Source organism: Ceratotherium simum, chromosome 13, assembly GCF_057802395.1.
Source record: "Ceratotherium simum simum isolate JZ-2026a chromosome 13, ASM5780239v1, whole genome shotgun sequence".
NCBI lineage: Eukaryota > Metazoa > Chordata > Mammalia > Perissodactyla > Rhinocerotidae > Ceratotherium > Ceratotherium simum.
The window spans coordinates 28,030,054-28,102,142 of NC_141912.1; the positions used below are offsets into that span (position 1 = coordinate 28,030,054).

A 72,089-nucleotide genomic window follows, 5' to 3' on the forward strand; every position below is an offset into this window, starting at 1 on the left:
ACGGCAAAAAAAAGCAGAAAATAGGAAGGAAAACATCAGGTGATCTACAGAATCACTAGTCGTCAAGTTCATGTTAAGATTTCATAGTATAAAAACTGTATTTCAATAAAACTGTTGAATGAAAAAAATGTACAATAAAACAATAAAACAAACAGGTAGGAGGGAAGGGAAGAAAGATAAATATTCCTATGTCTTAAAAAGGTGAAGGTAAAGCAATTCAGCCTCCTGGTCCTGAGTCATTTTGAGGAAAAATAGGCAGGCATCTAATTCAAATATCTGAGAGTGCTTCACACCAAAAATCTTGTCCAGATGATTCCAATTCTGTTCTCAGATATCCAATGCTTTATATTTGTCAGAGAGAAAATAAGGAAATTTAGTTCTCTTTTAAAGTGTACTCTTTATGTCCCTCTCAGTTTATTTTCTCCCAGACCACGGTATTTATAGAAAGCAATGTGAAATCACCACATATATTGCTTTTTAAAATTAAAAATTGGAAGCACAATACTTTATTCAATCAATAAAGCAAACAGTAAAATTTAAAAAATGTAAATCCGTTAGTTCCAAAATATACTCAGCTAGGAGAGAAGACACATAAGATGTAGGCGAGCACAATTAAACCACTGACTTCTAAATCTATCCACTACTATCAGCTTTTTTGAGAAGCTGTAAGATTTTATTAAGACACACACAATAAAACATAACCCTACTAATGTTTCAGAACTGAATGTGAAAAACGTTTCCTCCACTTTCTAAAGATTTTGGGATCCAGTCCCTTGAAACTCTTTTCAATCAAAAGGCTAAATTGTTAGTGACATTTATATAACTAAATAATTTTTCTTTCTTCAACTTTCAATGTTACATTTCTTTGAAAAGAACTTACTGTAAGTTGCTTCCCTGTCTAGGAAAAGACATTTCCTTCAAGGATCCTGGCATGTTTTGCCCTAAAGATCTTGCCTTGTGCTAATAGTTTGTTTTCAGTAATTCTGAGTGAGTACACAGACAGAAGAGCAGATATGTGTGGCATTTTTCTGAATCATCTCCAGACAATAAGAGACGTTATTAAGTCTACTTGAGGTGCCAATGATACCCGACTTTGTCCCAGAGAACCTTAAAGGCAATCAGCTCAAGCAAAATCTAAAAACTTTTACCTAACATAATCTTGTCACTATGGCTCAATCCCCCACCATTATGAAATCAGAATTTATCAGTATGAATCCAAAGCCATAACACCATTACAAGATAAGTGTTTCTCCCCACCTCATCCACTTAAACACTGTGTCTAAACATGCACCTACAAAACGAACTTTATATCACCTTCCAACCTAACCAGGATCAGTTTAACAATCTTAATTTACTGACCTTCTCCCATGCATTCAAATTCTAATTCCACCCCTTGAATTCACTTCCCTTCACTGATCTAGTCTGCCATTTCAAAGAAATCATTCCCCATTCTGAAGTCATCCTACAATCATAATATCCTAATGAAATACAATAATAAAAAGACATACAAAATACAAGGCCAAATTTTTTAATATTAGTACCAACAGTTTGAAAATTACATCTTAATAAATATAACAAATATAACAGGAAAAAAGAATTATAAAAACTGTACACTTTCTTAACTGAAAGTATACATATAGGCAATTTATATAGAGAATTGCTATTTTAATCACAATTTTTCATATTTCCATAATGCCTATATGCATACTCTGAGTGAACACCTTATATATCAACATTTAAAGTTTTTAATGTGATAAATGAGCTTGTTTCTTGCTTGTTAATTTGTCTAATCTAGGTTGGATTGATGACAATGCTACTCTCAGCGGATAATGTATATTTAAACTGTTTCTATGTTTTGTTTTAATAACGCTTAAAGTAGAGAACCCAGTCTCACAGAGGTATGTTGAGGGGAATAGAAGGAGAGTTTTTAAAGCAATCTCAGCAAGCTCAGGATATTCATTTTTAACTTTTACCCAAAATGAAGCAAGTGATGCAGTATTTTCAAAATTCATTTTCAATCCTTCATCAGTAGCCAGCTTCAACAACTTATCCTGTAGCGTTATAGTTAAATTTAAATTATCTTTTGATGAAAGAAATGGATTTTGGATCCATGAATTTCCTATGCGTGGATCTTCTTTTGATGGAAAATACAATTCAAAACAATCTAACAAATTTGTAAGGTGTTCGTTGATAACTTTTCGCAGATGTGTAATATCAAGATCATTACCTACTTCATTGATAATTGTTGTTAAATTATGGAACATGTCATAACAATCTGTAGAAACTCTATTTTTCCAAGCTGCTAACTTTTGTTTTTGTCCTTCAATCTTATCTGCCATTGAAAAACATGTTGCATTCTTTCCTTGCATGGAAACATTAAGATCATTAAAAATACTGAAGATATCAGATAAATAAGCAAGTCTGGCTATCCAATTCACATCTTTGAAAAGTTGGGACCAAACTGGTTTCTTGCTTTGCAGAAATACTAAGAGTTCATTTCGTATTTCAAACATCCTTGATAGAACTTTTCCCCGTGATAACCACCGGATCTCAGCATGCAATAACAGTTGCTTATGATCAGTTTCCATATTATCACATAATAAAGAGAACAATCTTGAATTTAATGCATTAGATTTTACATAATTCACAATTTTTACTATGTCAGTAAGCACACTATTTAGTTCAGCTGATATTTTTCTCATAGCAAGACTTTCTCGATGAATGAAGCAATGTGTTGTTTTACATTCTGGCGCAAGTTCCTTAATCTGGGTAACCACTTCAGAATGTTTTCCTGTCATTGAAGCTGCACCATCAGAACATATTCCTACACAAAACTTAAATTCTAAATCGCATTTGTTGACAACATAATTCTTTATCGCTTCATATAATTCTGAGCTAGTTGCGCTTGTCGGTAAAGAGGCTGAAAAAAAGAATTCTTCCTTTATATCATCATCGTGTTCAAACCTCACATATACTAAAAGAATTATCATGTTAGCAATATCTCTGCATTCATCAAGTTGTAATGAAAAATACTTTGCTAGTTTTATTTGTTCTATGAGTTGGTCTTCCATATCATTAGCCAGTTCCTGAATACGTCGAGCTATGGTGTCATTGGAAAGTGGTACTTGAGCTACCTTCTTTGCTGCAGATTCACCCAACATTTCCAAGCAAACTTCTTTGATGCAGTCTTTCACTAGTGTCTCGGCAATTGTGTATGGTGTTTTAGACTTAGCAACCGGAAGTGCTACTTTATAAGAAGCCCGCAAAGCACTAATGTTTATGTGAGAAACATTGAACACCTGCTTTGGTTGGCTTTTTAATTCACTACTCTTTCTTTCAAAGAATTCTTTTGGTTGTGAACTTATTTCTTTATGTTTTGAATATAAATGCCTCTTAAGTTTTGACGGTTTCATTGCTTCATTAGCCAGTACATCTCCACAAATAATACATTGTGGTTTTAGCACTTCACCATCAATTACAGCTACAAAACCAAACTCAATATATGAGGGATCATACTTTCGAGTAAAACTAGTATGAACTCTTTTGGTTTTCACTTCTTTGAGATGATTTCCATTGTTACCATTTCTTTTACCACTACTGCCGTATTCCGAAAAGGTGTGTCTTTTCTTGACAAAAAAGTCCAGTGAAGCTTGTTTTGCCATCTGCAAATTAGGATTAAAAATAAATAATACAAATTTTACTTTCCTCCTTTATCTAATAATGTTAAACTATAAATTAAAAACTAGGCTTGATTAAAAATTAAAAATGATTTTAAAATTAAGCTATAAAGAGTAATAAATGCTTACATTTTCTCAGAGTTTTACATACTTTTGGGTTACAGCTGACAAACTAACCATAAAATATCACACATTGTAATGTGAACCTATTGTGCTTGACTTGTGTGCAACTCCCACCACATGTGACCCACCTTGAGCTATATAACTCTACTTTATAACTCTACTTTATAAAACTTACTGATTTGAAATCTCTTTGGCCTTATCTCATGCTTTCCATTTAAATCCGAAAATTGCTCTTTCCAAACACAACCAATATCTCCCAACCAAACTTATCATCCCCTGCCCTTCCTAAATATTTCTTCACTTGACCTAAGATGCCCTGTCTTAGCTTACCTCCAGACCCAAACTCACATACAATTAAAACAAAGTAACATTAAATTCATCTGTTCCCGAATTCATCCTTCTGTAGAAACATACCATCATACCCACCATTTATCCCCCGGATTGTAGGTTTCTCATTCTCTCAAGAAATGCCTGACATCAGAAAGGAGTAAAAGAGATACTGTTCATCTCCCCAGAAGAATAAAAAAGGAAGCATTCAAGGTTATAACTTCCAACTTGAAATAAGAAATGCAGCAGGGACAGGGGTGGGCATTAAAAATAATAGGACTTTCTTTGGAGAAAATATATCCAAGATGGTCATAACTGTGCTTTAGTATACCACATCAAAAAAATGCTCACTCATTATCATCACAGTAAAGTGTAATGAGGTCATTCCCCTGCTTTGTTCTATAGCAGATACTCAAATTCTTACCCAGTCTCCTACTTTGTCTGATGAAAACGGTGGCTCTGATGGCTTTAACATTTTGGAAGGTTGAACAGTCAAACTTGTTTGAATCCCATCATGTTTCCTTTTCATGGTAGTGGTCTCATAGCAAAGACTACACGTTATTCTGTGACGATAGCCCTCAGTCTCATGCTGAGAGCGCACTCCACAGAGGGCATGGACATTTCTATCACATGATATACAACTATGAGCACCAGTGCATTCTTTTTCACAAACTACACAGGATAAAAATTTTAGTCTGCTTTCAGGAGGGGTTTTATGGGCCACCTTAGGAGTGACAGAAAGATTCTCGTCAATATCACTACTATCTGTTCCAGTCTCAATATTTTCTTCAAACTGGGCTCTTAGAGTATTTTCTAATTCTTTGTCAGCCTGTTCTAATTCATTTTCTGTGTTCAGGCTGGCAACAAGTTCTTCAGTTAACTGACAGTGAAGCTTAGCTTCAGAGCTAAATGTGCCTTCATATGGAGTCTGTTGCATGCCTCTGTGATAGGGTTGATTTTGGATCATTTGAATGAACCACAAAAATTCAGCCCAGTGTGATGAATTGTTAGTTTGCATCCAGGAGATAATCCTATTTTGGATATCCTCATTAATTTGATTCACAGAACTTTGGCTTTGGCAGGGCTGAGGCTTCCCATGGACAATTTTCAATTCTGGCCAAATATTACTGAGTTCGCTAACAATCTGGCTTGAAAATTCCCTCCCATTGTCAGATTGTAGGACACTGGGTGCCCCAATAATTGTAAAAATATCTAGAAGAGCATGTGCAACTTCTTTAGGCCTTCTAGATTTTAATGACCGCAAAAAACTCAACTTTGTACGAAGGTCTTGATAATGCATAATATATTTATACTCCCCATCAGGATTCAATTGCATGTCTATAAGATCCACTTGGCATCTTGAATTAACTTCCTTAATTGGCTTTGATGTTAGAACTTTCTTGAGTTTTGAATTTTTCTGCTGGCATGGTTTGCAGAGTGTCAAGTATAGCATTATAACTTCTTTTGTGATGTTCTTGTATTTTGCTTGTAACTCTTTTTCCATGCGGGTACGTCCGCCATGTCCAATGCTGAGATGTGTATCATGCAGAATGTCAAATAAGTCCTCACTATGTAAATAATACCGTATTTTATCTGTTTCCCCATTTATAGCCTCAATCAGCTTCTCATTTCCTTGTACAAGGATCACATCAAATCTAGCCAAGCGACGGTAGTCAACTGATTCCTTTTTTGCCTTAGCTTTAGCCTCTTTCACTTCCCTTATTAATTGACAGTACTTTGCTTTAGAAAATATCTTAGTATTATTACTTTTGTTTTCCAGTAACACTGCTAAGCTTCTGAAGAACTTTTCTCTCATGTTTTCTGGTTCAATTTCTGCTTCATTAGTATCTAAGCTACTGAGGTTATCATCACCCATGCTTTGAGACATCATGGAAAGCCACAAAAATGACCCTAAAATATAAAGAAAAAAAGTCAATTAGAATATTTGGGAATATAATTTAAAATACATATATTGTCCAAGTAGCCAGTAGAGCTTGGGGTAGAAGTAGAGGCTATGGACACACAAGAGGGGGATAGAATTTTGGTTAGGGGTCCAGTCTTGGAGGAATAAAGAGAAGTAAATGAGGAGCTCTAGCCAGGAACAAAAAGTTCTGATATAGTAGTATCCGGGGTAAGCCTTAAAGTAAAGCACTATTTTATGTAAAACAGGAAGTAGGTTGATGTTATTATTGTTTATTTATTCATTAACTACACAAGAAAATTTTTTTGGCTAGAGAAGCCTCAGCAATACAGTAATAGATTTTTTTAAAAAGCCCCAGACTATACCACATTTTGTTTTATTCAGTCAGGTTAGTTGTTATAGTAACATTTGGGGCTTAAGTTTCAACATCATATATTTATATCAGCTCCCTTCAGGGCTTGTGAAACTATAAGCCCAATAAATATCCTTATTACTAATTTTAATAAAGAAAGAGTAGCAGATGAGCCTAAAGTAGTGAAAAATCTCTGACTTAATATAGCATATTAAAATAAATGTTTAGAATATTCACAATAGAAACATTTAGAATAATTCAAACGTGACTAGTCTTAAGGAAACCATTTGAAAAAAATCAAAAAGAATAATTTGGAATTAGCATATTACCTCTAGACCATTTTATAGCTGCTTGGAAAAAATACTTTCTCTCAAGTCAACATTGTTTCTACTACCAATTTGCATATCAAATATTGAACTGGTAAATTTAAATCCTTCTCAAATGTTTATATTTCCAAAACGAGGTTCACATTAACAACGTTACTGTGTGTCTTGGTCTCACTTAACTCTCAATTGTTCCATAAGACTTCCTTGATCATTTAATTTAAGCTCACAGTGAGTTCTCCTTTCTTCAGAAACATAATTTATTCATAACACAAACTAGCACTGTAGCACTTTCTTCTTTAACTGTTTCATACGTAGATTAACAAGATTTTAAGTTTCTAAAGAAGCAGGGATCACTTATTTTTTCCATTATCTAACACATTAATACACAGAAAAGTATTGGATAAAAATTTGTTGACTAACTTTATAATGAAGATGACAACACTCATGGTAAGAGCTATCTCAAAATGTGACTTAAAAGACCATTACATGGTTATTATTTCTTTCCACACCAATAATACACTTTATGCCATGTTAGAGAGCCATGAGCAGAAAAGGAAGGTAAACAAGGATGAATTTTGGGGAGGGAAGGAAATTCGGGCAATGTAAATGAGAATGAGGAGAATATGAGGTCCAAAAGTTAGTAGAATAAATATTAGTAGCTCTAGGATAAGCAGGGAATAGGGAGTTGCTAGGGCTATACGAGAAAAAATAAACATTATATCAATTATACTTAAGCCTTCTGGGAAAGACAGCTGCTCCAGAACGAGGCCAGCATGTCCTCCTGTCTCCACTACACATTATACTATTAACAGGCCTCAGAACTCTAATGGACATAGACTTAGAAATTCCATTTTCTTCAGTAGAATTTCTAAGCAGTATTACCAAGTCTTAAACAGTCATATGTGACAAAAATTGGGGGCAGAGGGTCTGGAAATGGGACCTACGGCTACTTTGACAAGTGCTCAACATTTATATACAGAGGCATCTCTGGTTTATCCACAGGTACTTAATTCCATTGCAAAATATCCATGGAAAATCTGTTTTTGACTATTTTTTATGTTATTAACTGACAGCTTAATTCAACTCCTTTAATAACATTACACTGCACTGGCTGACTTTTCATTCAGCTATATTCAGTAGAAGCTGCAATGGAATGAGGTTGATAACTTTTCAATGACTAGACCCTTTCCTGTCCCAAACCTCATCCTCTTTCCAGAGACTAAATTATCCTCACCATTATCTTGAAGTGGGTGTGGCTCTGGAGATTCACATTCCATTCTGTCGTCCATGGACTGGAGCTGGGTACCTAAGGACTCCTTTGCAGTATCCAGAGGAGTCATTTCTTCCATAGGAACTTCCTGCCCATATGTGCCCTGTGGAACCTGGGGACAAATAGGTACATTGGAAATTAATATAAGTGATCACTGTACAAACCATAGCTAAACCTCAAAACATTCTTCTACTGAAATAGAATGTAAGAAGAAAAAAAGTCTCCACTGCATTCTCAAGAGGAGTGCAAGATAGAATAAAAGAAATAAAAAAATACTGGGACTAATAAAGCCAGAGCCATGCAACAGAAACTGTCTCCATTGGACAAGAGTTGATATGCATCCCTGTGGTTTCTGTTGTGGGGAACAACAATGGAAACACATTAAAGGAATCTTTCCTAAATTGTGATAATTGAAAGAAAATTGTAAATGGGTTTCAGTATGAGCAATTAAAAGTAAATATATTGGGTAGGAGGTATGCAAATTATCTAATAGGGTCTTATGAACTATTTAACCCAGGAAGGAATCTGACAGTTGTTTTAGACCAAATGTGGAAAACATTAGCCCAGTGTGCTGTGGATGGAAAAACAAAGCCAATCAAGTTGGATAACTGTGTTAGGTGAAAAACAAAACACTATCTTTTCCTTACACTAATCATCTAGCATATGGTTTATAATTAAATTTCCCCAATTGTCCCCAAAATGCATTTGTTTTTAAGTCCATGATCCAATCAATATTTATACATTGTTTTTGATTATTATACCTCTTTTGCTTCTTTTAATCGAAAATAGTTTCTTGCCTTTTTTATGACATTAAATTTTGAAAAATCAGAGTCAGTTGTCTTACAGAATATCCTACATTAGAGATTTGTCTGATTGTTTCTTCACAAATAGATTCTGGTTAAACATTTCTGGAAGAATACTATATAAGTGATGTGTACTTACTGTGTCACATCACAAATAACTATCAAGTTATTTCATTGTTGATAATGCTAAATTTGATCACTTAGTTAAGGTAGTGACCACCAGATCTATCCATTTGAAAAATACATTTTTCCCACTGTAATTAATGTCAGCTTTGGGATAATAATTTAAACTACGTAAATATCCTATTCCCCAATGGTTTTAGCATTCATTGATGATTTTTGCTTGAATCAATTTTTATACTGGGGGTTGCAAAATGGTAACTTCCTACTTTTATAATTTATTCTACATTTATTAGCTAGCAATTTTCTGTAAAGAGCTTTACGTCCCTCCACCTTTATCGTCTGTCTGTCTCTCTTTTTAAGTATCACTATAGACTAATTTTATAATCCATTCCATCCTTATTCATTTTGATGCCCAAACTGTCTCAAATTTGGCCAGTGGGAGCTCCTTTGATCTGGCCCCTTCAGTGTTTCGACGTGACCCCACTAGTTTTTTTTTTAGCACATCCATGCTTTCTAGAACAACAAACAATACAAGGACCACATTGTATTTTCCCTGTCCCAGATCTAGTTTGAACTGTTTTTCCAAGAAGTCTTGATTCATTTTAGAGGGCAACAGTGTTTAATAACAAAGATTGAGCAGTAGGTAGGCTCATTGTTAATGAGGCATCCTCCTCTCTAGGCCCTTTCATGGATAGAGCTGGTAAACACATTTTATAAAATATCATGAATTCAATTCAATTTCAACACCATCGTATTTTCCTTATCTTTCCATATTCCACATAAATACTTCCCTTATTCCACAGTGAAAAAAAAAAGTTCAAAACAATGTATATATATTTATTCATTTGCTCTAACCTACAATAAACACAAAATAGTTTCATAATTACAATGCTTTGTGTTGTAGAACACTTCCAACAACATACCTACTAAGTAAAATTCAATATATCTTTGCAGCTTTATATGTCATAGACAGTATCCCACTAAGAGTATAGTCAGAATATTGTGTTCAAGTCATCTGAATTATTCTTTTTCTCTGTTATTAGGTTATTAATTTAATATACAGTTGAGTTCACTTTTTTCTGTTTGTTTAATCATTTTGAATTTAATTTTTTTAAAAATACTTAAAACACTCACATGATATCAAAAAAATCAAAATATATATTCAGAGAAGTCTTGCTCAAATTCATATAGCCTGCATTCCTCTCACCCACTCATAAGAAACCATTTTTTTGTTGTTGATGTTTTACCCTGTGTTTATTTTTGCAAAAATAAGTAAAAACATTATATATATACACACGTTTGTGTGTATATGTGTGTATATATACTTATATATGTGTGTATACATAATATATATACAAATTGAATGCAGACATGTGTATACTTATTTTTTTCATACTAAATATAGTAGTTCACACCTTCCTGTTTTCACTTAATATAAAAATATTGTCTGGAAATCATTTCATATCACCTCATAGATATCTTCCTCATTCTTTTTTATGTCTACATAGTATTACATTATATGGATGCACCATGGTGTATTCAATCACTCTTACATGGATGGGCATTTAAGTTGTTTACAATATTTTGCTTTTACAAATAATGCTGCAATGAAAAACTATGTCTGTGTTGTTTCTTATTTGTAGACATATATTTTCAAAGTAAATTCCCAGCAGTATTGCTGGGTCAAAGGTAAATGCATAAATAGGTGTTATATGGTGCCAAAATCCCCCGAGTAGGGATGGTACCATTTTGTGCTTCTACCAGCAATGTAGGAGAGGATCTGTTTTCCCAGAACAGACTGTGTTGCCAAGCTTTTGAATTTTTGCCAGTCTGATAGGTGACAAATGGTACCTCAGTGTAGTAGTTTTTTTTTTGAGGAAGATTGGCCCTGAGTTAACATCTGTTGCCAATTTTCCTCTTTTTTTTTTTTTTTCTCCCCAAAGCCCCAGTACACAGTTGTATATCCTAGTTGTATATCCTTCTAGTTCTTCTATGTGGGACACCACCTTAGCATGGCTTGATGAGCAGTGAGTAGATCCACACCCAGGATCCGAACAAGGGAACCCCGGGCCACTGTCAAAGCAGAACGCACAAACTTAACCACTACGCCACCATGGGTGGGCCCCCTCAGTGCAGTTTTGATTTGCTCTTATTGTAATTGAAGTTGAGCGTCTTTTCATATAATTAAAAGCTACCTGTTTGTGAAAAACTGCTCATGTCTCTTGATCGTTTTTATCGCACTTCTGTGCAGGAGGTTAGCTTTTATCCATGATATATTTTGCAAATATTTTCACTAATTTATTATTTTGATTTGCTTGTGGGCTTTTTGTCCTGCATTTTAAAAATGTTTCATGTAGAAAAATTTATTTTACTTCTGGATTTTGAGTAATTCTACATAGATTATAAAGAAGTCATTCATGTTTTCTCCTAGTTCCTGAATGTTTAAAATTTTATATATTGATTTCTGACACATTTAAAGTTCATTCTGATTCTGATATACGATGTGAGGTAATAATTTAATGTGTTTCTTTTCAAAATGGCTATCACTTTGTCCCAACAACATTTATTTAAAAGTCCATTTTTCCCTGCAGTGATTTGAGATGGCACATGGATTGTACACTCAATTTTCATATGTGCTCAAGTCTACTTTTATACTTTCTACTGTTTCATTGATCCATCTATTCATGTACCAGTACCATAATTCTACCTAAAGAGGCTTTATGGTATGCTAGTACCTACTAAGACTACTCCCCTCTTCTTTACTCAAGTTTTTCCTAGAGATGTTTTTATGCTTATTTACACACATGAATGAAGTTCACGTCTTTCAACTCTTTTTTTTCCCATAACTAAGCAATTAGTTTTGTTTTTCCTAAGACAGTGGGTAGAAATTTATTTTCTATTGTCTTTAAGTTTTGGGCAGCACAAATATCTTCACTGGCTACAGATGAACCTATAATATAATAACAGCTCATTAAATTATTACCTAATATGGTAATCCCCTTAGAATTCACTTCAGTGAACATTAGCTGGTTGGCTGTGTTTTTCAGCTTCCCTAGATTTTGTTTGCTTACTTCTTTGTTACTTATCATTGGCAGGTGATATATCTCGGACTCTGCTATGGTCTGAAAGTTTGTGTCCCCCTCAAATTCACATGTTGAAATTGTAACACCCAATGTGATGGTTTTAGGAGGTAGGGCCTTTGGGAGGTGATTAGGTCATGAAGGTGGAGACCTCCTGAATGGGATTAGTCCTCTTATAAAAGAGACTGCACAGAGCTCCTTAGCCCCCTTCCACCATGTGAGGATACAATGAGAAATCTGCAACCTGGAAGAGGGCCCTCACCCAATCATACTGGCACCCTGATCTCGGACTTCCAGCCTCCATAACCATTGCTTCTGTTTGTTTATAAGCCACCCAATCTGTAATATTTTGTTACAGCTGCCCGAACGGACTAAGACAGACTCATATTTTACCAATGATATGGTTAAATAAGGAAAAGGTTGAATAGGAGAGGATATTAATGGTCACAAACCGGTTTATCTGGCAGGAATATTCAGAAGAAAATTTATTACCATTGACTTAGAATAAACACTGCCTTTAATATAAAAACATGTTTACCTCCAAATTATCCACATGACACTGTTTGTTCCACTGGTGTTTGTTTAGGTTTCACTTTCTTGGGACACTAGCAGTAAGTAAGAACCTATTTAAAGCTCTAATGTATTCCTTCTTTCATCTTTTGTGTAAGTTAATTTACTAAATCTCTGTGAAATATGAATCTGCAAATTCAGTTGTCATACCATCCAATATGTATGTTTTCCTGGACTATGTTACAGTCTAATAGCTGACTGTGCTAAGCCTAGAAATGATAGTCAGCAGACAATAGAGAAATGTAATAATTCAGGAAAGTGGCTAACAGCTCACTGTTTGGCACACCTTGTTAGCATTAACCCTGAATGTTCCTGTCTGGCATTTCATTCAGTGTATTTGTGTTATCAACTTACTATAACTTTTTCCACTGAAATAGTGTGTCTGCCTACTCATTCGTACATATGGATCTTTGTCAGTCATATAAGCAACTGGTAACCTGGATGTAAGGATGTGTTAGGCAGATTCTATTCTGAATCTCCACCATTGAGAAATCTAATAAAAATAGATTCATTAATGAAAATAAGTATTCAATAACCAATAACTTCCTAAAGTTGTCTTAAGAGAATATCAGCCTCTAGGATTAATCACATGTCCATGGTTAATTCTAAAACTGAGCAAGAATGAAAGTTACTTAAAAAAAAAGTGTTATCTCCTTGACAACAGAATTCTGATTTATATTTATTTAGTATACCTTACCGTGAAAAGAATACAAATAACAGGACTGGACTCTTCAACTGGAGGCTTTGAGTGTGGCACCCAATTTCCCCTCTGAGTGTGCCATTTACAGTGGAAGTAGCCTGGCTACTTCACATTCCTGCCAAGCCTGTTCTCTTGCAAATAGCCTTGTAGAAGTCATATTGCACTCAAACCAAACATTTCAATAGTTTGCCTTGCCAAATATTCTTGAGGACAAAGAAAACAATCCAGTCCATGAATATATAAGAACCTAGCATGGAAACCCAATCAAACTATGCTCTGCCATATACGTTCTTAGCATTAATTACCCATGTTCTGCATCTAACTTCCAAAAACTTAGCTCATCCCCTGGTGGGCATTTATGAACCTGGTTAATTCTGAGAATTTCCAGCAAAGCTGGAAGAGGAAAATTCTAAAATAACAGGCACATCTTAAGGGAAAAAAACAATACTGTTTATCTAAAACAAAAGGAAAAGGTGTGCTACCTAGAAGTAAGAGATTGCCTGTACAGGCATCTATGCTATAACATAATATACGAACTCATGAAAAAACATGCTTTCTGCAAAACTGCACAAAAAATAACAGGATTTATGGAGAAAATAAAATTACAGGGTAGATTATTTAAAATCTATACAACTTTGTCACCAGAGCACTAATAAAATATAGAAATTCTATTAAAAATACAAGTATAGTCAAAAAGACATATTAAATAAAGAAATATTACATTAAGTATAGGATTTTACCTTAGAAAGGTGATGCTATCTTGTTAGAAAGAGGTGAAAGGAAAGGGTAAGGCAAGGGTAGAGGGACAGCATCATCAGCTGAGGTGGAGAAGGATTTGCACACTTCCCAAGAAAAGTAGTGATATTACAAGAAATGTAATGATGGTTCTGGCTCATCATCTTCTTTTTATTTCTTTGACATTCACTTACAAAAAGATATCCAGTTTTTGCCACTTAAACATTTTACTTCTTTCATAAAGAAACTGCTTACATGCCTCTAAATAGGACCTTATACCACGAAGCGCAATCCTGCTGCGTTCTGTCTTGTAGTCATTATCTTCTATCCACAGCAACTGCTTCTCTATCATACTTAAAACAGAAGACAACTGAGAAGTGAAAAGCTCTTGCGGGACAGCCTGTTGAACCGCCTCATCTTCTCTTCTACACCTTCCATTTGTGCCTTAGCTACGAGTTGTAGATCTGGTGTAGATAGATCTTCTGCATGAGACTGCAGCATCTCCTCAATACCTTCACTCTCAATTTCTCCAAATCCAACCTCCTTTGCAAGAGTAACACAGCTTGCTATGATTTGGGGGTGCTCTTTTGAAGGCTGAAAGCCTTTAGAATCATGCATTAAATCAGGGAGAATATACGCCACATCCCACGCAAGCAGGCTTTTGTGACATCATTCTAGGCCTCTACAATAATATTAATTGCAAGTTTAATGTTGAATCGATTCCAGAATTCAAAAACTGTGTGTGCATTGTCACCCCTGTAGATGCAACACACATCTTGAATGTTCTCCTTAAACCATAAGATTTAAAGGCTGCAATCACACCCTGATCAAGGGGCTGGAGTAAAGAAATTATGTAAGGAGGTAAAAAGAGAACTTTAATATTTGAAGAAAGCTCAGCAACTGTTGGAGGATGGCTTCGTGCATTACTGAGAATTTTAAGAATTTTGAAAGACAAATTTTCCTCTTCCAATATTTTTTAAAATCATCTACAAAAACATCACCTAGAAGATCAGTAAATATCTGCCCTGTCATCTAGCCTCTCTTGCTAGGCCTATAGCAGACACCAAGGCTAGTCTTTACAATTCCTTTCAAAGCTTGTGTGTTTGCAGAGTGATAAATCACAACAGGCTTTAGCTTTAAATCTCCACTGGAATTTGCACCTAGTATCACAGTCAGTTGATCTTTTGTAGCCTTAAACCCTGGAGCTTGAATTTCCTCCTTTGGAGATATAGGCCTTTGAGGGCATTTGCTTCCAACAGAGACTCGTTTCATCAAAATAAAAAATCTGATCCAGGGTATGGCCTTCTTCATCAACCAAATTTCGTAACACTGGGGGAAATGTCTTTGCAGCTTCTTTATCTGCACTCACAGCTTCATCAGAAAGCTTAACATTGTGGAAAGCACAGTGGTTCTTGAAGCCACTAAGCCGGCCACTACTTGCACTAAATGAAGGCACTTCTACAGGATTTTCAGCTTTTTTCTTAAGGTCTTCATATATTGCTAAGCCATTCTCTTTAATTTTGAGAAAGGTTGCCCTTGATAGCTTCTTTGTTTGATATTCAATCCACACACTTAACAAATGTTCCATTTCTTCCACTTTCTTATGCCTTGTTCTAACAGATTTTGTAGCACTGGCAGTTGTTCCAGCTAGATAACTTTCTTTTATTTTCTCAGCATTGTCTCTAATTGTGCAGAAAGTTGATTCTTTAATGCTGGTTGCATGACCAATGTCACAGGTTCTTTCATTTCTTTCAAAACATTTTATAATTTCGAGCTTTCTTCAATTGTTAAAGCTATTCTTCTTTTATGCTCACTAGCAGGAATTTTATCACCAGCATGCTTCTGTGGCACTGCAAACCCCTTTGCTTGTTCATTTTCTGGAATACAAAAAAGTTTAGCAAAAAATGCACAAAGATGGGAGGGAACCATGCAAATAAGCACTTCCAAAACAGAGACTGTGGCCAAGAGAGCCAAGAGAAAGGATGTGGAAGTGAATGGACATTATGTACAGAAGTGTATGTCTTCACAACTTGCTGCGTTCAGCTATAATCAGATATTTTGCATTCAGCTGCTCTTACTTGGTGGCCCAAAATACCACCTTGCTAGGAAAACTCATGCATGAGCCAGTCCAATTTCAGCATAATACTGACTCATTTCCCCATTCACCAATCTCATATGAAAGATTTTGCATTCCAGAAAAACCTATTTTAACAGATCAGACTGTAGACATAAAACGTTCATATTCAAAAAGAGTTCAGATAAATGTACTGATAGTATCATTATAGAAATGTAAGAGTGTTTGGCAAGATTCATAATGTTCTACAATTACTGTGATAGAAAGCAAGAATACTTTTTAAAAAATAACCTCTAGTGTAATGGTAAAAGAAAGAATATTGGGCTCAATATACCTCACATACTAACAACTCCAAGTAGTGAAAAGTATCTAGAAAAAGATGCAATTAATCTCTTCATTATACAGACGAAGACATTAAAGTTCAGAGAAGATGTGTTATGTCCAAGGTATACAGCTAATTAGTGACAGAGCCTATCATAGAACACAGATCTTATGATTCACCATTTCCTAATATTTCCATTAAATTAGGCTACTTTTCTATTTGTCTCCCCTAGAAGGTATTCCTTATATTCTTATAATGATTTATTTTCATATATGGTAAAAGTAGTGAGCATCATAAGAAGAGATAGCTACTTTAATCTCACAGCGACTAAATAAAATATATTTTCTACAGGTAAGCAATAGATCAAGATTTCCCATTTGGTTAAATCATCTACCTATTTGGATCAGCTATCACTTACAGAAAAACCGTTATCCCATAAGCATGCATCTATTCATCTACACCCAATGATCAAATACTAATACCCTCAAACCAGAATTTGCAGCCACCAGTGTGAGGTGGGATTAACTTTCTCCACCTTGGACCCACGCACTCAAATTCTCCACAGAAGATGGCACCTCCAGTTTCTCACCTGCTGTCTAGGTTCATCAAGCTCTCTCTCCAAATCTTCCAGCACAGTCACCACCTCCTCTCCACTCTCAGGATTATGCTCCCGCACCCAAGCCTGGAGCTCCTCAGGAAGGATGGTCAGGAACTGCTCCAGCACCAACAGCTCCAGGATCTGCTCCTTGGTGTGAATCTCGGGGCTCAGCCACTGACTGCAGAGTTCTCGCAGTTGGCTCAGAGCCTCCCTGGGTCCAGGTGTCTCCTGATAGCAGAACTGCCTGAAGCGCCGTCGAGAGAGTTCCCTGGTATGAGACAAATTCTTCTGTAGGCAGGATTCCTGATCCCAAATATGGTCTTCTTCTTTAACCTTTACTTTGATAATCTCCCCTTGTTCCTCTGAAGCCTGACCAACTAAGGCTGGGAGGGCCCTGGAGGCTACCGCCATCCTGAGCTTGGACAGCTCAGAGGAACGCTCTCTCCAATTGGGGTCTAGGCAGATGGGTGATTTTACTTGAGGTCCCCACCCAATCCTTGGTCAGAAAAGTTTTCGATATAAGAAAATAGTGTTAACAGAAAAATCACAGATGCAGCTAAAACGGATTTGTTTACGTGACAACACACGGCAGTTCCTCGAGCAATTCCATTGCAAGTGTAGCCATCCTCTGACAAGACCGGAAATAGTGAGCACAAAACCACTCACGAAAGCGGCAGGGTCACAAATTGAGCAGCAGGTTACTTGCGAGACAGAAAACTGAGGTTATCAAGGACACTCTGGCCCTAAATAAAGCCTGGGTATACGAGGCGGGGCAAGGAGACCAGAGAGAAGGTCGCTCCGCAACCGGAGCTCCTGGTAGCCCAGGCCGGGGCAGAGAGGGAGAGGAGCTCCTCCCCAACCACGAGGTGTCTGCGGAGGAAGCCCGACTGTTGCCTCACAGACGCACCCTTCTCTCAGCCGCAGCTTCCACCTATGACAAGCTCAGACCCTTCGGCGCCAAGCCGGACAAGAGGGCCGACATCCACACTCCCGGGCCGAGGCCGCAGCTCCCCGGCACCCCCGCCGCAGACCCCGGTGCGTTCCCGCCAGGCCGAGGGAGCTGCGCTCACTTCCGGTTCGCTCTAGGATTCCAGGTGGTGCGATCATCTCTGTGGTTGTAGTTACTCGGATTTGTGAACATGGGGAGGCAAGTGCTCTGCAAACTGCACAGAGACTTAACTCTCGAGACCTAGTTATCTGTCCTCTGGTGAACAGTGTCACGGCGTGAGTAGCGCTAGTAGAGAGGCCGCTCTGGGTTTTCTTGTCACGGTGATAAACCGTCGCTGGCACTCGGACGACGGTCCTCACCATGGTGTCTTAAAACAAACGTGGAAGAGCATCCCTGCGGCGAATACCAAGTGAGCGAATTTGTAGACTCCACCTCGCCGTTTCTAGTTAGTTTGGGGCCTATGTCTCCTTTCCCAGTCACCGTAAGTCAGACTTGAGAAAGAATTGTAAGATCTAGTCCCATCTTTCCGTTTTATGGATGGGAAAAGCAAGACTCATGAAAAGTGAGCTGTCCCCTAATGACAGCAGTAGCTATTTATGCTACTTTTGGCTCTGTGAGCCGTGCTGTAAACAGGTGTGGGAAACTGGCCCCAGAAAACTAACAATCAAAATCTGAATGTGTCTTCAGAGCCTAGCGAGTCACCGTAGTGGAGCAACCAGAAAATTCCCACCTGGTTCATGCTCCTTCAGGCATGTGCTCTACTAGGCAAGGTATTTGAAGGTGCACAGAGCTGGCAGTGCGAGAGCGGATGCGGTTCACCAAAGAGAAAATGCCGTTGCAAGAGGAAAAGGCTTCGGCCACCGGATTCTGCCAGAGGTCTGGAAGCATAGGAATCATCGCAAGTGCCAGCCTTGATTCCTCGTTCTCTTCCCCACCCAGCCTGCCACCACGGTCTTGTTAAGAGCGCTCAATAAATAATAGATGCCGAGGAATATTTGTTGAATTGCTGAATGGCTCCCTTTCCCCGTTCTCTTTCTTTCTACTTTGGTCCCTATTGATTACTCACATTTTGGCGTTTCTGATTCAAGAGGCTTTGAAGAATCAGAACATTTCTTTTGGAAATCTCTAAATTAAAAATTCTTACCCTTGAGGTCTGTAAATGGCCTTGATTGAGTCCCTAAACCCAGTGAAATTGTATATAAAATTTTTGTCTATGTGCCAGAGTTATCAGATCCTCAAAGGACGCAGATGGAGCTTCCCCACTCATTTTCCTAGCCGCTATTAACATGTTGCACTTAGCTTTTGTGGTTTTCCCCTAACCAAATGTTAATCTTTTGCAGTCAGAGATTCTATCTTCTACCTCTTTCATTTTCTGCATGCGTGATCACGGCCATGCTGAGCACAGTAGGTAGTCAAACATGGAGTAAACATGACTTCTAAGTCCTCTACTGAAGGACATTAATTTTTTGTAGATTTGCTCTTTTAATTACTAAAGTGATATATATCTGTAAACAAAAAAATATGTCACAAAAGTGAACACGGCAAAAAGTGAAAAACTCCATCCCCAATTCTATTTCTCAGAAAAATTCATGCCGAGTTTGGTATATATTCCTTAAACCTATTTAAAAATGAGTATATAAACTCACAAATTATGATTTATAAAAATTAGATCATGCTATATATTACAATTCAGCAAATTGCTGGGTTTTGTTTGTTTTAAACTTAAACTAAATCCTCTCCGGAAACTGCCAAGCCAACACGTGGGTACCTACATCTATGCCGTTCTTTTTAGTAGCTGTATATTATTTCAATTAAGCGAGTGGGTACATTTTCAAGTTTCTGATATTGCAAAGTATTACGATAAACATCTTTAGATGTTTGTATTTCTGTAGGATGGCTTTTTAAAGAATAATTACTGAGTTAGAGTTTATTTTGATAGATATTACCAAACTGCTCTTCAGAGGGGTATTTATCATGTCTCATTAAATGCATCAAGACCCCTCACTTACATGAGCTCTTTCTAAGGCCCTGGAAGGGGTCGCCCTGTATGAAACACATGTTTTTGTAAAGCTTGCAAAAGTATATTATAATGGAAATTAGCTAAGACTGCTCCTCTTTCTACTCCAACTTATCTTCGAATACGTCATACACTCCTTAGAGTGGCTGTATCTAATTTTGTGTTAATAATGTCTATTCCTTTTCTTAAAGAGGACCCCCTAAATTGTGTAAACGTCAGACCTCGCAAAATCTGGATCTACCTCTGCTATCTTCTGAAAGCTAATTTACGCTCCCTGCAGAAGCTCAAGAGCGAGTGCCCCAATCGCCCTGAATTGTATTTTGCTCATTGCCTCTTCTCCAGTAACAACAAAGCATCAGATTTCATTACCGGCGTGGTCTCACTGAAACCTGACCTAACGCTTCCAGGTTAGAGCTACTGCGAAGTTATTATCGAGGAGATATTTTAATCACGGTTACGGAGGGTTGCGTGTCTTTTCGGTAGGTCCCATGGTGTAATGGTTAGCACTCTGGACTTTGAATCCAGCAATCCGAGTTCGAATCTCGGTGGGACCTCTCAGAACAACCTTTTATAGTTCCTGGAATGGCATCTGAACGTTTCCTCTGCTTACACGTTTGTGGTCGTATGCAGCAGTATTTGATTCTCCTCCTCTATTCACACATAAGAACCGAATACTTTGGTCTGGGAAATAACGGATTTCTTTAAATTCAGCTTTCAAAGCACACAAACTTCACCTGCAAGGATACTGACTAGAAATGATCGCCGCTCCCAGCGACCTCGGGAACTTCTCAGGGACCGGGGCGGAAAAGCTCCAGCAGCGCCCAATACCTGTGATGGAGACACCACCTCCCCCAAATCTCCAAGTACAAAGGCCTCCTCGCCGCCCCTGAGCCTAAACCACATGCGCCGAGTTGCCGAGCCCGGAGCCCCGGGCGCTGGGAACCTCGCCCAGTTTCCTCGCTGGGAACCTCACGTCCCGGATCACTTCTCACCCAGTCTCAACATCCCCATTTCACCGAGGCGATTCACTCTTTGTCTTCCTCAATCCTCGGTCTCGTTCTCACCCACACTGCACAGCCAGCCTGGAAACTCCTCGAAAGTCAGCAGCCGCGGAGCGCGCGGCTCCTGCGGTCCAAGGCGCCCGCCCTCCAGCCGGCGAGAAAAGTCACCTCCCCACGGGTCGCGGGCTCCTCTGCGCCGGGAGCTGGCGCTCTCAGTGCATCACGAATCGCCCGCATTTGTTGTGACTAAAGCGCACAGAAAGGGCTACACGCAGTAGAGGGGCCCAGGGAGGAGTCTAAACGTGTGTGGGAGAGGAAGGTTGAGCGGGTGGAACGTCGCCTGCCTTCGCCATTCTCCCGGCGTCCGGTCTCTCCCGCCCCTGGGATCCGGGGGACTGGAGAGAACCTCTGACCTCTTCCTCCCCAGAAACTGCCGAACACCTGCGTCCGAAGAACCCGGGAAACAGTTCCTCGGAGCAGAGGCTCAGGTACAAGAAATTACTCTCAGCGTGCACACAGGGAATGAGTTCGAGATAAAGCTGATCAAACCTGGCAAGTCCAGTAAGTTTCGGATAGAGACTCATTTTGCCATTAGAATGACGCGAGAAACGTGAGCTGGAAGGAGGAAGTATTTCCTTCAGGAAGCCAGGAACTAAATTGGGAAAACACAGGTATCTATGTTTTGTACAAAGTAATCTCTTCTCTGTCATAAGAGGCAAACTTTAAATCCAGGGATCTACAATATTTTCCGATTCCTTATTATTTCGACATTTTAATTTTCTCATATGCAACAAAAAGCAAATCAAGTCCTACTCTCACCAATTCCAGTAATTCATTAAACTATAAATATTTCATTAGCTCATATTGTGAATAACCATTGGTTACACAGAGAATCTGTAGCAAATTAAGGTTACTAAACTCATGAAAATAGATTATTTTGGTTCCCATTGTGGACAATTGATTGTACCTCCAGTTGTATGGTCTGTAATGATGCTAATTGCAGAGGGAAATAACATTTTCTGCTTGAGGTGTTGCTTTAACAGGTGTGGTCCTGCCTTCTTTTCACCTTGTTGATGCTAGGATGATGAGGTCTCCCCCAAAGTATACTCTCTCTTCTGAAATAGCCTATAGCCTTCTCGGCGTGGGAAATTTATAACTGCAGTCCTTCTTCCAACCACCACCACCCCCAGTCTGTGGTTCTCTCAGCCAACCACAGCACTGACATCCTAACGCAGACAAAGTCCACCCCTCAAATAGACCCCAGATTTCCAACTATGCTCCTGGAACTTGATAAAATGACAATAACAAAAGGGGAGATCACTTCTCAAATATTGAAAAAGAATTTAATGATGTGATCACTCCGATCATACCCAGCACCAAAGATCCACTTGTCCTAGCTCAAATCTGGTAACTAGACTTTATTACAAAGCTCTAAATTAAGGTAACGAAAAAGACCCGGCTGGAGGCGTGCCTGCACTCAAGTGACACAGGACTGGAGAGAGGGCCACGGAGCAGGTGCTCTAGGGAGGCAGAACCAGCCACAGACCCATGAGAGAGGCTAGGAGAGCATGTGAACACTTCTGCTAGGACCTTACATGTTCTGTGGGTCTCCTATTCCTTCAGGAACCTGAGGGAATCCCTGTGGGTGTTGACAAGGACCCCCTCCTTGACCAAAATTTAGTCTCCATTGAACCCTCTTCTAAACTAGCTCCCATCTTGGTCTGCCAAGCCAGTTTTAGTAAAGAATCCTACTGAGTCCAGTTTGGGCAAGAATCTTGCTAAATCAGTTTATTGAAAATTCCTCCCCCCATGATATTCAATTAAGTTCCTCTTCCTCTGCTCTTGATATTTGATCAAGTTCCTTTTAGTAATTTTCCATCCAATGACTCCCTTACCCTGCCCATTGGCTATAAATCCCCAGCTGCTCCTGTTGTATTCTGAGTTGAGTTCAATCTCTCTCCTTTATTGCAATAGACTTACAGAAAGTCTTCCTTGCCTGTTTAACTCCATCTGGTGCAATTTGTTCTTTTCCCTCAAAGAATTTACAGATACATCCCAGGGATAATTCTTTACCAGAGAAGAGATTTAACTCAGGGTTTGAGGATGTGATCAACTGTGTAGAGAAGGTGTGTGTAGAGAACTGAATGAAGTAATGGTAGACAATTTCCTGAGGATATGAAAACAGATTTTAAAATCTACCCAATATATGAGAGATGTGTCTGGGAAGATTGAAGGCAGGAGTAGCTTTCCTGGGCTGAACAGAAATATTTATTTACAGAAATAAAGAGAATTCTGAGTGATTGGATGTAACCTGTAGATACCTCAGCCAGATATAAGGCTTTAAGGTTAACATAAGAAACATCTGCATGTTCTATTATCACAGATTCCAGAGCACACTCCCTGAGACCATAATTTCATAGATTAAGACTGAGGCCCAGAATTCTCTATTCACAGCAAGCTCTTGAAGCAGCCTAGAGACCACACTTCAAATATTGCTCTCAGCTTCAAAAAAAAAAAAAAAAAATCTAAATTCAAATGAAGAAAAGCAAAAAACAGTTCTGTTTTTATAAATGTAACAAATATTTTGTTGTAATAAAAGAAATGAGAATTAAATTGCACTGCAATATCACTTTCACCTACTAAATTAATAGAGAACCCAAAGTTGACAACATAGTATGTTAAGGATGGTGAAGGGAGCAAGGATGTCAATCATTACTGGTTGGGAGTGTAAATTAATAAAATTCTTTTGGAGGGCAATATGGCAATATTTCAGACGCATATATCCTAGGACACAGGAAACTAAGTTCTAAAAATTTGTATTACAGTATTACAGATGCACACATTCAAAATTATATATAAAGTTATTCATTGCAGCATAGTTTGTAATAGCAAAAGATGTGAAAAAAATCCTAAATGTCCAAAAGAGGGCTGGTTAAATAATATACAGTAATCCATACATTGGAATATCATGCATCCTTGGAAAAGAATAAGCTATCACTTTTTGTTATGATATGGAAAGCTGTTCAAGACATATTGGTTAGGGAAAGGGAGCAAGGTACATAGTATATTATCATTTGTGTTATCTCTTTTTGAGATAAAAAATATTTTTATTTTATGTAATATATATTCATATAGGCTTAATATGATTCTGGAAGGAATTACTAACAATGACTATCTGTGGGGAACGTAATTAGGTGGTTGTGGAATAAAGGTGGGTGCAAGATTTTGCTGTATAGCTTTTTATACTTTTGGAACCATGTAAATGTAATGCCTATTCAAAAACTCAAACAAACTAAAAAAATAAAAGGAAGATATATATATATTTTCCCCAAAAGTCCGACAAGATGGAAATGACAAGCAGAAACTACACAATATTGACATTTTTCTCTGTCTTGCTAAAAGAGGAATCTTTGGATCTAACTGAGAATGTTGTGTGAGGTGTACTTTCAGTTTTGTCCCATCACTAAACAGAGACAAACCCTCGTCCTCAAAGTCAGAGATCCTTAGCAGTAATGGTTAAGTATTTTACTGGGAGGGGAGCACTTTGAATTAGCAAACATCAAAATTGCAGTACAGTTAAAATTAGTCTCAAAGTGTCCTGCAAAATACAATAGAAATAATTTGTTGTACATATCTCTGTGGGTGATTTTGTCATTTTAAGTTTGTTAGGCAATGTTTTTCTATACCCCTCAATTAAGTATTCAATTGCTTCCTCAAAAGACCTGGAGACTCCGTGGTGAGTGTCAATATTTCCTGCCCTCAAGGAGATGACCATTTTAGATGGTGAAAGTAAACACTATTCAAATGATTCAGCTGGTAACTTAAAACTATGACTAGTGCCACTGAAGAATAATAGTCCCTGAGACTCAAAAGATTATTGAGAAATTAACTATGGCAGAAGGCAGCAATTTGCTAAATTTACAGTAGATATGACATTAATCCATCAAAGGTAAACACTGAGTAGGCAGTTTTTGCAGAGCCATAGTTTTACGTAGAAGTTCTCAGAAAGCCTCAACGACGAGGGTGGGATTCGAACCCACGCGTGCAGAGCACAATGGATTAGCAGTCCATCGCCTTAACCACTCGGCCACCTCGTCTTGCGCAGAGATGCACAATCACATTCTTCATCTCCACCATTCGTTCCATAGTAGTACTATATCTAATCGCCTTTTTTCTGCTTTAATCCTGATTCGATCTTCACAGTCATACCCACAATCAGATATTTTTAGGTACATTTCACAGCAACCACAAAACTTATAAATGACGCTTCGAGTGGTTCAGTTACTTGGCAGATATAAAATATACAGGTAAAACCAGGATGTGTAGGTATCAAATACGTAGATCCTTGTTGAACACATGAATGAATGAATGGACATAGCCAGGATTTCAACACTAATTTGCTGACTTCCCTCCAGCCAGCAGCCTTGTGTTCTCCCGGAGACTGGGGTCCCTCTGCTGTTGCACTCTGCGTTCGTTGGGCCCAATTCACTACCTCCTGATTAGAACAGTCCGGGATTTCTGTTTTCTGGGAGGGAACAGGAAACAACGAAACCTGGCTCTGTGATTCTCTTATATTTGCTTCTGAAATATGCCAGACTGCTAGGAGACGCCTTCATTTCTCTCTTGGTCTTCACTGGGGCTTGGAATTGATCAGTCTGTGACACACAGCAATGGGTGAAAACGGGTTGGAAAAAGGTAAAAAAAAAAAAAAAAGTAAGCGCCCTGACGGGGCCGTTTTGGTTCTAGAGTAGATTGGAATCTTCGAGTGTTAAGCTCGATATAGCGTGGTTACCACCAACACTGAGAAGAGCTGGGTGGGGAAATCCGCGCTAGTGCGGGGTCCAGGATGCCTGCGTCCTGGTTGTGGCTCTGTCCATTCACTGTGTGACTTTGGGCAGGCCAGTTCACCAACTCTCTCTCCACTCCCTCCCTCCTGCCTCCACAGTTTTTCTTCCCAGGAGAAAGCTGAACTTGACAACTTCAGATAAACCCAGCATCTAGAAACTCCTTTCACTCGCTAGGGTTCATCTGCTTTCCTATATTTAGTGCAGAATTTTGGAGAGAAATTTGAAGAGAAAAGAATCTTAACTTGCCAAAGTGCTGTTGCTTTTTCCTTCCTGTGAAGTCTCTATTTCTGTTCTTAGATTTGGCAAGAGTGATCCTCTTCTCTCTCTCTCTCCTGTTCCTTTAAGGAATTTTATAAGCTCACCTTCAGCATACACTTACCCATCATGGGAAACCCACCTAAAATCCACAGGTTAGAGAACTAAGGATTTATTTATTTAGTGAGTCAAACAATCATATTTATTTTTTTGAATAAAGTCAGTTGTTATAATTTCCTTAAGGCTTGAGTTAGGACTAAGGTTCTGCTGTTCGAATCATTTATGGTTCACTTCTTTTGTGTCCCTCTTTCACAGTTCCAAGAAAACCTAATTTTATACCATTGACTTTAATACTATTTCTCAACTCAGACTTTGAGGGGGGAATTTCCCCTGTTAGAATAACAAAGATTTTGTTTAGACAATTTTCCCTCCAATTCCCCCCAGAGGGCAGGGACCACATTTCTTCATTAATTGTATTACACACAGTGCATTACCATGTAGTAAGCACATAATAACTATTCTTGAGTGAATGAATGAATGAAAAAAATCTAGGTTTTTAATAAAAGAACCACCAAACACCAAAAACTAACATACAGAGAAGGATTATTTGCAATTCTTTAAGTTTCTTGGGCTAATAAGTAACACTATAGAGTTACTGTGAGGATTGAATGAATAGGTAAAGTGCTTTAAAATGCTGGGTACTTAGAATCACCATATAAGTGCTTTGCATTATCATTATTATCATCCATCAGAAAAGATAACCAGCAAGGAAAAAAAAAATGAACCAATAACCTGTACAGACAATCCACAGAAGTAGAAAATCAAATGGCTAATAAACATACTAAAAGAAGCACCCCTTCATGTATATTTAGAGACATACTAATTAAAATAGTAATATTTAATAAATATTCTCCCCTCCATTATATTGACAAATATTTATAAAATTAATAATAACAAGTCTGGGCAAGAGTGTTGGAAAGCATGTGTTTTGAAATACTGCTACAGGAATATAAATTGGCACAAACACATTAGAGGATAATTTCATAAGTTCTGTTAAAATTTAAAAGTTTACATCCTTATTCCTTTCCTAAAACCCAACTATTAAGTGAGAGGGAAAAACAAATTCAAGTATTGTATGTATAGTTTTGTTATTATTATCATTATTTTAAAGACAAATGTAGGTAGATTGATAAAGAGTTTTAGATAGTATCAGCGAGGGCCATTTAGCCTCGGCCTCAATTTTATAAAGGCTTAAATTTACACTTCTCTCAATACCTGCAAAGTACATTATACATACAATTATTATATATTTACTTGGTGTTAAAAGAGTTAACCTTTAAATATAATTATTTCAAATATATCCCAATTTTTAAAACTATCCTTTTGTATTTATTTTTGATATGCTGGAAGACTCAAAAAATGAAAACGCCATGGACCCTTTGCAACTTCTGAAAAGCCATGATTAGTATTGACATTAAAAATATCTGCAAGAATATATACTAATTGTCAAAACTTAGTGTCTCTAGGGCTGTTGCCCTATCTATGGGGCTCTTGCACTTCCCATGTCATTTTTGTAAAGTTTTACTTTTTCCTTTAGTCTCAAGAATGTGTTAATTATGTAAAGGAAAAAGATGAAAATAGGACTTCTGGTTTCCAGTCCAACATGTAAAGAGCTTGGAAGTCATCACTCCTATTCTCTCAACAAGAAAAAAGCTGAGCACATTGAAAAGCAACAATTTTTCTTAGATCCTTCATAGAATTGAGGCCACAGGGCGAACTACTGCCCTGAAAACTAGAATAAAGAAAATCACAATTTACAAGGAGCAGAAGCCCAGGAATATAAGCTGGCAGCTGAAACCAGAACCTTGGTAGGAAAACTTAAACTGTAATTAATGAATTGCTGGAGCCTCACTGTAGAGTAGCTTGAGAGTTGAAAACCCCAAGGGGATCACATCCTGGGAGAGCTCCATACTTTCTCGACATTCACCACTGGGAGCTCTACCAAGTCTTCACTTTGAAGATCAGAGAAAAATCCCCTCATGCTTTTGGCAGCGAGAGGGGAAAAGTAGCCATTTTGAAATGTAGTCAGCACACAATAACTATTCTTGAATGAATGAATGAATAACAATATCGAGATTTTTAATAAAGGAACCACTAAGCACCAAAAAGCAAGGTACAGAGAGCTGCCTTTACAAGCAAGAGCTCTCAGCCAGAGCTCTTTGTTCTCCTAACAAGGCTTGTTCTCAAGGGAAACAATTTTACCATAGCCTAACCGACTGAGGTTTTACCAAAGCCTAAGTGACCTGGAGGAAGGGAAATACCCATCTCCAGGCCCCGCTAGCCTCCAACATGGGAGAAGAAAAATACCCAACTCAGGCTCACTAAAAACCTGAAGCCTGATGATAGGACTACAGAATGCTTCCCTTCTCCCCACATCTTACCACCATATCAGTAAGGCTCCTGTATAATATCAGGGAATCACAGCTCAAAGAACTACATGCCTCAGACCCTATTTAAAGGGTCTTTAGAAAAAAACAAAAACAGGGGAGATAAAAAAAGATATGAGAGGAAAATTTAGCCTCTGACACCACAGCTCCAGCAAATAGTAAAACACAGCCTAATATATAGCCAGATAAACATAAAACCCCACATAAAAAGCCTGTCTACCTCAGTTCCTTTTACACAATACATCATGCCTGGCTTTCAACAAAAATCATAAGGCCTGCTAAAAGGCAAAAAACATAGTCTAAGGATACAAAGCAAGCATCAGAACTAGATTCAGATATGGCAGAGATTTTGTAAACATCAGACCAAGAATTTAAAATAACTATGATTAATATGCTAAGGCATCTAATAGAAAAAGTGGACAATACTCGAGAAGAGATGGCTAAGGTAAGCCGAGAGGTGGAAACACTAAGAAAGGATAAAAGAGAAATGCTGGAAATCAAAAATATTCTTCCATAAATCAATGAATTTAAAGATATATCAATAGAAACTTCCAAAAGACATGCAAAAAGAAAAAAATGAATGAAAAAGATTAAAAAGAACTAATAACTGTTGGGAAATTATAAAAGGTGTAATGTAAACACAATGGGAATATCACAAGGTGAAGAAAGAGAGAAAGGAACAGGAAAAATATTTCAAGTAATAATGGCTGAGAATTTTCCAAAGTTAATGACAGACACCAAACCACAGATCTAGAAAGCTCAGAGTACACTAAATAGAATAAATACCTAAATCTCTACACCTGGCATATCATAATCAAATCATAGAAAATAAAAGACAAAGAAAAAATCTTGAAATAAGCCAGAGGAAAAAATACCTTACCTACAGAGTTACAAGGATAAGAATTACATTGGATTTTTCTTCTCTTCAGAAACCATGCAAGCAAGAAGACAGTGCAGCAAAATATTTAAAGTGTTGAAAGAAAAAAATCCACCAACCTAGAGTTCTGTATCTAGTGAAATTATCCTTCAAAACTGAAGGCGAAATAAATATTTCCTCAAAAAAAACTGAGGGAATTTGTCACTTGCAAAAATGTTAAAGAAAGTTACTCAGAGAGAAGGAAAATTATATAGGTCAGAAAATTGGATCTACATAAATAAAGGGAGAGCATTAGGGAAGGAATTAATTAAGGTAAAACAAAATATTGTATTTTTCTTAATATTAATTGATCTCACAGGTAATATTTTGTTCAAAATAATAATAACAACAATGTACTTGGTGATGATAGCTTATGCATAAGTGAAATGAATGACAGCAGTGTTATAAGGAATGGGAGGGAGGAACTGGAAATACTTTGTTATAAGATACTTGCCCTACCCATGAAGCAGTATAGCGGTATTTGAAAGTGGAATTGGATTAGTTGTAAATGTATATTGCAAATCCTAGGAGAGACATTAAACTTTTTTTTTAAAGAAGTATAGTTCACTACAGAAACAGAGAGTAGAAAAGTGGTTGCCAGGGGCTGCGGGTGGGAAAATAGGGAGAGGTTGGTAAAAGGGTACAAACTTTCAGTTATAAGATGAATAAAGTGTAAGAGGATCTAATGTATGATATGGTGACTATATTGACACTTTGTAAATTGAAATTTGCTAAGACACGTAGAATTTAAATGTTCTCACCAAAAAAAAAAAAAAAAGATAAAAATGTGAGGTGATAGATGTGTTAACACAATGGGGAGAATGCTGTCACAATGTTGATGTATATCAAATCATCACATTGTACACTTTAAATATCTTACAATTTTATTTGTCAATTATATCTCAGTAAAGCTGGAGGGGGAGTATAGTTCATATATCAAGACAGGAGAAAAACGTAATCATATAAAATACTCAGTTAAAACCAGAGAAGGCAGAAAAGGAAGGAATATAACAAAAGCAACAAAAAACAGGAACAGCAAACAGAAAATAGTTAGAAATATGTGAGATAGTAATCCAACTCTACCAGTAATCACTTTAAATGTGAATAGTCTAAATGCACCAGTGAAAAGACAAAAGACTGTCCAAGTGGATAAAAAAACATGATCCAACTATATGTTGTCTACAAAAAACTCACTTTAAATATAAAAACACAAATAGATTAAAAGTAAAGGGATGGAGAAAGATATACCATGCTAACACTAATCTAAAGAAAGTTTGAGTAGCTATATTAATTTCAGACAAAACCAACTTTAAACGAAGGAAAATTAGCAGGGATAAAGAAGGATATTAGATAATGATTAAGGGGTCAATTCTTTAAGAGAACACAGCAATCCTTAATGTGTATGTGCCTAAAACAGAGCATTAAAATATGTGAGGCAGGGGCCGCCCCATGGCTTAGCGGTTAAGTGCACACGCTCCGCTACTGGCGGCCCGGGTTCGAATCCCAGGCACGCACCGACGCACCGCTTCTCCGGCCATGCTGAGGCGGCGTCCCACGTACAGCAACTAGAAGGATGTGCATCTATGACATACAACTATCTACTGGGCTTTGGGGAATAAAAAGGGAGGAGGATTGGCAATAGATGTTAGCTCAGAGCCAGTCTTCCTTAGCAACAAGAGGAAGATTCACATGGATGTTAGCTCAGGGCTGATCTTCCTCACAAAATAATAAAATAAAATAAATAAAATATGTGAGGCAAAAACTGATAGAAGTGCAAGGAAAAAATGGATGAATCCACTATCATAGTTGGAGGTTTCACAACCTCTCTATCAGTAATAGACCGTGAGGACATAGTTGAACTCAACAACATTGTCAATCAACTGGATATAATTGACATCTATAGACTACTTCATCTAACGACAGCAAAATATCCATTCTTCTCAAGCTTGCGTGGAATATTCACCAAGATAGATCACATTCTGGGCCATAAAACACATCTTTTAAAAATTTAAAAGAATAGAAACCATGCAATATCTGCCCTCAGACCACAGTGCAATAAAATTAGAAGTCAATACAAAAAGACAACTGGAAAATACCCAAATACATGGATACTAAACAACACACACTTCTAAATAATATTTGGGTGAAAGAAGAAATCTCAAGAGAAATTACGATATATTTTGAACTAAATGAAAATGAAAATATGACCTATCAAAATTTGTGAGATGTAGCAACAGCAGTGTTTAAAGGGAAATTTATAGCATTGAATGCATATATTAGAAAAGAAGAAAGATCTAAAATCAATAATATAAACTTCCATCTGAGGAATCTAGAAAACAAAAAGCAAATTAAATCCAAACTAAGCAAAAGAAAAGAAATGATAAAAATCAGAACAGAAATCAATGGAATTGAAAACAATAGAGAAAAATAATAAAACCAAAATCTGGTTCTTCAAAAAAAAAATTCTATAAAATTGGTAAACCCCTAGGTTCTCCAAGTTAACTAAGAGAAGAAGAGAGAAGACACAAATCACTAATATTAGAAATGAAAGGGGGAACCATCACTACTCACCCCATATACATTAAAAGAACAATAAAGTGATATTATGAATAACTCTATGCCCACAAATTTGAGAACTGATCAAAGGGGCCAATTCCTTGAAAGATAAAATCTGCCAAAATTCACAGAAAGAGATATATATCTGAATAGGCTTATATCTATTAAATAAATTGGATCAATAGTTAACAACCTTCTAAAACAAAAAAGCACCAGGCCCAGGTAGTCTCACTGGTGAATTCTGCCAAATATTTAAGGAAGAAATTATATCTATTCTCTACTACCTGTTCCAGTAAATAGAAGAGGGAATACTTAACTCATTCTATGAAGTCAACATTACCCTAATACCAAAACCATATGAAGACATTCCAAGAAAAGAAAACTATAGACCAATATCACTCATGAACATAGATGTGAAAATCCTCAACAAACTATTAACAAATTAAAAATAACAATGCGTAAAAAGAGTTATACAACATGACCAAGTGGGATTTATTCCAGTTATGCAAGACTAGTTCAATAATCAAAAAATAATTAATGCAATCCATCACACAACAAGCTACAGAAGAAAAACCATATAACCATATCAATAGATACAGAAAAAGCATCTGATAAAACCCAATGCTCATTTATAATAAATCCTCTCAGCAAACTAGGAACAGAGGGGAACTTCCTCAATTTGATTTTTAAAAATCTACAGAAAACCTACAACTAATATCATACTTAATGGTGAAAAATCATCATGCTTAATGGTGAGATGCTTTCCTCCTAAGATCAGGAATAAGGCAAGGATGTCCTCTCTCACCACTCCTATTCAACTTCATATTGGAAATCCTAACTAATGCAATCAGACAAGAAAGGGAAATAAAAGGTATACAAATTGGCAGGGAAGAAATGAAACTGTCTTTGTTCATAGATGACATGACTGTCTATGTAGAAAATCTCAAAAAATTGACCAAAAAAACACACCAAAAACAAATGCTAGAACTAGTAGGTGATTATAGCAAGGTTGCAGGATACAAGGTTAATAAGCAAAAGTCACTTTTTTCCCATATACCAGCAAAGAATATTTGAAATTTGAAATTAGGAGCACGACACCATTTGCGTTAGCACACAAAACAAAAAAAAAAAAAAAAGAGAGAGAGAGAGAAAGAAACATGTAGATATAAATCTGACAAGATATGTACAAGATCTTTGTGAGAAAAACTATGAAACTCTGATGAAAGAAATCAGAGGATTCAAATAAATTGAGGGATATTCTATGTTCATGGATAGGAAGATTCAATGCTGTCAAGACATCAGTTCTTCCCACTTGATCTATAGATTCAACATGATCCCAATCAAAACCCCAACAACCTACTTTGTGGATATCAACAAACTGATTCTAAAGTTTATATGGAAATGCAAAAGACCCAGAATAGCCAAGCTGATACAAAAGAAGAACAAAGCCAAAAGACTGCATTACCCAACTTCAAAGCTACGGTAATCAAGGCAGTGTGGTATTAGCAAAAGAATAGAAAAAAATAGACCAATGGAAAGAATAGAGAATCCAGAAATAGATCCACACAAATACAGTCAACTTATTTTTGACAAACAACCAAAGGCAGTTCAGTGGAGAAAGGATACTATTTTCACCAAATTGTACTGAAAGAATTGGACATCAATATGCAAAAAAAGAAAGAAAAAAGATTATATTTAGACACTGACCTTACTCTTTTCACAAAAATTAACTCAAAATGGATAGTAGACCTAAATGTAAAATGCAAAACTATAAAACTTCTAGCAGAAAACATAGTAGAAATTCTAGGTGATGTTGGGTTTGGCAATAGGTTTTTAGATACAACACCAAAAGTACAATCCTTGGAAGAAATAATTGATAAGTGGTACATCATTAAAATAAAAAACTTCTGGGGGCTGGCCCCATGGTGTGATGGTTAAGTTCAGTGTGCTCCAGGTTCACTGGTTTGCATCCTGGGTGCAGAACTACACCACTTGTCAGCCATGCTGTGGTGGCGACCCACATACAAAATAGAGGAAGATTGGCACAGATGTTAGCTCAGGGATAATCTTCCCCAAGCAAACAAAAAAAGGAAGATTGGCAACAGATGTTAGCTCAGGGTGAATCTTCCTCAGCAAAAAAATTCTGCTCTGCAAAAGTCAATGTCAAGAGAATGAGAAGACAAGCCACAGACTGTGAGAAAATTTGTGCAAAACATGTATCTGATAAAGGACTGGTATCCAAAATATACAAAGAACCCTTAAAACTTAACAATAAGAAAAATAAATAACCCAATTAAACATAGGCAGAAGATCTGGACACTTCACCAAAAATATACAGATGGCAAATAAAACATATGAAAAGATGCTTAACGTCATATGTCATCAGGAAATTGCAAACTAAAACAATGAGACACCACTATAAACTATTAGCATGGCCAAAACCCAAAACATTGACAACATCATTTGCTGATGAGAATGTGGAGCAACAGGAACTCTCATTCATTGCTGGCAGAAATGCAAAATGTTACAGTTTGGCAGTTTCTTACAAAATTAAACATACTCTTACCATACGATTTAGCAACTGCGCTCCTTGGTTTTACCCATATGAGTTGAAAACTTGAGCCCACATAGAAACTTGCACACAGATGTTTGTAACAGCTTTATTCATAATTGCCAAAACTTGGAAGCAATCGGTCCTTCGGTAGGTGAATAGATAAATAAACTGTGGTACATCCAGACAATGGAACATTATTCAGTGCTAAAAAGAAACAAGCTATTAATCCATGAAAAGACACAGAGGAAACTTACATGCATTTTACTCAGTGAAAGAAGCCAATTGGAAAGGCTACATACTGTATGATTCTAACTATATAACATTCTGGGAAAGAGAGAACTATGGTGACAGTAAAGAAATCAGTGGTTGCCAAGAGTCAGGGATGAAGGAGGGAGGAATAAGCAAAGCATAGTGAATTTTTAGGGCAGTGAAACTATTTTGTATGATGCTTTAATGGTAGATACATGTCATTATACATTTGTGAAAGCCCATAGAATGGAGAACACCAAGAATGAACCCTAATGTAAACTATAGACTTTGGGTGATGAGGATGTGTCAAAGTAGGTTTACTGATTGTAACAAATTTACCACTCTGGTGCAGGATGTTGATAGTGGTAGAGGTTGTGCATGTGTGGGAGCAAGGAGTATATGGGAATACTCTGTATTTTCTGCTCAATTTTGCTGTGAATATAAATTTGCTCTAAAAAATAAAGACTACTAAAAAATGTATACAGAAATGTACACATGTCCATTATGTCAAACCAGATTATGCTGTGCTTCAAATCTTCTTAATCTTTCTTTTTTTTTAAATCAAGTCGAAATAGCAATAATTAATAGAGATTTCAATACATCTCTACGTACGTATGATGATGGATTCATTAATTTATCCAAGTAGTGCTATGAAATTTTGTTTTGTATATGTCGAGGCTATTTTATAAGATGCATATATGCTTATAATTTTTTGTCTTCCTTGTGAGTTGTCTTTTATCATCATGTAATGATACTTTTGCCTTTGTAAAAATTAACTTCATTAAATTGGAGTTGGGATGCCAAAAGGGGGACCTCTCACATCCTACAACAAGAGCAGAGCCCAAAAGGAAGAAGAAAGACTTCCTCTTCTTGACTGGCAAGAAGCTCAGCCAATGAGAGACCATCACAACTCAGTCCTGAAAAGCTACAACACGTGGAACTCTCAATTTCTCCCATAAACTCTTTGTTTACGATATCCCTCCCAACTTCCTCTTCCCCTCTATAAAAGAGTTTCTCATCTCTTGCCACTGGGGAACTTACACGTGGCTCAATATGGTTGGAGACCCCATACTGCAATTCTTTGCTGGTCTCCGATAAACCCATTTTTGCTGGAGAAATAATTGGCTGTCTGTTTATTTAATGTCAACATCTTACAGTCTATTTCATCTATTAACATAGCAACTTCAACTATATTTTGGTTAATATTTGCCTGATGTAACCTTTTTCATTCTTTTATTTTCATCCTTTTTGTGTCCTTAGCTTTAGTCATCACTCCTATAAATAGCATAAAGTAAGTCTTGCTATACACAATTTAACTGTCTTTTAACTGGCAATTTTAGGTCATTTCTGCTTATAATGACTATTGATCTATTTGAACTTTTAAAAGCTTTTCTCCTGTCATTATTTCTCTTAGACATACATTTTATGGGTTTTTCCCTTTCCTTTATTTGTGTGGTTGGTTATTAAGTTTTTACAAATTTTTTCCCTCTGTTTGGAATGTAATCATTCCATTTCCATTGTTTTAGTGGATATTTTGAAGTTTTAATGTGTATAATTATCTTAAAAATATATAAAGGAAAATGTCTTGATCTCTTTCAAAGAAAGTATGAAGTCTTCAGAACATTTTAATGTCTCTACCTCCACCTTTTTTATTGTGGTAAAACTCACATAACATAAAATTCACCATTTTAATTACTTAAAGTATACAATTCAGTGGCATTTAGTACATTCACAATGTTGTGCGACCACTACCACTATCTCAATATTTTCATCATCCCAAAAGGGAAACTTGTACCCATTAATCAGTAATTCCCCAACCGTTTACCTCCCTTTAGCACCTAGAAACCACTAATCTGCCTTTTGTTTCTATAGATTTACTTATTCTGGATATTCCATAGAAATGGAATCATACAATATGTGGTCGTTTGTGTCTGACTACTTTGACTGAGAATAATGTTTTTAAGGTGCATCCCTGTTGTAGTATGTATTAATACTTCATTCTTTTTTGCGGCTAAATAATATTCCATCTTATAGATATACCACATTTTGTTTATCCATTTATTAGTTGGGTATCCAGCTGAGAAGGTGGCGTTGGGAATGTTGAAGATGAAATTAATGGACAGATAATATACTGGAAGGAGATTTTCACAATGACTAAAACTGACAAGAGATAAATATATGCTCTATAAAAAGCCCTTTTGCAAAAGAGCAACTAAAAAGCAAAAATAAGAAACACCATCAGAAAAAGAGAAAACACAAAAGAAAAATGGGCCAAGAAATTAAATCATTCAGAGAAGTGATGCCTAAATGGCTTACAACATTAAGAGATGTTGAACCTCATTAGAAATCAGAGACATGCAAATTAGATGAACAGTAACACAAAATTTTACATCCATAGAATGGCAAAAGTCATGAATGTGATTGGATAACACCAAGTGTTGTTAGAGGTGTGGGGAAATAGATACCTAGGTGCACTGCTTGCAAAAGAGAAATTATTGCAGCTATCTTGGAATGCAATTTTGCAATATATAGTGCAATTAAGTATGGGTATTTGTTTCATATGGCTGATATAACAAATTACGACAAACTTTGTGGCTTAAAACAATACACAGTTTAGAGGTCTTACAGTTTTAGAGGTCAGAAATCAAGGTGTTGGCAGGACCACACTCCCTCCAGTGGGTGTAGGGGAGAGTCTGTTTCCTTTAATTTTCCAGCTTTTAGAGCTGCATTCTTTGCATTCCTTAGCTTATGGCTGCTTCCTCCATCTCCAAAGCCATCAGTGTAGCATTTAGCTTCAGTCCACACATTGCTTTTTTCTCTGCTTCCCTCTTGTAAGGACAGGTGTGATTACATTTAGGGCCCATCCAGATAATCCAGGATAATTTTCCCATCTCAAGACCCTTAACTTAATCGTATTTTCATTCTCTTTTTCTATATAAGGTAACATTCACAAGTTCAGGGGATTAGGATCTAGATATCTTTGTGGGCTGTAATTTAGTTGAGCACAGTACGTATATTTTTTGGACCCCGTGATATAACTCCTGGGCATATCTCCCAGTGAAATTCTCCCTCAGATCTTTAGGGAAAATTTTACAATGATGCTTATTGTAAACAGGCACAGCATCTAATTTTAAGTCTTAAATCTAGTCTTTAGCCCTCTTCTTTTCTCTTTGCTACTTTTCTCATTCTAAATATTATTAATGTGCAAGTCCTCCCACAGAAAAATCAGTCTCTGGGCCTAGCGTGGTCACTAGTTTTGATTTTCGATTCCTCCTGAACACTATTTTCCATTCTCATAACTTTTTCCTTCTTACCTTCTCCTATCCAAAATCCATAAAGAACGATTTTACCTAAAGTAGGTTTTGGAAATTTTTACTTTTATAAGGAGTGAAAAACTTTTTATCCCCTCACAAAAATTACCTGGATCCTTAATTTCTCTAAGAGCAGTGAGCATGTTATCTAGACCATGCTTGTAGAGAAAAAGTGTTTAAAGAACATTTTTCTATGATATGATTAATTTCACAGAGGGATCATTTATTTCTCTGTGGTTCCCCTTGTACCCTCAGAGATCCTTATGACCAATGAACAATATACAGTCCCCAACACATGAGGAGTTCCTGAGCTGGGGAAGATGGTGCTGAACAAAGGGATATAAGTGGATTCCTCCAAGTTGAGGAGCCCCAATTTAATATCAACAGCAAAAATAATAGCCACCAAATAATAAAATCACACTCTGTTTCAGGCCCCAGTGAATGCAAGTTATGTACATTTCTTCTTTAAACTTCACAACAATCCTCAAATATAGGTATTATCATTTCCAGTTTACATGTGAAGAAACTGGGATTTAGAGAATTAAATAACATGTCCAACCCAGACAGCTAAGAAGTCTCCAAGGCCATTTCAACCCCAAATCTGGCAGACTGCAAGGATCTGTAAACAAGTAGATAATACTGTTCCCGTCTTCTCCCCAGGCCATAGTTCTGTATTATAAAATCCAAATGGTGTTTGCTCCTGAAGAAATGTCTGTCTAACGTTAGGTTTCATTGAACTTTCTCATCCAGAAAGTAGAATTGCCCAGCACGGCCCTTGGGACAGGGAATGGGATCTTGCTGATTGCTGCTTAGGCCTCTCTTGTGTTTTCTTCAAATCTTTTAAAATCTGACTGATCGCAGAATTTAAAATGAGTATATATTGTAGAGGAAGAAGTATATGCTATAGAATATAACTCTGTGCAGAGTGTGGAACTAAAATTTGGCCCTGTCAACGTGGGTCTTAATGGTGGTGTTGGGTATCCTCAGAGGGAGCTTCAAGTTGGAGGGACAGAGGCAAGTCCCCCCTTTGGTTTGGAGAGTATTTTAGGAGAGGGTAAAATGATAAAATGATCCGATAAAATGATCTAGCTATCACTCCTCATTGCTTTGTCCACCTGAAGAACAGAATGGAAAGAACAGAAAAAGAAAAAAAGAGAACCTTAAACTAAATGTAGAAGCACTAAATCAAGGGTTCAGATCACATACAATTCTCTAGTACTATGAAGACAAAAGCCTACAAAAAATAGTTCCTTTAATTATCCCACATAAAAAGATTCCTGTTGAACCTTGATGGTGCACCTCGATGGACTGTATTAGCCACTATAGAGTTTATCTTAGTGAAGAAACAGTAATGAATTTCTCTTTTCTTTTATTTCAAGGTGAATCCTGATATCATTGGCAAGCACTGTACCTTGGAAGGGAAATCTCTTCTGGAGACAAATCCCAGGCAGAAACAGGAAGAGGAACCTCCCAGTGACTGAAGTAACATATCTCTTTGCACATTGTTTTTATTTAGTATAACACGCATACACAAAAAGTGCACAAATTATGCTTGGTGATTTTTCCTAAAGTGAACCCATTCATGTAACCAACACCCAGATGAAGAAACAAAACATTCCCAGCAATCCAGAAGCTCCTCTTCCGTCCTCTTCTAGGCACCACCCACAAGAAGGTAACCAACTTAACTTCTTGTACCATACATTAGTTTTGACAGTTTAAAAATTGTATACAAATAGAATTACACATTATGTTGGTTTCTTTCACTCAACATTGTATCTGTGATTTTTTTCCCTTACCTCTATTTGTTTTGCAAGGGATATACCAGACCAGAGGGGCAAATCAGTTAAAACAACAACAACTCTCCAGCTCAAATTCTCATCCTGATTATCAGCTCATTCATCCATTTCTGTTGGGCAAAAGCCCCAGTGTTAAGTGTTTATTTACTGGACATGAGGACAGACTCAGCCTAGGAGAGTGGGTACAAGAAAGTGACTGAAACAGTAAAGACTACTCAAAAACTGATGGGGGCATTGCAAAGAGACATAGGAACCAGTTTGAAGGGATTCCCACTGCCCAAATCTGGGACTATTTAAGCAGTAAAACAAGTAAGTATTGTAATCAATTATAAACCATTGAAAAAATAGGAATCTATACAAATAATAAATTGATAAATTAATGGGGGAAAAGCAGAAAGTCTTGCTTAGTAGCATGCCAAGCACTGACTGTAAATGTGGTGGGAGGGCTGGAGCTGAAAAGTCATCATTTTGCAACCATCATAATAAAAATTGGTTCAGATAGTGGATGTTAAATCTTAGGGGAAATTTTGCTGAGGAGCAGGATATTTGCAGCTTTAACTTGTCTACCCACAAACGAGGTGATCAAAATTAACCTCACCAATGAGTATCCCTCACCTGTCTCTAGGTATGATACTTTGAGAAGCACACAACATCATTTACGTAGTATTCCGAGGGGAGTGCCTAACATGAATCTAATCATGAGAAAACATCAGTCAAATGCAAAGTGAAAGACATTCTATTAAAAAAATTTAATAAAAAAGACAGCATTCTTCAAATAGCATGTCAATATCATAAAAGACAAAGGCTGTGGAAAGTTCCAGATTAAAGAAAACTAAAGACATGCCATCTAAATGCAATACCTGACCCTAGACTAGATGCTGTACTAGAGGGGGAAATCGGTCAATTGGTCAAATTGGAATGCAGACTGTAGATTAAATACAGCTATTGTATCGATGTTAAATTCATTAAAGTTCATAATAGTACCGTGGTTATGTAGTATTTAAGGGTAAATGAACATGATGTATTGCAACTTACTCTCGAATGGGAGAGAGAGCAAGCAAATAAAGCAAACGGGACAAAATATTAACCATAGCTAAATCTGGGTAAAAGCTATACGGGTATTTTTGTACTATTTATATTTTTTCAACTTTTAAATAAGTTTGAAATTGTTTCAGAGGGAGAGAAAGAGAGACTGCACCGGAGGCGCTAGAGAAACCAACTGCTGTGAATTTGAGCCAGGCCAGGCGAGCTCTTTAAAATATAGGAAGCTTTCCCTCACCAAAACACATCCGAGGAACCGGTAATTCTTCATAGCTCCCCGGTTCCCGACGGATTGGTACCAGAGAAACAGAAGCCAGTTTTGTCTTGCCCGCTCACCTTTTATCTAAGCAACATCCCCACCCCGCCCTCGACCAGCTCCGCATAGCAGGGGACCATCAGGGTTTTGCGGGAGGTAAATGTTGCTCTGGTCCCGGATCTGGGCGCCTATGTGATGCCTGACAACCAGGCTCGTGTTTCCAGTTTGTCCTAAGTGATCGATCCGAACGTGAACACTCAGGGACGCTCCCTGCAATCACCACGACACAGTCCGTGGATTTTTTTTGACTTCCGGAAATGAAGATAATTTGAGGGTCTTTGTTTCAAGGGAAGTGGTGCTGGACGCGGGAACTGGAGCGCTACCGGCGAGGACCCCCTTTGACTCCACCCCTGCTGTCTTCCCAACGCTCCCTTCAGCGTGTCCCCCGGCTGCCCAGCTACCCGCTTCGGCCTCCTGGGGCCTTACGACTGGAAAGAACAGCAAACGGAGCTGGAAAGAGCGAGAGACAACAGATTGTCTTTTCAGCCTCTTTCCTTTAGAACCTCATTTTGTTGCTCTCTTCTGAGACCACTGCGCATTCTATTTCGCAAATAGGGATGTTTACATTCACGTTTTCTCTGCAATTTATTGAATCTTTAAGAAGTGAAGAAATAATTATTATAAATCACGAAAGGAATCCAAAGTAAGACGGCCGCAGCTGGGGGTGTAGCTCAGTGGTAGAGCGCGTGCTTAGCATGTACGAGGTCCCGGGTTCAATCCCCGGCACCTCCACGGGTTTTGAGAGGCTGCATCTGTAATCAGAGCCTTTTTCTTTTCATTTCTCTCTTTAAACTCGCTGTCTTCTTCCATTCAATTTTCTGTCTGCCTAGACTGCCTTTGTGGTACCCGGTTTCTGCCCCAAGAGCATTGCCACCACCAGAGATGTCCTGGATCTTACGCAACAAGCATTTTTGCAAGTTAATCGGCCTGATTTCTTTGCATTCCATTCTAAAAACAGAAAAGAAGAAAACAGAAAGGAGATAAAAATAACGGACCCTCAGTTTCATTCACTTTATTTTGCATTCTGAAGATTTCTTGGAGCAAAGAACACACTGGAGGTGAAATAGCAAAAAAATATCTTATTGATTTCTTCATTATGAGCATCCCACCACCCATACTTTATGTTTTCTTGAATCCCCAGATATGAAAGCAGTGGGATCCAGTTATAAATAATAGGGTTGTATGCACACAAGGGACAATAAAGTGCTGTCTGTCATAGTAGGTGGTACCTCCCCAGCCTAGACTGAATGATACAGATTGCATGAAGATTGGCTGGTTCAATGAATCCAGAACTACTGCTGCTCTGCTGAGATAACTCCTTGCGGATGTGAGAAACCAAGCATCTCAATGTCTCTTGTTCAAGAAAATTTCAATCAAAATGACTGACATATCGGGCTCATTTTAGAAATAAATTTGAGTGGATGACCACTTCTAATGCCCCCAACACAAACAGGTATCCCACACCACCACCATGTCTTAACAAATCCAAAAATCAAAGCTGGTTTTCTATCTTCACTACTGTTTAATGTTGTAATAGAGGTAATAATCAAGGCATTTAGCATGAAAAAGTAATTAGAGAATTAAATATTGAATAGGAAAGGCTAAAGCTATCTTTCTATATCTTGATAGGATTATGTATCTGGAAACTACTCCTCAAAAGGAAAAAGCTACTACAAATAGAGAACTTAGTAAAGAACTTGGATGTAAAATCAACACACACACACAACATAGTCTTCCTACATTCAGCCTTTGGAGGTTTTCGGATGTCAATTTATTATTTGGAAGCTGACAAATGAAAGAAAAGAATCAAGTATTTATACTACCTCTCTTATATGGAATGTATTTCAAGATTAAAATATACTTGGTGAGGGAAAGATTTTCTCTGTAGAAGAATTACAGCTAATACATGCAGGAGGAATGGTACAATCAGAGTCAACATTTTGCAACTGATAGTGCTATAATGCATTCAGGTCACAATCATCAATGGCTGCTACAATCTTGAGGTGAAATTGGATGGGGGACTCTAGAATGGCTAGCGCAGGCTGATATCACCTGAAATGAATGACCAATTTCACATCACTAAAAGTGAGACCATTGCACATCATGTGCCTCTTGACACAGTGAAATAGAACATACCTGGCACCACCAATGAAATACTTGTGTCAAAAAATTAATGCTTTGTCTTAGTAAATATTAGGAATATGTAAACACCATAAGGATGCAATAAGTCAAATGCAGAATGCAGGAAATTCTCCTGGACACACTACCCCTCAAGAAATAAATGGCATGGGGCAAAAAAGGGAGGTGGAACAGATATAGATTAAATGACATGTAAGGAGGTTAACAGACAAATGCAACATGTTTGGATCCCGATTCAAACAAAATAATTGGAAAATCAAACAATTGAACATGGACTGAGCGTTACATTATATTAAGAAGTTGTTTTAGCTGTGCTGGTTGTGATATTATTATGGTAATGTTAAAAAGAAAGTTTGTAACTATTAGTTATACATAGTAAAATATTTATGGTTGAAATTAATATAATGTCTGGAATTTAGTTTGTATTCCAGGAGGAAAAAAGGAAAAATAAAAAGTGAAAGTTGGTAAAAATTACACAATAACAACAAAATTATGATAAATGCTGAAGTGTGATAGACAATGAATGTTGTCAATGAATACATGGATATTCATTACAGTATGAGCTCTACTTTGTTTTAAAATGTCCAAAATGAAAAGTTAAAATTTTTATACTTTATATTATATATAAATATATTTTAATTTATTTTTTATTTTCATCAAAGAATGGCTTCTGTTTCTTGAAAATCATTGCGGTGTATGCAGTTTTTTTTTTCAGATTTATTTAGGTATAATTTACAAATAAAATTGTAATATATTTAAAGTGTACAATGTGATGATATATATATAATGTAAATCAAAACTACAGTGAGATATCACTCAATAGCCACAGATAGGATGACCGTTATAAAAAATAATAAAAGGTAAGTGCTGGAGAGGATGTGGAGAAATTAGAACTCTTGTACTTGTTGATGAGAATGTAAAATAGTGCAGCAGCTATGGAAAACAGTATGGAGGTTCTTCACAAAAATAAAGATAGAACTCCCAAATGATCCAGCAATCCCACTTCTGGGTATTTATCCAGAAGAATTGAAATCAGGATCTCAAAGAGATATCTACACTCTCATGTTCATTGCAGCATTATTCAAAATAGTCAAGATATGGAAACAACTGAAGTGTCAATTAACAGATGAATGGATAAAGAAAATGCGGTATAGACATAAAAAAGAATACTATTCAGCCTTAAAAAATAAAAAAAAAAGGAAATCCTGCCGTTTGCAACAACATGGGTGAAACCGGAGGACATTACGCTAAGTGAAATAAGCCAGTCACAGAAGGACAAATACTGCATGATTTCACTTACATGAGGTATCTCTAATAGTCAAACTCATAGAAGCAGAGAATACAATAGTGATTGCCAGGGACTGTGGGGTGGAGGAAATGGGGAGTTGTTGTTCAAAGGGTATAAAGTTTCAGTTACGCTAGATGAATATGCTAGAGATCTGCTGTACAACATAGTGCCTATAGTTAACAATAAGGTATTGTGCGCTTCAAAATTTAAGGGGGTAGATCTCTCTCTCTCTCTCTCTCTTTCTCACACACACACACACACAAAACAAAAACAAAGGGACACAAGAAAACTTTGGGAAGTGGCGGATATGTCTGTTACCTTGTTTGTGATAATGGTATAACAAGTGTTTGCTTATGTCCCAACTTATCAAATTGTACACATTAAATATGTGCAGTTCTTTGTATATCAATTATACCTCAATAAAGGTGTTAAAAAAAGAAATCTGAGTAATGTCAAGAGTTGGCAAGTTTATTATTGATTTGTAGTTTTTCTTTGAATATTCTAGAAATTATTTCATTGTTGATTTTAAATATTGCAAAATCCACTTCTCCCAAACTGTCATTGTGTTAGTGTTCTCCAGAGGAAGAGAACCAATAGGATATATATGTGCATAAATATACATATATATGCACATACATATACATATATACATATATATGCACATACATATATATGTATATATATGCACATACACATACATACACACACACACACATATATATATGATGTAGTTTGAAGGTCTGAGAGATGGAGGGCCGAGGATGTAGATTCCAGTCTGAGTCTGAACACCCGAGACTAGGAGTGCTGAGGGCAGAAGATTGGTGTTCTGGCTCAAACAATCAGAGGCAACCTTCCTCTGCCTTTTTGTTCTAGTCTGGCTTTCAACAAATTGGATAATGCCCACCCACATTGGAGAGGGCTATCTGCTTTACTCAGTCTACCAATTCAAACGCTCATCTTTTCTAGAAACAACCACACACACACCCTGAAATAACGTTTAATCAGATATCTGGGCATCCCATGGCCTAGTCAAGTTGACACACAAAATTAATCATCACAGTCATCAATGTGTTGATTGTTACAAAGGTATCCTTTGGTTCTAAGGTATCTTAATCTTTAGCAATCTTTAGTTTCTTTAAAACTAAAGAATAAAATTAAAATAAACAAATATTTAATTTAGATTTGTTCAAAGTTATCTATCACTTTTTTTAACCTTACAGATTGTGCTTGTTAGAGTCTTATGTGCCAATACATGATAAAAATAATGAAAATTACAGTGATGATAAAGGTGATAATGATGATGACAGTTAACTTACTGTATGCTTAGTAGGAAAGAAAGAGGTTTTGGATTGTTATTATTTCTCATTAAAATTTGCTCATGTCAGTAATTATTATGAAGGAATAGAACCAAATATTAACAATAAAAACATAATAATGACTCCTTTGCCTAATGACAGGACAACCAGAGTGGAGCAAATATGGAGAGCTAGTTTGTGTATCCAACTACCTCTTGTATGAGAAGCTTTTATCCTTTAGAATCAGTTACCATGATTGAAGAAGACCTGTTCTAACCTCTATTGAGAATCCATTCTAGCTGAGCTCATGTATGTGCTAAGGTATATATTATTTAAAAGCAATTGGCATCAAAGGGAAACTGGGAACAAGAGAAGTTAGAGTGGAGGACTTCCCTGTGGCAAAGATCTAGTGTTATTGCAAGATAAATGACTGAGTGGGGTGCACACCCGTGCATTGTTCTCCTCCTACCACCAAAGAGTTGATGGAGCAGCACCCAAGAGGTTCTTGCATTGGAAGCAATGGGGCTTCATTTCAGCATCTGTAATTCTTTTTCAAACTAAGATAAAGAAAGGTGGTACTGACTTAGTTATTTTATGTTTAAGTTGCTTGTAAATGTTTAATGTTTACATGTCACAGAACACAAGAACAATCATGAGCATATACGGTCCGTGGGGCATCAGTCTTCAATTTGCTGAGTTCTCATTGTTTAGGTCAACAGCTGATACACCAGAGCAAGGATGATCTATTGAAAAGAAAATTATGGGACAATAGTTGAAAACAGAGAAATTTTTACCTAGAACCAAAAGGGACAAAACATTTACCATGTGATATTAGGACAAAGAGCAGATAGATGTTGGAGACTTGTGCGAAAGGATAAATTGAATTTACCATTCAAAAAAGAGCCCCTTACAGTGATCAAAAGCCTACTTAGTATCAGCATCTAACCTACTGAGCCAGCTAGCACATGGAATGTGCTAACATCAATAAAAATAAATAAATAAGTAGATAAACAAGCAAACATATATGTCTGTATGTGACTGCCTATACTTCTGGTGTTTTAATCTATTTTCAGAGTTGCTAAGGGATCAAAACAAAAAGACTTGTTTTGTTTAAGAATTCGGGTCATGTCTTTAAAGAAGCAACTGGAAAGAGGAAATGCTGGGGATCAAATCTGTGTCCTCCAAGAGGATTCCTTTACTCTACCACTGAACCACATCCTCACTATAAGTATTATTGATTTTTCTGATTGTTGACCAAAAATACCACCAAAATGGCATCTTTATACAGCTTACAGATAACTGGAAGTGGGAAGGAAGGTTGAAAGTAAAACTAGCAGTGGCATGACAGAAGGAATGAAATAAGCCATGAATGAACAGAGAGATGAGCAACTAGAGGCTTTGCTCCACCTTGTCCTTTGGGGAAGACATAAAGTGGAGACAACAAGGATAGGACTGGGACTCCATGCAGGCAGATTATATACTCTGCTAACTATTACATCCTTGCAACTGTTTCTGTTCTCTCCCCAATCTTTGGGTCAAGAAAAATTTTTTAAAAATCTGATTTGCAGAGCTCCTTGTTCAAGACTGTGTCAGTAATTCAGCTCTTGTTGATGAGAAGAAAAAGTCACCATTTAGGTCCCTCAAATGACCTTAGATCAATTGAACCAGACCATGCCTCATTCAACAAGCGGTTGAAAAATTGGCTCACAATAGGTTGTATACATGACAGTCAAAAAAAGTAGCATATTGTGAAAAGACCGTGGTGGGGGTGGGGGTGAAGTATTTTAGAATAAGCGGCTCAGACAGTTCCTAACATAAAGCTCAAAGTCTCTTAAGAGAAGATGATCCCAATAGCTAAGAAAAGAGGGTAGAATCATCTTCAACTGTGCTCCAGAGAATTATATTTCTGGTCACAAATCAACCACTTTCAGTCAATTGATATCTATCTGCATGTAAACCCCACTCAGAAATTTGTTTTAGAGGAAGGCTTGAAAATCATTTTGTTAATGAGTGATGAAATTTAAAGGTGCACTTACATGATTTTGATATATTCGATCCATAATTTTTATTAAGTGGAGGAGTTTGAGCAATGTTTAAACGTTCTTGGTAATTTAATACACCTAACTTTAAAAGGTTCTAGTAGGTTACCCGGAAGCCTAGCTAAATTGGAGATGCCGGGGATCGAACCCGGGGCCTCATACATGCAAAGCATGCGCTCTACCACTGAGCTACATCCCCAAACTTAGGGAGGATTTTTTTCCTTTGATTGTTGACCAATAGTTCTCCTTAGCTAGTAACCACGTGCAGCTTACAAATTCTGCCGGCTCCTTCTATCTACATTCATAGAAACCTAATCAGGTCGACTTAACAAATGCTTATTAAATAATACCATCCATAGGTTCCCTGTACTTCCCCTTAATATAATTTAGCACAGTTTATAATTGTAAATTTATGTTATTTGATTGTTTCCTTCTCTAGTAAGGTACCTTCAAGAGAGCAGAGGCTGTGACCGATTTTTCTCATCACTCTATCTCAAGCTCTTAGCATAGAGCCTGGCACATGGCAGTCACTCAATAAAGAGGGGTGAGCAATAAATGACAGATGTACTCTGTTCGGGATATATGTTACAGCACACCTATCCAGTACACAGAGAATCTTGCAACAAAATGTGTGGGGGAGAGGAGGATTCACAAATACACAAAAAGATAATTTCAGTACAGTATGAGTGCTCTGGCAAAGATAAGCACATGTTAACTACAGCAGCAGACAGAAAGTATACCACATTCTTGATCAGAAGTTGACGACTCCAGGAGTCTTGAAAAACAAGACTTGGCCAGGTGAATCAAGGCCAAGAGTTGCGCGTGAGGACCAATTTGGGTTTGCAGCGTGGGTGGCTGCGCTTCTCAGATTTCAGCCAAAGTTCTGGGCGCCGGTGGAGCATGGACGCCCGAGATAAGTACCCTGCAGTGATTTGTTCAGGTTCATAGCCGGACCTTGTTGGTCAACAGGCCCAAGGCAGGAACTGCGGGTCTGAAATGCATTACTTGGTTTTACCGAATTTACATTTGGCAAAGATCCTCAGAAAAAAGGGATCCAGTTCGTCGCTAGACGGGACTGCTCTGGCTTCCCGGTGGCACTGTGATACGGACACGGGGCTGGTGTGGTGTATTTAGTAATTCTGGTCGAGACTGGATGGGTAAGGGCCACCAACGTTCCGTCGCTGACATCTGAGCTCCGGAACGGCCGGGGTAGAAAATGTATCGCGGAAACCGCGAGGGCGAAGGAACGCTCTCTGGCTGTGTGGCCGCTTTTCTCAGGTGGTAGGAAGGGGACCTGGGCACGCGGGGTGTGCCCTGGGGGCCGTGGTCTCTCTTCCAGTGGAGTCACCGCTTCCCTTCCTGTTTCTTTCCTGCTTCCGTCCCTGTTTCTCGCCTGGTCCTTGGAGCGTCTAGCCCGCCAGTCTGCGCGGGGATCTCTTAGGGAAGCATCTCGAGGTCGCTTGGCTCCGGTGTCGGGTAGTGGTTAGGCTTGGGAAGTGTTGCAAGGGTTGTTCCCCATAAGTTAGATCCGGGTTGGCGTTTGAGTACAAGACACTCCCTCCCCGGTCCGGTCCAAGGGGTAAGATCCTTCTGGAGCCCAGCGGCTAAGGCCGCCCCTAGTGCAAGCGTTTGCAGTCCTGCTGAACGTTCTCCGGGCTTCTTTGGCTTGTGGATGGGGCTCCTTTGATCCTGGGCCACTGCCATGTGTGTCCCCTCCCCTTCTACCTACCAATGAGAGTCTTATCTAGTTTACCCTCTTGGGGCACAGGCTTGCCTCAAGGATGAAGCCTGCACCACTAAGGACATCTGGTAGGCTCAGTGGAAATGCGCTCCTCTCCTACTCAGATCGCTACATTTGTTCCCGAACTAAAATCACCGACCGGAGTGTGGATGGGGGATGCGAGAGTTGTTATTTTTCCAGAGAAAGCCAACCTGGCGTATGCAATCAGGTTCGCTTGTACCTGCACCTTCCAAGAACTTGGGGAGACCCAAGAGAATTATCTGCTACTGTTTGTGTTTTGTCTAATGTACATTTCATTAACTTTTTAAAATATTCATATACTGTTTTCACAATATATAAAAAACTAAATTCAGAAACTTAGATTTCCCTGACACATTTAAATATTTATTTTAATATACAGCTCTAAAAATTCAGGCCCAATACATCAAATTATTTTATCTTTAAATGTTGGAAACACTTTAGTACTCTGTTATTGTTAGAAAGTCATATAGCAATGTCATATTCATCAATTCCTTACACCAGTGCTCCTTGAACTTTAGCATGTATCATAATCACCTCCAGGGCTTATTAAATCAGAATATTGGGCTCCCACGCCCAGAGTTCCTGACTCATGGGTCTGCGGTGGGGCCTTATTTTTGGCAATATCCCAGGTGTTGCTGATGCTGCTAGTCTGAAGACCACACCTTGAGAATGCCTACTTACACTAAAACCTGTTTCTAAAGTGTTATAATCTGGATCTATATTTAAATATTCAGCATCTTTCTTACACTTTTTATTCTATGGGATATAGGTTTACTCACCCAGTCTACCAAATGCGATTTTCCTCCATGGACTGGGCTGAGATTTACACACACATTGACTGTAGATAATTCCAAGCCCAGAATCTGAGATTGGATGCACCTTGCAAGATGGCTCTATCCTTGTCCTTTATCCAAAGGTTTTAATTAATCTCTTATCAGATACATGGTTTGCAAATATTTACTCCCATTCTGTAGGTTGCCTTTTCAATCTACTAAAAGATTGTTTCCTTTGATTTTTTCTTTCCTCTGTGCAGAAAAAACCTTTTAGTTTGATGTAGTCCCGCTTGTTTATTCTTGTTTTTGTTGCCTGTGCTTTTGGTGTCGTATTCATTAAATCATTGCCGACAACAATATCATGAAGGTTTTCCACTATGTTTTCTTCTAGGATTTTTACAGTTTCAGGTCTTACATTTAAGTCTTTAATCCATTTTGAGCTGATTTGTGTGTGTGATGTAAGATAAGTGTCCAATTTCATTCTTTTGCATGTGAATATCCAGTTTTCTCAACACCATTTGTTGAAGAGACTATCTTTTCCCCATTGCATATTCTTGGCACCCTTGTTGAAGATCAGTTTACTATATACATGTGGATTTCTCTCTTGGCTCACTATTCTGTTCCATTGGTCTATATACCTGTCTTTATGCCAGTTCCATATTGTTTTGATTACTGTAGCTTTGTAATATATTTTGAAATTAGAAAGTATGATACCTCCAGCTTTGTTGTTCTTTCTCAAGATTGATTTGACTCTTCGTGGTCTTTTGTGGTTCTATATGAATTTTAGAATTGTTTTCCCTTTCTGTAAAAAATGCCATTGGGATTTCGATAGGAATTGCATTGAATATGTAGATTGCTTTGGGTAGTACAGACATTTTAACAATGTTAAGTCTTCCAATTCATGAACATGAGACATCTTTCCATTTGTTTGTGTCTCATTTAATTTCATTTTGTAGTTTTCAGTATACAAGCCTTTCACTATCTTAGTTAAGTTTATTCCTAGGTATTTTACTCTTTTAGATGCTATTGTAAATAGAATTGTTCTCCTAGTTTCCTTTTCAGATAGCTCATTGTTAGTGAATAGAAACAGAATTGATTTTTGTACGTTGATTTTGTATCCTGCAACTTTACTAAATTTGTTCTAACAGTTTTTTTGTGTGTGTGAGGAGGATCAGCCCTGAGCTAACAGCCGTGCCAATCCTCCTCCTTTTTCTCCCCGAAGCCCCAGCAGATAGCTGTATGTCACAGTTGCACATCCTTCTAGTTGCTGTATGTGGGACGTGGCCCCAGCATGGCAGGACAAGTGGTGCATCTGTTCGCACCCGGGATCCGAACCAGGGCTGCCAGTAGTGGAGCACACGCACTTAACTGCTAAGCCACTGGGGCCAGTCTAACAGTTTTTTAATGAAGTCTTTAGGGTTATCTATATATAAGATCACGTTGTCTGCAAACAGGGACAATTTTACTTGTTCCTTCCCTTCTGATCTGGATGCATTTTATTTCTTTTTCTTGCTTAATTGCTCTGGCTAGAACTTCCAGTACTATGTTGAATAAAAGTAGTAAAAGTGGGCATCCTTGCCTTGTTCCTGATCTTAGAAGAAAAGCTTTTAATTTTTCACCAAGTATGATATAAGTTGTGGTCTTTTCACATATGGGCTTTCTTACATTGTCAGTAGAAGAAAGATAAATTTTTTTCAGCAGCATATTTGACTTTCAAACTAGGATGAAATCTGATTTCAAAGTTTAAGTTGTTTAGAAATATTGGAAGGAATATTGAAAGTGCTAAACACCGAGTATGTCTGTTCATCAAGCTCCAGCATTTAAAAGTGGCACTACACAGTTACAGAGTAGGAAACTGGAGATGCCAGGGATCGAACCCGGGACCTCATACATGCAAAGCATGCGCTCTACCACTGAGCTACATCCCCAAAGCCACATTATTCATGTGGCACAAAAATACTTTTCTTTATGAATATATGGTCAACTTTTCCCTAAAATATATTTCATATATTTAGTTGTGCAAAAATTAGAAAAGTTTTACAGGTCTTGAATGTCAGAAAGAAGACGTACATAAATCAATGTCTAAAGGCTTTACGTTCACCTGAACCTGACAAGGCCCAGCTCAGAACAAGCGGCTTCAAAATTGGCTTTTATCTCAACAGGACAATGAATGTAAGTGATTGAGAACAAGAGCCTTCTGAAAAGGCAAGCATCAGGAAAAATAGAACCATAGATGGCTACAGCAGACCACTGGGAAATAACATGATGTACAGTACAAAGTCAAACTGTAAACAGGAGCCAATCCAACTGCCAAAGTTTTACTCTAAAAATGTCTTGAAAAGGAGTCACTTGTGAGCAATACCTCCCTTGGAGTTGTGGAAATAGACTCTGGAGCAGGGAAAAGTTTTCTCCCTAAAACTTGATGCCAATCCCATTTGATTATTTCTTACATTTATACTTTCCGCCCACCTCTGGTTATGTTGCTTAAAATCTACGTTTTTTATTTTAAATCTATTTTCCAAAAAGAAAACAATAAATAACTTAGAATAAATCTGAAACTTCACAATATTTTTCTCTTAGTAATTTTTAAGAATGATTATGTGTTCATATTGACTTCCACATGCACTCTGGTTGCTCTTAATATGAAAACTCCCCAACATAGCCAGTAAAAGCCTGTCATGATTTAGCCCCATCCTTTTCCTGCCTCATTTCTCATCGTGCTCACACATATGCTTTCCCTTCTAGCCATATGGGCTTTCCTTCAGTCCTATGCATTTTACCTGGCTCCCTCTGCCTGGATGACTCTGTACTGTTCCTCTCTTTCCTCATAATTCTTCTCTTTCTTTGCAACTAAAGTTTCTCCGTCTCTAGTCTCCCAGATTAAACGAAATCTCCCACATACGTTCTCCTAAATCTCAGTCACTCATTTTTGTAGCATTTCTCATAGTCATGATACTATATTTCTGTTTGTGATTGTAATTGATTTCTATTTCCTCCTTCCTCCCCGCTACCCTCTTATCTCCTTTGAGGTGAAGAACAGACCTGTACAACTCACCTTTCCATACGTTGGATGAGTAGGCATACAATGCATAATTTTTGGAATGAATGAAGGAATGAATGAATGAATCAGCTTCATAACTATCAGCTAAATTAGATAAAGGTAAATCTTCTACTGCTTGGGGCCGGCTGTAAGAGTAGTTTGTGCATGTAGAATTCCTTCCAGAACTTGTGTCAGTGATCTCGTGTCCAGAAATATAACTTTTTGAAACAGGCATGCTGATCCAGAATCATGACACCTCTCTAACCAGATGTCTTCCGCTAATGGCCTGATTTAAGTCAACCTAGGAAAGGGAATCATAGTCCTATAAAAATCAACGTCAAGAAGTAAAATATGTCTCTATATCAGCTTATGTTTTCTTAACACCCATTTGTGATTTTCTCTATCGATTTGCAAAAGTCAAAGATTTTTCAGGGGTTCATGGACACTCAAGAGCTTAAGGAGGTCAGTGAACACCTTGAAAGAACAAACAAAATTTATTCTTATGTCTATTGGGTTTTTTTGGTGATGTCATAGGCAAAAGTTTTCACTAGATAATCTAATGAGCTCATGTGCCATCTGCTTTTAAAAACTATTATTCTAGACCGTACTGGATAGTTTGATTTTATAAATAAGAATATTTGCTATTTAAGACCATGACTTTGAACTGAGCGATATTAGGTTTAAACCCTAGCTTGATTAATTATTTACTAGCTGTGATTTGGGCAAGTTACTTCACTTCTCTCCTATTCTCAGTGTTCTCATCTGTAAAATATGCATAATAATGCTTACTTTCATGAATATTTTTAGGGATTTAAGGTTATGTGAGAAAATAAAATGTAACATAGTAAATGTTCAATAAATTGCAAGCATTTTCCATTTATGCACGATTTAAGTAAGATTGCTTGCAGTTTGAGAAACGAGAAGAATATATTTTTAAATAGTTTGACTTAAAAATTTTCCAATTTTATTTTAGAAATTCTCTATCCGTGACTGATCTTGAGCATCCAAGTAGTTAAATCCCGATACAACCATGGGATAGATCATCAGTAGAGAGCCTGCGAGTCATTGAGAATGCAGATAAATGAGAAGTTGCAGAGATTAAAGCTCCAAGCAGTGGATTTGATATTGTTTAGATTAAAGATGATTTCAGACTAAAAATTTGAACGAATTGCCAAAATGGAGAACCTAGTCTGAAAACTGTGCAGGCCCCGCTGGGATTCGAACCCAGGATCTCCTGTTTACGAGACAGGCGCTTTAGCCAACTAAGCCACAGAGCCCGCTGGGCAGTGGGTGAAACTTCTTTTATGATCAAACCGTACTCGATTAGGTAAAAAGCTGTGTTATCAGTTAGCGTTACCGTGTACACTCCTTTCGAACAGATCGACCTCGTAGTAAAGGCAGACTCGCGAAGGAGACTCCTGGAAGTTAGATTCCCATCAAACTCAACAAAACGCATACACGCACTCACACCATAACTTAGAAAATGTACTAGAACAACCATGGAATGGGAAAGAGTGGAGACGAGCCTAGTGTTCCTTGCGGAGGAAGGGGCTTATCTGAGTGACGACAGAATAGTTTTTTATTCTATCCGATTGTAATAATTTAGAATCAAGGGAGTGGATGTTCTAAAAGTGGAGTGAAAGGTTTTCCTAGCAAAATAGGTCAGTTAGAACTTTAATCAAATTATTGGCATTCCTGACTGTTGGAAGACGGCACACTTGTGCATTGAAAAACAAAGCAGAAACAAACAATCTCAAACTCCTAACATTCAGATTCTGCTAACAGCTGTCGGATTGCGATCCGCTTGAGAAAGTAGGAGACAACAAGGAGGCGGCTTGGTCAGAGCTCACTTAACGGTTTTGTGATTCAAATCCCAAGGGCCTTTGCCTGCCCGAGGCTGGGAAATGACCTCTGTTCCTGCAGCTCTTAGAAAGGTGCACAGATGGAAACCACGACTCGCTGAGGTTGGAGAGGCGTGCGGTTGGGGAAATTCCTCACTCTCTATTCTGCCTTCTTCACTTTGGCTCCTCAAGAGGATGTTCTTTAGTATTTTCTTCATGGATCCTCATCTTGAAGAAGCTAAATAAACATTAACTGATTGTATAACCACAAAATTAAGAATCCATTCTTAAACTGTTAACAATTGGGTCCTAATTTTCTGCCTTTAATTAGAATAAGGCTGGCGCTGACAGAGAGGGGAGCGGGTTCACCAAATTATCAGGTGCCACTACACATCTACCCAGCTTCCGTTGCCTGGTTAAAATACAATAGAGAGGACTCCGGAATTCTCTATTCAACGAAGTAAAGGCTGAAAGGAGCTCTGGGCCTGGTAAGGCCCTTGAATCCCCAAGTCTTTTTAAATTTCTTTCTTGCATCAAATGTTCTGACATTGCCATTTTCTATCCCATTCAGAATGCTTTTGTGGTAAATATAAACCTATTTTCTTGTTAAGCAAGATAGTCACTTTTTAATTTAATCTATATGAACAAACCTCTATGATTAGGACAACATTACTACTCTATTTACAGTTACTACATATTTACTGAGTTTGGAAAACAACACCCCCAAAATCAAAATGGATGGAATCATGGCATTTCTGAATTCTAATTAGCTGAATTGTTTATGATCAGGACTGTATAAATTTTGGTGGCAAAGGTACAATTGGGATGACAGCGTTTACAGTGAAGTATTATTCAAGTATTGTCCAACAAGAGTGATATTATTGAGTACCTACTATATGTCAGGTGCTGAAATGAGTTCATTGGATACAACTAGGTACAAGACGTCCATAGATGACAGAAAACAAAACAAGACATTTTAATAAATTTTATAAGTATCATAATGAAAGAAGTACAAGATGATTGATGAGCACCTAACAGGAGCTGGTAATATAATTTAGTATATAATACTCTGTATTATGTACACTGCCCAGTTCAATATATTTTTTGGAAATTTCTCTTTAATTTCTTTGATTTTTGTGAGAAAAAAAGGCTTAATATGTATTTTACCTGTGCAAGTAGTACTTGAAAACATCTTTAATACTTTCAACTTAATCTCAGATATTTAACCAAAATAGGAATCTCTGCCAAGGTGGAATGCAGTAAATCTGACCAAGGCCCAATAGTAGGAAGGTTTGCATGGTACTTGAAATAAAATTATCATGAGAGTAGAAAGAGGCAGAATCAGTGGTATCTATCCCAATGAGGTCCTCCCAGAAACAAACTTGAAACTCAGGAAAGGAATGCGTAAGTGAATTGAAAGAGCAAATACACATGAGACCCCTGACCAATCTGATGCAAAAGTGCTTCACTAACATTAGACCCAAAATAGCTAAATGCAGGATATGAATATGGATACTGGATCATGGAGATTTTTGATAATTGCATTGATTTCTCATTACCCTCAGTGAATGCTTTGCCTGTTGAGAATAGGTTAATTGAACATAAAACTAGCTAGTAGATGTTAGCTGAATTTTGTCCCCCTAAAAATTCATGTGTTGAAGTCTTAACCCCCAGTACTTCAAAATGTGAACTTATCTAGAAAAAGGGTCATTGATGATATAATTAGTTAAGAGGAAGTTATGGAGTAGAGTGGACCTCTCTGATAAAATATGACTGGTGTCCTGTAAAAGGGGGAAATTTGGAGACAGACAGGTGCACATGTGAACATAAGGCAAAGATCAGGGTGATGCACCTATATGCCAAGGAACACCCAAGATTGCCAGCAAACCACCAGAAGGGAGGGGAGAGGCAAGGAAGAGATTCTCCCTTACAACCCTCAAAAGGAACAGCCCTGCTGACATCTTGATCTTGGATTTCTAGCCTCTAGAACTGTGAGATAATAAACTTCCATTGTTTAAGCCACGCAGTTTGTGTTCTTTTGTTATGGCAGCTTCTGAGGAAGAACTAAGTTTTTTCCTAAGTTTTGTCTCAAACTTAACTGGAATGAATTTATTTAAAAGGAGAACTAGTGAATAAGGGCTAATGGGAGGTAAATGTGAGAAGTTCATATACCCCAACTAAAAAGCTGAACAATGAGTAGAATTAAAAGACAAAAAGAAAAGGAAAAAAGAAGGAAAGAAAGGCACAAGGAGAAGTATATGTCAGATTAGTGATCCAGCTCCAAAGTTTCTGAAAACAACTGGAGGTAGGGAGATAGTGGAAGCAAATAAGGACCAGTCAGAATTGGAGTATCTCACAGATGTGTGGGAAGAAGATAGCTTTAGCCTGGGAACGAAAAGTTAAGAACAGGGCTTAGATGGAAGCTGGAGGATAGAAGAATCAAATAGGAATAATAGGGTAAGGGGCCATTATAGGGGGAGTAAAACCAAAGACTGTGAGCTAGGAGCACTAAGCAGGCCAGAGCCTGAGAGGGGTATATTGGTCATGTTCAGTAGATGTGATGCCTCTATTGTGAATCAGCACTGGGGAGACGCCAACATTCACCGTGGCTAACGAAAAGCCCAAGGAATAACCCAAAGATAAATGTTTATCTTAATGTTCAGGTGGTAGGGCAGGATGAAACTGTATTGCAATTTAAGACTAAGAGGCGTTCATCACTTAGTAAACTAATAAGGCATAATGTAAATATAGAGTTTGACAATCAACAGAAAATTGGACAAAGAATATAAAGACTCAATTCCCAGATAAAAAAACATAAAAAGCCAATAAATACACGAAATATGCTAAACCACACTACTGATCTGAGAAACACAGATTTGAATACTTTTATCTTCATCTATTGGCAAAAATTTTTAAATTCAATAATGCCAGAGGTTAGTAGATGGTGGGACATTGATGTTATCCTACATTGTTGCTAAGAATATAAAATTGTACAATCAGTATGGAGATCAGTTTGGCAATATCTAGAAAAGCAGAAGATATGCTTACTTGATGATTCAGCAGTTCCACTCCTAGATGCATGACCTAGTAACTCTTTGCAAGTTTGCCCAAGGAGACGTGTACAATGATGTTCTTTGCAGCGTTCCTTGTAAGTCAATAAAATAAAACTATACGTTCTCCAATAGATTAACTATACAACAATTAAATTAAATGAGACGTATCTCCTTCTGTCATAAGGAATTTGCACTAAATACGTAATGATGAATAAAGAGAACATTGTAGTAAATATGTACAGTATGACAGGTAAATATGGTAAAATTTTTATAGATATACATATATATAGTAAAAGATAAAAACATAGACTACAAGGATACACATGGACTTCAGGATGGTGATTACTTTTATGGAGAGAATAAAGGGAATGGAAAGTGAAGAGTGATGCTTCAACTTTACTTCTAAATTATTTTCTTAGAAAAAGAAAAATCTAGATAATGGGTACATGACGTCTATTATACTATTCTCTATTTATGCTTAAAATATTTCATAATTGATTTTAATTTAAACAAAAGGGAATATATTTGCATATTTCACATTATCACATTAGAAAAATAATAGAGGAGTAAAAGTAGAAGCCAGCGCACTTGCAAAGCACCAAGTATTAGCCCATTTGCTTTACATGTAGTAGAGCATCTTCCCTTAACCCAATATTGACAGAATTTCCACACTTTCAAAACTATGATTTAATACCTTAAGAAAATAACAAAGGGAACAGAAATAGTCTTTGCCATTAAGTAGCTAAAATGTTAGTTGACAAAATAAAATGTATCTGTGGGTAATGATACTGTAGCTTTACCTAGAGCACATGTGGAAATGGGCTTTCCCTGCAACATAGAGATGCAAGGCAAGCCTTCCAACATTTCATGTCAAATGTACCAGAAAGACAATACAAGTAAACGGAAAAAAATAAAGACAACGACTTAGCCTAGTGATCTAAATTTTTCTCACTTTGTGAAACAACCATTCCAAATAGCTTAGGATTTACCCTAAAAGAAAACATTGAGGGGAAAAAATAGGACCTTTTAATAATTAAACACAGGAAGTTCTATCTGAGCACATTAGCTCTCCCCAGTATAACTTTTCCCTGTCTCCTCAGTTTACTTTCATTTTTAACTTTTATTAGTGAATAACCAAAAAATATACATATTGCTTCTTTTATACACCTAGCACATTTGTTACTTTGTTCATTACCAAGAAGTTAATTCTTTTGTTGCCATTTTAAAGGAGTAGAAACTGTGAAGCGGCTATTTCAACCCCCCTGTCCAACTCTATTCTCCTCTCTTCACCTCACACTATATGAACTCAAAAAATGGGCTATCCATTCCTCCAGCCTCCTTTATATCAGTGGGTGCCCATGTGCCTAGTTCTGGCCCAAAAGATATAAATAGAAATCTACTGGGAGATTTTGAGGAGAGCTTTGTCTTTCCTGATAAAGATAATACATATGTGACTGGTGTCAACTCCTCCCCCATCCCTTCCTACCTTGAACACAGACATGATTCCTGGAGGTTCAGTGCCCATCTTGTGGTTAGAACAGAAAGGCATTTCTAAGAGATACCTGTATTGACGTTATAGAGCTCATGACTCAATATTCGTAACAAATACTTTTCCATTTTACATCCATATCTTCACTTTTAATGATCTTTTTGACATCCTGAATTTTTTTATAGTCACATTTATCTGCAGCCACCTATTTCTAAACTGTGTCCCACGTAAGAAAAATAAACTACTGTTTAGTTTGATTTTCTTTACTTCTGGCTAAATGTTTCCCTGGCTGAAAGAATGGGTTCTTTCCTTCAAATACATATTCTAATACTTTAAAAATATCAACATATTAGATTTCTGAATATTAATTACTCATCCACTTTTCTGAATTCTCTTATCATTTGTAATACTAGTTTGTTGCTTCTCTGTTGTTTCCTTTTAAGCAGTTTTTCAAACAAAAAAGAAGAGAATCATATAATTAACTGCACTTGCCTGTCATCACCTTGAACAATTATCAAGATATTGCCATTTTTGTTTCATTTGTCTTTACACTTTTTTTTTCTGGAGTATCTGAAAGCAAACCCCAGATATATTTTTTAAAACATAAATAAAAATTCTATTATTTTTAAAGTTATTTATACTTCTTTTGAATCATCAAATCACAAAATGTGATGAAATACTTTTCACTCCTATGTATATATTTTAGCATTTACCACAGGTAAATTTTTTCTTAAGGAATGATCTTGTAGTATGGGGAATATACTTTGAAAGTGCTCTATTCCTCGTTAAAGTTATTCTTATTTCTTCATAAATGCAAAGCTCATTGCTTCCCTTCAAGAATTAGCAATCTTTTGGAAGATAAAATTTTACGCAAGAGAACTGCAGTATCTAAAAACAAATTGTGATAGTTTAATTTTATGTGTCAACTTGACTAGGCTATGGTGCCCAGCTGTTTGGTCAAAAACCCATCTAGCTGTTGCTGTGAAGGTATTTTTTTTAGGTGTGATTAACATTTAAATCAGTAGACTTTGAGTAAAGAAGATTACCCTCCATTATGTGGGTGGGCCTCATCCAATCAGCTGAAGGCCGTAAGAGGAAAGTCTGAGTTTCCCCAAGGAGGAAGAAATTCTGCCTCCAGATTGCCTTTGGACTCAAGACTGCAACATCAACTCTTGCTGGGATTTCCAGCTTGTCATCTTGCCCTGCAGATGTCGGACTTGCCAGCTCCCACTATTGTGTGAGTCAATTCCTTAAAATAAATCTCTCTCTCTCTCTTTCTGTCTCTGTCTCTCTGTCTCTGTTTGTCTGTCTGTCTCTCTTTCTACACATCACACACCCTATTGGTTCTGTTTCTCTGGAGAACTTTGACTAATACACACAGCAAGAAGATGCTAAATTGATAAGAGAAAAGCATCTGCTACAACTCTCAAGAAAAGACCAGCAAGAACCAAGAGATCAAGGAAATTCCTACACCTCTAAATCGCATTCCAATTCTCAGTGTCACTCTTTCCCCATCAGTCCCCTAAATTTCACATATGAGACCTGGAGAAGTTATAAATTTCACTGATTTAATAATTCAGTTACCCACAGGTTGAAGCTATACATGCTAGTCAACTATCTCATATCCCCCTCAAGAAAAAAAATGTTCTTTCATTGTGGTCACAGAAAGCCTCAGGCTCCATTTACGCCTTGAGCAGACAATTGAGACATTTAAGGCTATTTTTTTCCTTAATATATTCAACACATAAAATATTACTGTCCCCCCTACCCACTCACCATTCCTCTCATATGCCCTTCATATCATTGTAGGGCAGAGCAACTCAGTCCCCAAATGCTTCCTTTCAGTGAGTTTTCATTCCAGGTGACCACAGGTAATGACTTATTTCCTATTTCAGAGATTCTTGCTAAGCATTGTCAGATTTCCTTCCTTGAATGTTGAAACTCTCCCAGATTTGCCACATTTTTCTGAGGTCCTCTTGCCTAGAATGCACTCTGGTTACAAATGTCTTTGTGAGGAGAAGTGCTATAATTGGCTTCTTTCCCCTGATCTAGTTTGTTCTCTATTTGTGTGTGAAGGTCCAATATAGGCAAGGAAGAAGAGAGATGAGCTTTCTTTTCCATCTACATACCAGGACATATTTTATTTCAAATTATTGAGAGGTTATTTGTAACAATTTAAGATTAAACCGTGCAAGGATTGCCTTACAATGTAGATCTGCTGTATCTTATTTCTCCTTGAATTAAAAAGTATATTCTTTACTAAATGACCTTGGGTCACATCTAATTTTCTCTAGCCACAAAATTTTGTAGAAACTACTAAGTGGAGTCAAACTCAGGGTGGCCATAGAGGAGTTTCATTGCTGGTAAATAGAAGGAGTTTTAGCCTTTTTCTTCAATGCTAAGGAATAAAGATAGATAGAATTTTCCTCAGCTTTCAGCTGTCTGCTCATTTCTATGTTCTTAGAAAATAGCTCCTTTGCTCCTCTTAACATTCTTAGGGCAGAAAAACTATGGAAAAAGAGATCTGGTTTTACCTAATTAAAATAGTCATCTCTTGACATATTGTTAAAAACATTAGTTTCTTATCAGGGACCCAGAGTCATATGATAAATTAAAACAAGTGCTCCCTTACGAATTGTTAGCCCCAAGTTATCAATATCAACTCCCCTTTTCCATGAGGTAATTTTATTTAAGGAAACTTACTGTCTTTCCTTGCTTTAAGTCTAGGTCAGAGCCTCTCAGACCAGTGACAGATATCCCCAAACTTAAATTTGGAAGAGCAGGGTTTAGGGTATATCCCTTCTGTCCCAGAAGGCCCTGAATTATTAAGTGATCCACTTTCTTCCTAGTGACTGGCTTTGCAAACCAGAGATCTCAGAGAGTGGCAGTTCTCATTTCATAGTCCTTGGACAACTGTGGTAGGAAAAAGAGAGAGAGAAAGAGAGAAGCTTCTCTCTGCTTAGCAGAACTGTATGTGGAGAAATTAATTTACATCCCATTGATCATCTCCACCTGCCCTTGACTTGGCCAGTCTGGGGGCTGCTCTTGTATCTATGACTATCTGAGTGGCCAGTGGTGTCTCTAGAAAGCTTAGCCTAACTGAGAAAAGAATAAACCTGCAGATGTACCTCTCTTATACCTCCTCCTACCTCTGTGGATATTTGGAGATAATTTAGAGACTTTCTAGGCCAGTGATTCTCAACCTTGACTGCATATTCAAATCACCTAAGAAGCTTTAAAAATGCCGGTGTCCATTCTACACTCCAGACAAATTAAACTAGAATCTGTCAGAGTAGCATCCAGGCATCAGGAAATTTTAGAGCTCTTCAGGAGATTCCAATGTGCAACCAAATTGGAGAACCACTGATTTAGCTTTAAAGAAACTTGGGGGCTCAGAGGAACTATACTAATTTCTACCTTCCCCATCCCTCTCATCACCCAGTGCACACTTTACCTATCAGATGAAATAATTTAGTTAGGACACTGTTCTTGAACTGTACCTAAAAGTTTTTATTGGTTAGGTTAAAGGAGAGTCTTTTCATGTGGTTTGGAATAGAGCATCTTAAAAACAATCTTTCACCAAGTTGATCACAGTCTGGTGACATGAAGAGACAACAAAAGAAGGCAAGGTGGAGAATAAAAGGGGAATAAGGAATAATTAAAACTCAAAACTGGTTACTAGGTAGAACTCTTGATATTTCACAACTGCTAGCCTTGACTGTGGGTAATATGGCACATTGAAAATGTGAGGAATAAACAAGGAAAAAGTCAGAACTATGTCCTTATTGACTGCTCAGTTGGTAGAATCTATGGCTACTATTTTAAATTTAGTTCAATTTAGTTCTAATATTTTTATTACAATTTAGTTCTAACATTTTTAAAGCTACATCAGTTACACTATTGTAGGCCTGTAATAAGAGCTATTGCTCAATAAATGACAACAGGGATGATTTAGCTTGAAGCTAATAGCAGCTAACAGAGTGTAAAGCTTCAGGACACCACACTTTCACAGGCCCATTTTAAGACCCATACCTTAATTTCATATTTTTTCTCAAACAGCCAGTTGGCACAGCACTGAATCCACTCACGGCTGACAGACCAAAACACTAAAGAGTCTGACATAAAGGATGGTAGCCATTATTATTTTTTAACACTGGGCTCCTATACCTCTAAGAATTTGGTACATTCCTCCCCTCATGTCCAGGAGCCCTTGACTTAACCACAGCCAGGCCGGGGCTGCCTGGATTCTGGAGCTGATAGAGGCCTGGCTAAGAAAAAAACTCAAATCACAGCAAACTGTTTTCTAAATTTCCTTCACTTGCTGCTGTGACAGAGTGTCACAAGTTGGAAGTCGAGACAAAAGCACCAAGATACAAGAGATGACGCATTCCAGAAGGAAAAGACCTCCAACAAAATGCACAAAAGAACTAGCCAAGAAAGACTTTACCCACATGAATGGTATAAAAAGGCCAGGTTTAGAAAGAGAAGTGAATTTCTTTTTTGAGAGAAGTGAAATGAGTAGTTTTAGAATCAGTGAGGCAAATTTGGAGATTACAAAAGAGATCAGTATAAGCAGGGAACAAATCCACAGCGATGTGAACGCTGTGAACTCACTGGCAAAATGCACTGAGGGAAAAACCTGTCTGTGTCGAAATGCTTCCATTTCACTCCTTTGTGTTCGATTTCTGAGAGAACTGTCATGTTTTGAGAAGCTAAATTTACCCAATACTTTCACAGCCTTCGGCCTGCTAAGAGTGTATTTTCTTCCTAAAGAGCTTCGGGCGAAATCCATCTTTCTCTTATTAAGCCTCAAAATGTGAAACCTGAGACCGGAGCTCAGCCTACCGTCCCATCCCCCACCCCAAACCCTGGCACCAAAACTAAGTAAAAATACCAATTCTTTCGGAAACCTTCTAATTTAGAGTTTACATGGGTAAATGCCAATAATTTTTTTTCATGGAACAGAGACCAAAATCACTGTTGATTTCGCTCTGTGGAAGATCATATGTAAACCCTGCTGAGGACGGAGAGGAATAAAATTTTTGAAAAGAAGGGTTACGAGCATAACCGGAGCAAATTATAAACCTGGAGGCAAGATGATTAATTTTCAGATTCTACAAGAACGGGCTGGTGACTGTAACGTAGAAGATGTTTGCCGAATGAGGAAACAAAAACGATGGAGATGCTGGGGATCGAACCCGGGACCTCATGCATGCTAAGCATGCGCTCTACCACTGAGCTACATCCCCACCACACGGGTTTTGGGTTTTCTAAACTGTCTTCATGAAATATAACAGAAATTTACTTCACATTTTTTTAACAAACCTATTTTGTTCTTTTGCAAATGAAGTTAAAATTTTCATCTATTTTGTAGGAATCTATTAACAAGAAATTCTGACTAACCTGTATCTTGCAGACATTCAGTAACTGAGGAGAACACACTGGGCTCAGAAATCTCAGTAAGAAACATTTAGCTTGAAGCTAATAGCAGCCAAGAGATAAATGTACCGGAACGTGCCAGAGGTGCTTAGACTCTCCTTTTCTGAGTGCTTTTCTCTTTTTTCAAAATATATGCGGAACAAAGGAAAGATTCATACAGGAAAGATAAATAACGCTTTGCCCATAACTATCTTTATCTATGCAACCTAGCAAACTACCCCCTCCCCCCATTTCTGCACCCCATTCCCGGACCCCAGAAGCCGCTAGGCACCTCTTCTTAGAAAACAAGGAGCCAACTGAGGGATTTCTGTTATAAAAATAAATTCCTTCCACTCTCAGCAACTGGGAAGACTAAAGGGTCAAGATGATGGATTGCTTCTTGCGGCCTTCTGATCCTCAATTAATCCAAAGAATACGAATCAAATCCAGAGAATCGGAATCTTCAGATCCTGCTCTGATTCTTTGGAACGAAGAGCCAGGAAAGTTGGAAACGTGTTCATTCTAAGATTGAAGGTAAACTTCTGCTTCTGTGGTGCTTTATTTTCTGTAGAGGGAATCGTCCTCTGGACATTCAGACCCCTTTCTCACCAAGGGGTGCAAAGTGAGAAGGTTTTATCCCTGCCTGATTCAGGGAAATCCCCAGATACCGTGACCTGTCAGCAAATCTGGAAGAATGGATAGGAGTGCCAAGTAGAAATAAGGGGAGAGCTGAGGATACAGCATGTGTACAGGCACGGAAGTGTATGTAGTTCAGAACACTTGGAGTTGAGAGGAGGAGCAAGGTGGAGATGAGGCTAGAGAAGCCAGCTTGAAGAGATTACACAGCATTTCTCATCCTTTTACCTTGCTGAGACAACCTATATTTTTTTCACGTAGTAGAGATGATGGGCCCAAAGAGTTTGCATAAATCATGTGTGGTCTAAAATTATTATGATTTTTCCGTTTCCTTTTGCCAGTCATTGTTTTAATGGTAGGTCCATGATGCTTTGGTTGATAAGACATTCTAGGCAGTCTACCTACACACTTCAGATTTTTTTCAGAAACATGAGAGGAGAGCCACATATCTTAGTTTAGCATTGCTATTTGATTTTCAAGGAATCTGGTTTCTGATAACAGTCTGGAATCTTGAGAGAAACAGATTAAAAAATCATCTTTTTTTGTAAATAACAGTTATTTCCCTAAGAGAATTGTGAAAAAAAGGCTCGCTGTGAACATTAGTTATCTATTGCTGAGTAATATTCCAAAATTCCGTGGGTTAAAAAAAAAATGTTTATTATCTCAAAGATTTTGTGGGTCAGGAACTCTGGAGTGGCTTAGCTGAGGTTCTGGCCCCAGATGTCTCATGAAGTTGAGCCCTAGTGTCTACAGGCATGCAGTCCTCTGAAGGGTTGGCTGTGTCTGGAGGATCTACTGCCAAGATGGCTCATTTACACGTGGGTAGGAGGCCTCAGTTCCTCCTCATATACATCTTGGTGACTGATTCAAGTGAGAGGGAACTGTACAAGGGTGTGATTACCAGAAGGTAAGGATCACAGTGGGCCTTCTTGAAGGTTAGCTAAGAAACAGTGTTATTCTTAATTGTATATCAGTGCTTATTATAATATGTGGCATAAGTAAATATTTGAATCATTTTTTTTTTGTTATTGGGAAGGATTCACCCTGAGCTAACATCTGTTGCCAGTCTTCCTCTCTCTCTCTCTTTTTTGTTTCCCTCCCCAAAGCCCCAGTGCAGAGTTGTATATTCTAGTTGTAAGTCCCTCTAGTTCTTCTATGCCAGCCTCCGTCACAGCAGAGCTACTGACAGACCAGTGATGTGGTTCCGCGCCTGGGAACCCAGCCCGCATCAGAAGCAGAGTGAGTTGAATTTTAACCACTGGGCTATCAGGGCTGTCTCTTGAATCATTTTTAAAAAGAGTAAATGAGTGCATGGCCAGAGAGATAGATGCTTGTACAAATGAATAAACAGAAGAATGTTTTCAGTGTTTACTTAGGAGATTTTAAATGTGAGAAATCATGCAATTTGCCTTCAATCCTCTCATTTCCATTAGAAGAAATGGAAAATTTATAAAAATGTATAAGTTATCAAAACTAATCTAAGAAGTTATAGAAAATCTGATTCAATATATAGCCATTTTAAAAGTTGAATCAGGAATTTAAACAAAATTTCCATAAAATATAATTTCCAGTCTGAAGCAATTTTACTAGCATGTTCTATGAAATCTTAAAAGGAAATGATAACCTCTACGTCATACAAAACATTCCAGAAAACAAAAAGCTCTATAAGTTATTTTAGGAGATGAGTATAATATTGATACCAAAACCCAATGGAGAAAACATAAGAAAGAAAAATTAAAAGGTCATTTCACTAATGAACACAGAGGCAAAAACATGTGTAAAAAAACTAGTAAACAGGACTTCCAGTTTCTAGTTTCGTATATAAGGAGCTTAGAATTCACCACTTCATCCTAACAATAAGTAAAAAGCTAAACAGACTGAAAAATCAATAATTCTTCTTGGATTTGTAAGGGAGGTGAAGAAACAGGGCAAACCGCTGCCCCCAAGGTTGGAGAGACACAGGCAAATAAAGGGAATAAAGGCTTACCTGAGCAGTGACTCAGAAGTGGAAACCACAGGGGAACACCAGTGATGGGGTTGGAAAACCTGAACTGTAATTGATGAATTGATGGAGGCTCCATATAGACAAGTCTGATAGCTAAAACTCCAGGGAGACCCAGTCATAGAGGGGCCCTCACACTTTTGTGAGTTTTACCTCTGGGAGCTCAACCAGCTTCTCACAATAAATAGCTAAATATTGGGGGTAAATTCCCTTATGCTTCCAGCAGAGAGGCAAGAAGGGGAACCATTTTGAAATATGCCAGAGTACTCTAGTGTTCTTAACAAGGCCTGCCATCCAGAGAACCACATCCTCTCTAATACCTGTTGTTTCTTGTCTTTTTAATAATAGCCATTCTGACGGGCATGAGGTGATATCTCATTGTGGGTTTAATTTGCATTTCCTCAATAATTAGTGATGTTGAACATCTTTTCATGTGCCTGTTGGCCATGTGCATATTTTCTTTGGAAAAACATCTGTTCAGATCTGCTGCCCATTTTTTAATCAGGTTGTTTGTTTTTTTGTCATTGTTGTTATTAAGTTGTATGGGTTCTTTATATATTTTGGATATTAACCTTTTATTGGATACATGACTTGCAAATATCTTCTCCCAATTGGTAGGTCATCTTTTTATTTTGTTGATTGTTTCTTTTGCTATGCAGAAGTTTTTAGTTTGATGTAGTCCCATTTGTTTATTTTTCTTTTGTTTCCCTTGCCTGAGGAGACATATCCGAAAAGATATTGCTAAGACTCATGTCAAAGAACATACTGCCTATATTTTCTTCTAGGAATTTTATAGTTTCAGATCTTACATTCAAGTCTTTAATCCATTTTGAGTTAATTTTTGTGGATGGTATAAGATAATGGTCTACTTTCATTCTTTTGCATGTGGCTGTCCAGTTTTCCCAGCACCATTTATTGAAGAGACTTTCCTTTCTCCATTGTATGTTCCTGGCTCCTCTGTTGCAAATTAGCTGTCTATAAAAGCATCTGTTTATTTCTGGGCTCTCAGTTCTGTTCCATTGATCTGAGTGTCTGTTTTTCTGCCAGTACATACTGTTTTGGTTACTATACCTTTGTAGTATACTTTGAAATCAGGCAATGTTATGCCTCCAGCTTTGTTCTTTTTTCTCAGGATTGCTTTGTCTATTTGGGGTCTGTTGTTGTTCCATATAAATTTTGGGACTTTTTATTCTATTTCTCTGAAAAATGTCATTGGGATAATGATAAGGATTGCACTGAATCTGTAGCTTGCTTTAGGTAAGTTGTAAATCGTATATCTGATAAGGGGTTAATATTTCAAAAATATAAAGAATTCATACAACTTGAGGAAAAACATTCTGATTAAAAATAGGCAGATGTTCTGAATAGCAAAATAAACAATTAAAACTACATAAAACTAAAAAGCTTCTTCACAGCAAAGGCAAAATGAAAAGGCAACCTACTGAATGGGAGAAAATACTTGCAAAGTATATACCTGATAAAGAGTTAATATCCAAAATACATAACAAACTCATACAACTCACACACACAAATGGCCAACAGGTACATGGAAAGATGCTCAACATCACTAATCATCAGGGAAATACCAATCAAAACCACAATCGGATATCACCTCACACCTGTTAGAATGGCTATCAGCAAATAAACAAGAATGTTGGCAAGGATGTGGAGAAAAGGAGCCCTTGTGCACTGTTGGTGGGAATGTAAATTGGTGCAGCCACTATAGAAAACAATACGGAGGATCCTCAAAAAATTAAAAATAGAACTACCATATGATGCAGCAATCCCGCTTCTGAGTATATACTCTGGATATTGTTATCTATAATAATAAATGTATACTTGACCTTTATCCCTATTGCTAGCATACATAGAGCTCCTAAAACCCTTAGAATTCCCTAAGTAATGAGAGCAACAAAGGTGTTTTTTGTTATGTTAATGAGGTGACATTTGAACAGCACCTAATTTCAGGAGCACGTTGCCAGGAGAACTAGCTCTGTGATTAGAGGACTGGAAATTTCAGTCCCACCAACCTGACCTCTGGAGAGATGAGAGGGGCTGGAGGTTGAATCAACTGCCAATGGCCAATGATTTAATCAATCATGCCTATGTAATGAAGCCTCCATAGAAACTCAAAAGGAGAGGGTTTGGAGAGCCTCTGGGTTGTTGAACACATGGAGATTTGGGATGCATGGTGTGTTCAGAGAGCATGGAACTTCCATGCCCCTTCCCCATAACTTGCCCTATGCATCTCTTCCATCTGGCTGTTCTTGAGTTATATGTTTTTAATACAGTAAGTAGAATGTTTCTCTGAGTAATGTGAGCCATTCTAGCAAGTTAATTAAACCAAAGGAGGGTGAGTCATGGGAACCTCTGATTTATAACCAGGTAACAACCTGAACTTGAACTGGTATCTGAAGGGAGGGGCAGTCTTTTAGGACTGAGCCTTTAACACATAGGATCTTATGCTATCTCCAGGTAGATAGTGTCAAAATTGAGTTGAATAGTAGGACACCCAGCTGGTATACAGAACATTGCTTGTTGGTGTGGAGAAATCCCCCCACACACATATCAGAATTTGGTGGTCAAAACCCACCTTTTAGTTGGTGTCAGAAGTGGGATTTGCTATAGTGTCCCTGGCTCATGGAAACATGTGGTTTGGGAAGAGAAAGAATGAACTGGCAGGGGTGAAGAACCTTTGATTCCTCAGTGGCTGTGTGGTCACCCATGGTATGGAGCAGCAGCTATGCTGCAGTCAGTTACTAAAGGTAAAAGTTACCCATGGTATTTAGAGATGGATCCAACTCCTAGGGAGCTCGTTCATAAGATGCATAAAAAATGCAAAATAATAAGAAAAAGGCAAACTATTCAATCCCTTGGTTATTGTTATCTGTAATAACTAAAAAGAAATTAAAAGAGAATGCTAAGTTGAACCTTGATGTTTGACCAAACTCAAATTTCAGTGAGTCTGAGCTTTGGTCACTGGCCTCAAAGCTGACCTCCAAGGAAAAAATTATACAGCGACAACAGAAAATACCTCTAAGACCTGTGGTCATCAAGAAGGTAGTCAATGTGTAGGAAGGGCAAAACCGAGAAACTATTGAAACCGGTGGGTATAGTGTAAAGGAACTGCCTTATTTTGTAGATCAGTATCATCAACTTCCTGAAGAACCTTTCCTAAAATGGATTGTGAGAGTAACCAATTTTGGGGCTGTATCTTTGCTTTTGAATGCTGCAGAGTGGAAGGGCATATTTGGGTTGATACAGTACCCACAGCTCACCATGGAACAATCACAGATAGTTATATGTGATCCAGACACACAGGAGGTTACTCTTGAGGGAACAGCCAGCCTAGTTTACTGGATAAAAGGCATTGTAAGGTCTGTTTACCTGAGAAGGGGGACTGTCCATCTCCCTCTATGAATGCCAGGTAAAGCACCCCAGCTGAAGCAGCTGGTATGCTTCATATGCAGGCCATGTGGGACTGGCTTTATTATGACCAGGATATTCACCCACTGAATATGCCTATTACCCAGGTCATGCTAAATGCTATTATTACTGCACAAAATTGGGGTTGTCTTGCCCGATGAACATAAACCACCAATTAATTACAGCATCAGCCTTTGGGAAAAGAGATCAGCTTTATTCTGTGAAATCAACTTGCAGGGAGACAGGGGGCACATGCCCAAAGATCTGTCTCCCCGATTCGGCATTTGGGGTGAAATTTAAGAGGTTAGGGAGAACAAGCTGGCACACAGAAATGCTGGTAGTACAGATTTTGATTGGTGGGCTTCAAGCATTTATGGTAAGATTTTAAACATTTATGACAAGGTTCTAAACATTTATGATGAAGTTCTAAACTTTAATGATAGGGTTTTAAACATTTTTGATGAGGTGGGGAAGGAATTTTTAACACGGGACTTTCCTGAATGAGGGACCTCTCGCTCCTGATGAAAGTCCGACTTTCAAGTTCTAGTCGTGTCCTGGTCCTTGGGTTCCAGGGGATGGGGGTGGATTTTTGGTTCTGAGGTCATTTCAGGTCAAGATTTCTTCTTCTGCAC

At 37.6% G+C, this 72,089-nt stretch overlaps 1 protein-coding gene and 7 non-coding genes across 9 annotated transcripts; 2 read left to right on the top strand and 6 right to left on the bottom strand.

The window, feature by feature from the left end:
- Positions 1-1,512: 1,512 nt before the first annotated feature.
- SCAND3 (SCAN domain containing 3) lies at positions 1,513-19,600 on the bottom strand. 2 transcript variants are annotated; one of them, XM_087438201.1, is made up of 5 exons: positions 16,993-17,135; positions 14,013-15,884; positions 7,961-8,108; positions 4,552-6,038; positions 1,513-3,662 (listed from the first exon to the last, which is right to left on the bottom strand). In XM_087438201.1, the coding sequence occupies exons 3-5, from the start codon at positions 8,073-8,075 to the stop codon at positions 1,746-1,748; spliced, it is 3,519 nt and encodes a 1,172-aa protein (XP_087294327.1). In that variant the 5' UTR covers positions 8,076-8,108; positions 14,013-15,884; positions 16,993-17,135; the 3' UTR covers positions 1,513-1,745. The 2 variants fall into 2 exon arrangements, with proteins under 2 accessions (XP_087294327.1, XP_004441803.1); XM_004441746.2 differs by lacking the exon at positions 14,013-15,884 and having other exon boundaries at positions 16,993-19,600.
- Positions 19,601-20,449: 849 nt separating this feature from the next.
- On the top strand, positions 20,450-20,521 carry TRNAQ-UUG (transfer RNA glutamine (anticodon UUG)). Its single transcript has one exon. It is a non-coding gene; the product is annotated as a tRNA-Gln (tRNA).
- Positions 20,522-24,983: 4,462 nt separating this feature from the next.
- Positions 24,984-25,065, bottom strand: TRNAS-GCU (transfer RNA serine (anticodon GCU)). The gene has a single exon. It is a non-coding gene; the product is annotated as a tRNA-Ser (tRNA).
- Positions 25,066-41,916: 16,851 nt separating this feature from the next.
- On the top strand, positions 41,917-41,988 carry TRNAA-AGC (transfer RNA alanine (anticodon AGC)). Its single transcript has one exon. It is a non-coding gene; the product is annotated as a tRNA-Ala (tRNA).
- A 6,156-nt stretch (positions 41,989-48,144) lies between these two features.
- Positions 48,145-48,216, bottom strand: TRNAA-UGC (transfer RNA alanine (anticodon UGC)). The gene has a single exon. It is a non-coding gene; the product is annotated as a tRNA-Ala (tRNA).
- Positions 48,217-52,408: 4,192 nt separating this feature from the next.
- Positions 52,409-52,480, bottom strand: TRNAA-UGC (transfer RNA alanine (anticodon UGC)). The gene has a single exon. It is a non-coding gene; the product is annotated as a tRNA-Ala (tRNA).
- Positions 52,481-54,795: 2,315 nt separating this feature from the next.
- TRNAT-CGU (transfer RNA threonine (anticodon CGU)) lies at positions 54,796-54,869 on the bottom strand. The gene has a single exon. It is a non-coding gene; the product is annotated as a tRNA-Thr (tRNA).
- A 10,283-nt stretch (positions 54,870-65,152) lies between these two features.
- On the bottom strand, positions 65,153-65,224 carry TRNAA-AGC (transfer RNA alanine (anticodon AGC)). Its single transcript has one exon. It is a non-coding gene; the product is annotated as a tRNA-Ala (tRNA).
- Positions 65,225-72,089: the final 6,865 nt, after the last annotated feature.

What these genes read in the sequence shown, in the direction of transcription:
- SCAND3 (XM_004441746.2), bottom strand. Translation starts at nt 17,412, where the DNA reads ATGGCGGTAGCCTCCAGGGCCCTCCCAGCCTTAGTTGGTCAGGCTTCA. An exon ending in TTGATGAACCTAGACAGCAG is followed by an intron (nt 8,109 to 16,992) that starts GTGAGAAACTGG and finishes ATTTGTCCCCAG; the next exon opens with GTTCCACAGGGCACATATGG. An exon ending in ACACCCACTTCAAGATAATG is followed by an intron (nt 6,039 to 7,960) that starts GTGAGGATAATT and finishes TTTATATTTTAG; the next exon opens with GGTCATTTTTGTGGCTTTCC.